Source organism: Lactuca saligna, chromosome 1 (genome assembly GCF_052625555.1).
Source record: "Lactuca saligna cultivar CGN05327 chromosome 1, ASM5262555v1, whole genome shotgun sequence".
In the NCBI taxonomy this organism is placed as follows: domain Eukaryota; kingdom Viridiplantae; phylum Streptophyta; class Magnoliopsida; order Asterales; family Asteraceae; genus Lactuca; species Lactuca saligna.
The window spans coordinates 97294308-97366396 of record NC_136417.1 but is presented as its reverse complement, the minus strand read 5'-3'; the positions used below and the strand labels follow the sequence as shown (position 1 = coordinate 97366396).

Sequence of the window (72089 nt, the reverse complement as noted above, 5' to 3'; positions counted from 1 at the left end):
CCTTCAAACACTTGCATGGTTGTGGCTAAACCATCAAGGTCCGATTTTTATTATTATAAGTGCTTCTAAGAGCCCAAAAGGACAACTCTTATGTTCTGAAACTATCAAGACTTAAGCAACCTCAACAATGGAGTCCAAAAGTAACATAAAACACCCCAAAATGAAATCTATGTTGGGTTTTGAGCATTCTAACACTCCTAAGTGTACATGCAACCCTAAATACCTTGGATCTATGTTTTCTCTATTATACATGCAATTATGAACATCCAAGGTATTATCCTAATCTAGCATACAAAATAATGAATATAACAAGATTGAATACATACCTCTTTGGTGTAGAATGTCTTCATGAAGCTTAAGTGCCTAGTGCCTGAAGTGTGACACCTCAAATGGTTCACACAACACCAAATACACTTAAAAGACTTGAGAGAATTTCACACTTCATGAAAAATCGGCTAGCCCTTTCTTCTCACACACTAGTGGCCGATTTTTTTTCCAAAGAATATGATCTTATATAGTTGTTACAATTAGGGTAAACCCTAATTGTCATGGTCATACATTTCCTTGGATCCATGGGTTCAAATACACCATGGAGCATCCTATGGGTTTTAGCCCAACTTGATAATCCATGGAGCATTAGCCCACTATACAAGTATGGATGATTTACATAATCAACCCATATATTTAATTAGTCTTCTTTTGATCACTTAATTAATTCTAGATTAATTCTTGATCAATACTAATTAAATAATCCTATTAATATATTAGAACTTATAATATATTAATAATCCTTAAGTGTTATTTCTCTCATTTTAGTCTATCCAAATGCATGATGCCATGCAACCCAAGTGGACCACGTTGGGTTGGGCCAAGTCTTACCAATTATACTTATGGACTTAGAAATTAATCCAACAGTCTCCCACTTGGATAAGTCTAAAACTATTATTGCAAGTATGACTTCAAGAACCAACTAGCAATCGTAGCTCTAAAAAGCTTCCGTCGAACTCTGACCTTGCCGATGAACTCTGACCTTTATCAATGACTTGTCCATTAGATAAGGGATCATATATTCCTCCATTCTAGATATCATATGGACTGAGACATGGATTATAATCATTCTCTCTATCCATCTGTTGTTTCCTAATTTCCGATTTATGACGACTGACTGATTGAACAAATCAAATCAGTCCTGGCTTGGCCAAGCACTCACATGTGTCATCAGTAAATCACCGAGGGGCCCACCGATATCGCTTCTATCCCAAAGGTAAAAGGAACGGATAAACTTTGACTCATATGGCTTGTTCTACTACTTGTTGAATCATACACAAAGACCACGTTTTATAACATCGAGTTACCAATGCTTTTTTGTGCAATCAATGTACAACCAACTCATAGTAACAACTCATATCTCTAGGTTTGAAGAATATAAGATATTATCATCTCATGATCACTCGTGATAAAATCCATGAAGTGATTCAAATGAGCGTGGGTTGAATCCAATACTCAGAACTTATGAGCACTCATGAGTGTTGTAGCACCACTTTGTCCAACATCTTAGACCTCTACAACCCAACCCATGACAATCTTGATTCATATCTACTTCCAACATACGACCGACTATGGATAGTTTGAATAACTTAGTCAATCGAGAAGAATGACCTAGTTATTCTGGAAGTCAAAACATGCAAAATGAAACACAATAATAATTGAATCCAATATGGCCTTATAAATAAAAGAACTTTTGTTTATCTCCATATTGATTACACATTATTCATTGTATACTGTTTCAGCTATCAACTTTATACTTGAATTAAAACAGTAGTTGTTCCATGCTCCAAGCATGTACACTATGTTTTTTCCTGAACACTAGTCATGCCATACACCAAGTATGCATACTATGTTTTTCTATGATCTTTACTTTGGGAAATAAATCAATTGAACACAATTTCAATGATTCTAATTTCACACTCCCGTAAATGTAAGAATTCCAAATTCCTACCATTTACTGAAACTGTTAGATTCTAAACTCAAATGCATTGATCCTCTAGTAATGACTATGCACAAAGTCACAAAGACTTGTCAACAGACATTACAGAGTTTTTCCAATGGAAAGCAGCTCCATGGAAACATCCTTTTTGCATTAAGTTTTCTAATCTTACATAGATTGAATAACTTTCAACTATGAAACATTTTCCATATTCCATTTTGACTATCACTTCTGAATAAGAGTTACCTTTTTTCAGAATATGTCAATATGGTCCTTCCAAAAATAACACTATACTTCCAACTGTCCCTGAGCAACCAATCTTTGGTAAACCTTAGATTTTCCTCGACAATTGCTTAATCAATTTAGTCATATCCAATTCTAGCCTTTTCCCTCTTAATGCCCTGAGCATTTTGAAAATTCAGAAAGGATGAATATTATAGCACATGCAATCAATCCTATATCCAAAGAATATGGGACACGATTCATGATAAAGACATGATACTAAACCAGTCTTTTGCTACAATACTTCTATTTCTTTTTGCCAAGTTCTCATAATTCAGATTATGAAAAGGGATGTCGTAATCATAATCGAATTTTAGAACGCAAATAATAGACCTATATATAGAATTTCCTTATGTTAAGCAATTCCAACACAAAAATTCAAATATATATCCTTGACTAAAGATGATTAAAACCTCAATCTAAGCTTTTAGAATTGAAATGAAGTATAATCTCCTCTCCCTTAATTATAGCAAAACAACTTTTCAACCCATGAAACTTCATGAATTGAAACTTTAATTTTCTATAATTAACATTGCTAACTTGCAATACTAATCATAATTATCATGCTCCCACTATAATGATGATTATTAGCATAACACTTATGCTCCCACTAGCTTTGACATGTACTCAGAAAACAACTGGACTTCTAGAAATCAATACTGTATTGACTTCCTTTCCAAAGTTCAGATTTACGATACTAGATTGCTTTGATAAGACTTTATCATAATCATACACCTTTTCTTAGATAGCTCACAGGTGTGTCTAAACAATTTCAAAACTATGAAAAGGGATGCCGTAATCATAGTCTCAATTGTTTAGACCTTTGCCACTTCTCACAAGTCCATGTTAGTGTGCCGGTAAACCACACATGCTCCATTAATGACTTTGAGAATGCAAATATCACAATTGCTATCTACTTAAAATCTACTTAGTGAAAGTGTTTCCTCACCATCATTTTCATGAATCGGAGAGAAACCTTAATCACAGGACAATGTTTGTGACAAATCCAAACTCATATGGATTGAACTTGTGCAATCTTAAGTTCTTGCCACCTGGCAGCACAAGGGTCTGCCATAGCTTTCAAGTAGCTGTGCAACCAATTGAGAACTCTCAGTACTCCTATGCAAAGTCAACTTGAATAGGCACAGAAATGTCAACACGATAGTTATAAATCTCAAGCCATGTGCTAGTGAAGAACTTTAGGTTATATTCTTGATTAGTTCTTGAGACTTTCAAGACCTTTAAGACTCCCAATGTCCTCTTGACATATAAGATTCTCTTGTCAACTATTCAAGATATAGTGTAGATTCTTTATCAAGACTAACACTTCACACAATTGGCCTAAGTTGGTCTCTGTTTTATCCAAAACATCACAACTTCCCAATTTCAAATGTACAAGAGTAGATAACCTTTTACTCTTACATTTGACTAGTGTTAATAAGCCTTCTTTAAGATGTGTCACTCATGTTACAATCTTAGAGTATGACACTAAGAATTGTTTTGGAATGAAGTATGACTCATCTTCTTGAATTAACCATTTCAACAATTCATGACTCCTCTTCTTAGTCATAAGAATGCACTAAGGTGACCTTAGAGGGCTAATTGTGATATGATTTCTAAATCATTAAGATGATGACATACATGACACTAAAGTACTCTCCCATCTTTTCAGATTTGAGAAACTTTTATCTTTCTACCATACTTTGATTCTTCTTATTCGTTCTGTCACACATTGAAACTTCTCCGATGCTACAGACTTATACTTAAACTTATAAGTATAACCATATTTACTGAACTTAAGTAAATCATGACGAATAGTCTTCTTGATCTTTTGTGGTAGACTTGACCAGTGCACAAGAATGTGTACTCGATCCCTTAGTCCTTTCCTTATTCACATAAGGAATTAGTCTTAATTTTCCAAGCTGAAAGTTCTCATTCATCATACTATACAACTTGCATGATTCCAAGTTTCTTTCCAATTGAAACTTGGGTGATGAGAATCTTTCCTTATTTGGTAAATTTAGACACTACCACACATGAAAGAATCAAATCCATTTCCAATATTGCTATTAATGGAATCTTATAAGCAACAACTTTTTCACAAATGTCATTGTAAGGATACTTAAAATAAATAAAATAAAATTTTTTCCTTTTATTTTAAAACTTTGCGGAAAAACTTATCCTTCCAATCCATATGAAAACCTTGTTGTTATCTATTCCTAAGCAATATAAATATCATAACTCTTAGGTAATAGCCAAAAATTCTGATCACCGAACGATTCGATCGAAATTCATCTTCGCGAACAGAATCAACATATACTTCCTTTAAGTTCCTTCACTGTTCTTTGATTCTTAACTACCAACATGGACCCGGTCACATCATGTAATAAGAATCTCCAAATAGGAACTTACTAGAGTTCGATAATGGACTTTACCTGAAGTAAAGTCAAGCTTATTGACTTTACCATCCTTAGGTAAATATCGCAACCAAAGCCCCTTCCTTTGGCAATATAAACATATGGACCCTTTTGTAATGGGACTATCTCAGACTTAACCTTTCTCTTTACCAGTTGGTTAACCGAGTTGACTAAGGCTGATCCTTTTCCATTAGGTTAGAGAAAGTTTTTACTGGATATCTAATGTCACCATTGTTAATGTCCATGAAGTTTTTGGGATGTTGACCTTCTAAGCACATTTGCTTTACCGGTGTTCCAAATCATTTCTGATTTAGTAGCACCAAGCAAATAGATAAGATCATTAAGGGTCTTGTCATAGTCTATTTCATAGGAGTCCCAAAAGAACTCACTATGTGACTTAGAAAGTGATCCAACTTTCTCAAGACTTTGACACCCAACTCTCCTGGCTTTTCAATATGTGACTTCATCTCCAAGATGTGATCACACCTAGACCTTTATTGCCAATAGGGCTTGAGTGACCTTAAACTTTTCAAGAACTTGTGGGTTAGGGAGAATAATTGGAGGAGGTTAAAGAAGTATGATTTCCATGGGACATCATCTTCATTTAGGAAAACTTGTTTCAAAGAGTTTGGGAAGATCATGAATGTCTAAACTTAACATCTTTTGGGAGATATTCAAGATATTTGATTTAAAGTCCTTAATATAGCACCCAATATGAAATATTAAGGCTAGGACCCAACACAATAGTTTTATAACTTGGAAGAGGATGCCGTAATCCAAGCTATAAAATATTTTAAGGTAGGTGAATGACGATTCACCAATTTCCACCATGAAAAACAAAATAATTTTATTAAGTTTTTACTTGGATTTGAAACTCCTAGATCTTTTGAGATTCATTGAACTTTTCAAAGGCATGTTTCAATCTCGAGTGTGCCCTTCAGGTTTTGTGACTGGGATGCCGAGGACCACAAAACAAGGTGTGAAGTAACCATGCAAATTACTTGGTACCCTTAAATGTTTACCCCTTAATCGATGTGTCGGTTAACCACACACGCTCCACCGATACTATGATAAGCAATAAGTTACTCTTTTCCTACCTTGTTAAATCCAAGTTAGTGTGCCGGTTAACCACACACGCTCCACCAAGGACTTAAACAAAGTGCAAAGTGTAATTTCATGGATTAGCACCTTATTCACATTTTCCTAAGTAACTAAGATTGCGTATTTCTAAGTGTTTAGTTACTTAGTATTTATCATTAATACTTTTAATGAAGGGAGAATTATAGTCCTTGTCCTACCCGTTCGACTAACGACCCTCCACCAGTCAAGGAAGCGGTGGGTGAGAGTGGACACCCATTAAGCTGCCATTTTATAGGCAGCAACCTTATACCCCCCTTATAGACCGGCTTCGTGAATGAGGCCTACTAACGGTAAGACTGACTTGCTCTTATACATACATACATACATACATACATATATATATATATATATATATATATATATATATATATATATATATATTATATTATATTATTAACTTATAATATTATACTAGTATAAGGATTGAATTTTAACTTTTAAAAATCTAAGGGCTTAACTTGGAATTTAAGTATTCATAAGAGAAAACTTTTCAAATTCCAAAACTTGAGGGCAAGTTTTGAAAATATTCAAAAGTAATTAATTCCATAACTTATGTGTTTAAAGTAGTTTTAATTAAAAAACTCTTCAAGTTCCATAACTTGAGGACAAGTTATGGAAGACTTTAAACTTAATAAAAGAATGTAACTTTTCTTTATTTTATAACTTATGGAATTATTAAGGTTACATATTTTTATTTTAATTAAGTGATTCTTAAACCTCCATAACTTGAGGACAAGTTATGGAGTCATAAAAACATTCAATGAAAGCTAGACTCTACATTTTGTAACCATTGCCAACTTTTATGAGTTTTATGATTCTTAAATGTGACTTTTCATATAACTTGAGGACAAGTTACGAAAACACATTTTAGAATCAACTCTTAGATAAAAATGGATTAAAACACATAATCTATTAATCTAAGCAACTCATATCAACAAAGATAATTCACATCAAACTTTTTCATGTAATAAAAGTAACACTTTAAACAAATACAAAACATGAATCTATTGACAATTATCTTTGAAATTAGATTAGCATGAACATTACCACATCAAAAACAAGTTTATAAGTCCAAAAACATCTTAGGGTAATGTTCCTAGTCCAGTTCCAACCAAAAAAGTCGAATTTATGTTGTCTGAGGGTCCAACTCATCGAGTGCACGAACCAACTCGACGAGTTGGATGCATTTTGCCTTAGACTCGTCGAGTCCCTTCATGGACTTGGCAAGTCTGTTGTGCAGACAGCAACAAAACTCGATTTTTCAACCAATTTTGCAAGTATAACAAGAAAACAAGCATTGGCTCTAATACCACTGTTGGGTTTTGAGAATTCTAACACTCCTAAGTGTACATGCAACCCTAAATACCTCGGATCTATGTTTTCTCTATTATACATGCAATTATGAACATCGAAGGTATTATCCTAATCTAGCATACAAAACAATGAATAGAACAAGATTGGATACATACCTCTTTGGTGTAGAATGTCTTCATGAAGCTTGAGTGCCTAGTGCCTGAAGTGTGACACCTCAAATGGTTCACAGAACACCAAATACACTTGAAAGACTTGAGAGAATTTCACACTTCATGAAAAATCGGCTAGCCTTTTCTTCTCACACACTAGTGGCTGATTTTTCCCAAAGAATATGATCTTATATAGTTGTTACAATTAGGGTAAACCCTAATTGTCATGGCCATCCGTTTCCTTGGATCCATGGGTTCAAATACACCCTGGAGCATCCTATGGGTTTTAGCCCAACTTGATAATCCATGGAGCATTAGCCCACTATACAAGTATGGATGATTTACATAATGAACCCATATATTTAATTAGTCTTCTTTTGATCACTTAATTAATTCTAAATTAATTCTTGATCAATACTAATTAAATAATCCTATTAATATATTAGAACTTATAATATATTAATAATCCTTTAGTGTTATTTCTCTCATTTTAGTCTATCCAAATGCATGATGCCATGCAACCCAAATGGACCATGTCGGGTCGGGTCAAGTCTTACCAATTATACTTATAGACTTAGACATTAATCCAACAATCTAAACATGCAATGATCAAGTTTGAAGCTTGATGCCTCAAATGAGTCAGAAATGGTGTTAATCTCCTAGATCTACAAGCTCCCTTTGAATCCTTGCTCCTTCTTCTAACTTCTTTCTCTTCTAAACACCAAAACAAAACTAGAATGATCTCAAGTGGCTTCCAAATCACAAGAACACACAAATGTAAGTTAGGGTTTTCGTGGTGCCTGTCTAAGGGTGAGAGGGAGGCATAAGGTCCTTTATATAAGGATCAAACCCTAAAATTTAGGGTTTTAGAATCTGTATGCGTACGTTGCACGTACTCTTGGTATGTTGGACGTACGTGCATGGCTTCTGCGTTCCAATCTCTTGAGTACGTTGAGCATACATGGCATGGTATGCTCCACGTACGGTGCTTCCTCAGCCTAAATACAAGGGTCCAAAGGTCTTAGCCCAACCTTTTAAAACTGTTAACCTTATATAAATAAAAATGGTACCTTATAAATCTCGGACGTTAGAATGTTGGTAAATTAATGTATTGTGAAGGTGGCATTCTTTTGGAAAAGAACTTATTGTTAGTTCCGATAAATTTATTCCCTGATAGCTAGTGTTTGTGACTATGAAATTTGAATCTAGTAAGGTCTAAATGACTAGTTATTGATCTTGAAATGTATCCAAGACAATATAGAATACATAAGCGAAATAATTGGCTGAAACTGAGTCCATGTGTGAAAGATGTACACATGTGAAGTTGGAGGCTTAATTAGGCTTAATTTCATGAAAGCACACTGTATAAATGTGCATTTTAAAGCAAACCACGATCATGTAATGAAAAACATGACCCTTGTCATTTTTTCGATGTGGTTAAAACATGTTTTAATAAATAATAATGCTATTTTAGGATACTTAAGAAAAAAATAAGACTATGTTTTGAAAAACACGACCCCTGTAATGTTAAAGAGGTATATAGAGTTAGATAAAAGGTTAAGAAGGCCATAAGCTTCTTAGAAAAGCCTTCCATGCATACACACACATACACACACATATATATACATATATATATATATATATATATATATTTACACACACACACACACACACACACATATATATATATATATATATATATATATATATATATATAAGACTTTAAAAGAAAAGGAAAACGTTTATAAGGGCTCCATAACACCAAGTTGAAGCAAGTTGAAGAGAATTGTCACACCCTCGAACCAGACGGCGGAAACGTTCGAGGGCTCATGTAACTTAAATTGAAATATCATCACAATGAATACAAATAAATAACAACATAAACATCCCCATGCATTACATATGACAGCCAACATTGTTTATATCAAGTACATTGTTTTACATTACAACATCACAGAACACAAATTGATTTAATGACTAACATTCCATAAAAGAAGTTTTGGAAACACACCTGATGATTCTTCATTCTAAAGGTTACCTGAGAATACAAGTTATTTTGAAAACGCTCAACATATATAATGTTGGTGAGTTCATAAGCATGTTTGACATAAAATGGTTTGTATTGTTTGTAAAACCCAGAAAATCCGATATTTTCTGTAAAAAAGCTGTTTACGAAAAAGATGTGATGATCCCATAAGTGTATATGTATGTGATTTCAAAAAATGTAAGAGTGAATGACTTTCATAATAGTTCCTTGTATTGTAGTTGTTGTATGTAGAAGTGAATAATGTCGTTCCCCGGAAAACCCGATGTTTTCCAATTTAAATAGTATGGTAGTTTTGTATTATTGTATAAATCACTTCGCATCGTCAGAGTGTATGAATATGATTTCCCATGAATACTTAGATGGTAATGAATCTCTATGTGAGTCGTTATAACCATGCATATTAGTGGCTAATTCGTCTGTCTTGGCATTTTTTCAAACGCTGGTTTTGATCAAGATTTTGTCACTCTAGACTGGCCGAGTCTAATTGTAGCGAACAGCTCAGGTGTGAGGGATTCACCCCTGTATAGATCTATACACAAACTCTCGCCCTCGCTCCAGGAGACCCTGGTTATACAAGTTACGACCGACACTTATTGGTGCCAACCAATAATTCTCACTAAATCCATATTATTACCCTATGAATTTGAATAACATTGATTACAACCCGTTTGATGTTTACATGAATATGAATAAAGCCTAACAAACACGAAAAAGGACAACTGTGGCCCACTAATCATGTATGTTATTACAGAGAGTATGCGACTGACACGTTAGCCCATCAAGCATATGATAATTGATTTGGACCATATTAGCAATGCAAATGGGTCATGAAGGCCCAATAGCATGTAAACGCTAATGAGGGTCCATTAGGCATGTAATTAGGTCACCAGAAGCCCAATAAACATGTGTTGATTATATTGGGCCCAATAATCGTGTAACTAGGTCACCGAAAGCCCAATAAGCACGAATAGGAAACATTGGGCCTAACCATCGTATTATTTATAGGTTTATCGATGTAAGTTGTAGAATGGTATTTGGTTTACACTTAGTGTTTACTTTCGATGTTAAAATACTCAATGTTGGTTAGTAACGATATTCTTAGTTTTTATAAAAATACCATTTTCAAACCTTCATGTTGTAAAAGTTTACATCTTTGATCCAATCGTTTAGAAATTTACATATTTGGACCAGAATGCTTACTTGACCATTTCAGTCCCTTTTTCATACAAAATTTACATTTTTAGCCCTTAATGGTGCAAAATGACACATTTAGTCCCTTTTGATGACAAATGACATTTTAGTTCTTTAGATTATTTAACTTAGCATTTACGGCCCAAACATAATTTGAATAATAATTTTAGCCCAAAAATATTATATTTGCCATTTACAGCCCTTATTTGTAAAAAATTTACACTTTGGTCATTTTTAGCCCATGAGATAGTTTAACTATGTTTTAGACTCATACTTTTATGAATTTACAATTACAGCCCCAAAAATTCTTCATTTTCGCAATTTTGGGCCAAAAAATCCGTGAGGCCCAAATATAAGCCCACTAAGCCAAAATTTTATATTTTTGGCCCTTTGAAAAGTATTATTTTCATAAAAATAAACTTTGATTTAAATAAATACTTTATAACCCTCATAAAACCGAAAATTATCATCTTTCAACCAAATCTTTGTTGTTTTTGCAAAAATGACACTTATGAAGATCTTTGGCTTTGTGTTTCACTTCTTAAAGTTAAGGACTCTTAGATCTATGATGTATGTTGTTTATTATGTTTTTGTTTATGAATCTTTCACATTTTAGCTATAGATCTCGAAATATAATAAGTACTAGCACATTATCACCACATAAACAAAAGAAATCACATATAACATGCAAACACACATAGATCAACACATAACACTTGTATTCTCCCCCCCCCCCCAAAAAAAAAAAAATTAATAAGTAAAAACCAAAAACAAGGGGGTATGAACTCACCTTGTGTGACAACCCGAACTTTGTTGCATCGTCGTAACCTGTTACGTCCGTAAAAAACTCGTCCTTAGCGAATTGTTCCGATTTCGTTTTTGGGTTAAGTTATCTAAATTAGTATGTTTATTATGATCATGTGAGTGTATAAACCCTTTAGAAACTCATGTAAACGGCCCAAATTATGAATTTGAGAATTTTTAGATTCGACCCCGTCGGGTTACGACAACTTAATCGGGTGCGACCAAAAGCCTCGGTTAACGTCAGTATCAGGTAGAATTTCACCGTGTCTCAAACTTAACCCATATTTAAAGTTCAAAGGACCTCATTTGAAGCATTTTTCACTCTCTCTCTCTACTCTCTCTCCTCAATCCAAGATCTAGGTCCAAAAATCATCAAATTCAAGCTCCAAATCATCAAGGTAACAATCCTAACTCATAGTATAACATCTTTAGCCTTCAAATTCGTGTTTAATCTATGAAATAGGACCATTAACATGAGTTTACAGCCCTAGAACAGTCCTAGGCCGTGAACTCACATATAATGGGTTTTGGAGCCCAAAACCCCTCCCAAATCACTTATGGAGCTTGAAAATGGCTTAAGGACTTATTTGAATGGACTAGAAACACCATAAACTCATCATTTAAGGCATAAATATGAGTTTACTGCCCAAGAACATGCTTGGTCCGTAAACACCATTTCATGGACAGTAAACACCTTCTTAGGTGTTAAGATGCCCCTTAAACACCTCCTAAGCCTTGAACTAATGTCTAAAAGCAACCACAAACAATTTAGGGGCCTTAAACTTGATAAAAAGCACCCCCATAGGAGATTACAGCCATAAACCCCCCAAGGAAAGGTTCCTGAGCCGTAAACTCCTATATCTTGGTCAATTGGTGCCCTAACTTCACCACATGGCATGTATAATGACTTAGAATCACATGTGATTGATCTAGGACCATCAAAACATCAAAGGAAGGGGCATAAGGGAGTTTACGGCCGTAAACTCTTAGTTTACTGGTGTAAACTCCTTGTAATGGTCCATATGTTGGTTTAATCATTTCCAATGCCTTAAAACCAAGCCTAGCATTAGCCCACAAGACTTGTAAGACCATTTAGCACCCAAGAACACCCCCACCATGAGTTTACGACTGTAAACTCATGGGGAGTTGGTCATTGGGCAGAAAACTCCATTAGGAGTTTACTCTTGAAGAGCAAACTCCATATTCAAGCCATACACACCCTTAGATGCCACCCGGTCACTACAAACACTTGAATTGAAGTGTTTTCGCGCCTCAGAGTGTTTATTCATTTTAAATAGTATATCAAGGTCTAATTAGATACATTTTATGCATCTATTCATATTACATAGGAATCTTGTGCGTTTTCAAGCCCCAAACTGACGTTTAGCATCCAAACCGACACGTTCCTCGACTGGTGAGTTCATACCCCTACACCTTTTTCCGTGTTTTCAAATGTTTTCAGGGAGGAATACAAGAAAAAGTACAAGGAAATCTTGTACTCAAACTTATTATTTTTAGTTCAAATGTTTCATATTGTGTATGCTTTCAATATCGAAAAACCGTATTAACCAACGAATTGACTTGCAGAGTTAGTCTTCTTACTAAACGAGTAAATCATTATAAAATGTGTTATAATACTTGTTTTATTTTTATAAGCTACAAAGAATCCATACTAATAGTTAATAAAGTATTTACTAATAAAGTACGTGTTTGGATACCGTTAGAGTTCGAAAACACGTCTAAGATACGCCGTTGGATATCGACAGAACTTCGAAAACATGTCTAATAAGATAAGTCGTCGAATAGTACTAGCACTTCGAAATTATAGTTAGTACACGCCTTTGGATATCGACAAAGCTTCGGAACTGTTAGAATATATGCCTTTGGATATCAATAAAGTTTCAAAAATAATTCGAAAGTACGCCTTTGGACATCAACTGAGTTTCGAAAACATACGTCTTTGGATGTCGACAGAGCTTCGGAAATACGTCTAAAACACGCCTTTTGATGTCACCGAACTTCAAATATACAGTTAGTTTACACCTCTAAGTGTCTCCAAAAATTCGAAACTGCGAATAAGTATAGTAGATAATCGACATTCGTGTGTAGGATAACCAAACTTCAGAATACTCATCTAATGTTAATGGTATGGTAGATACTACATTGAAATCCGAACTAAGAACTAACCATGACTTTTAGGAAAATAAGGGATTTTCCTGGGATAACATAACTGATCATAATCGAATGGTGTAACGAATGGATAACTAAACTATTAGGAAAATAAGGGTTTTTCCTAGGATAACATAACTGCTCATAATCGAATTGTGTAACTAATGGATAACTAAACTATCTTTATAAGAAAATATGGGATTTTATGGGATGACAACTTTTTCAGAAAACCAAAGGAAACTTGTTCTTTTCCGAAAATAAACCGCTTATGAACTCACCAGCTTTATGCTGATTTTCAAACTGCTTGTATTCTCAGGTCCACATTAGACAGGTACCCAACGATCCTTTTGGTGAAGACGAAGTACGTAGAAGACACGTCTTTACTTTTGTTCATTTTGGATGTATATGTCTGTAATCATGTATAACTTTACTTTCAAACAAATGTAAATGTTTCTATGTAATGTAAAGTTTTGTGTTTACTATGCTTATTATGTACATTGGTTGTGATACTACGCATGATGTCACCTCCGCCCCGGAACGTTTCCGCCTTCGGTTTCGGGGTGTGACAGATTGGTATCAGAGCCAGGTTTATAGTGAACAAAGTATACCAAACCTTACATGGTATAAGACTATAAACATTAAAGGGGCCTAAGTGCTCTGAACTAAAAGTATGCTTTAAAATATAAGTATTTTCAAAAGTATACAAGTATACCTAACCGTCGAAATCTGTAACTACGAGTAGAACGAAACATAAGTAAATGGGTGTTGTACGCTGCAGTTAAACCCGGGCAGTTATGTAGTCGTGTCAAGGGTCAATATAGCCTGATCAACTATATTCATTCGAGACACGGACAACATGTGCTTGGGAGTAACTGTGGTGTTCAGCATGCCTAAAACTTAACCAATACCCAAACAATGAGCCGTCGTTGCAGCGAATCATGAAATACTATGGGAGTATTTCTAGAGCCAGCTTCGTTATAGAAATCCTCATTCCAGCGTTGCTCCATAATCATTCCTTTAGCGATAATTTATCTGCTTTGATAACTCTTTCCTGCTTTATCGCTTAATAGAATTCTATATCTGTCATATCTCTTGATTCAATTCAGAGGACTTACCATCCTCTCTTTCCTGATCTTTTTAGATCAAGATGCCTCTGAGGAAAAGACCCAGCTCAAAGAACAACAACCCTCTGCCACCACCACCACCTCCTCAATTGATCCTGTTATGTTCCAGGCAGCTGTTACTGCCGCAGTGGAAGCGCCATGTCTCAAATAAACTCTGGTGGTTCAGGGGGTAGTACCCAAACCCAAAACCAGGAAGGTAACCAGGGACACCGAAAGGAGTATTCCTATAAAGACTTTATGAATGTGAAACCCACATCTTTCGATGGCACTGGAGGTGTTATCGCCTTAACCCGATGGTTCGAGAAAATCGAATCTATTTTCGAAATCTATGCCTGCTCTGAATCGGATAAGGTGAAGTTCGCCGCCTGTACTTTCACTGATAAAGCCCTGACTTGGTGGAATGGCCGAGTCAAATCTTTAACCCTACCTGTAGCCAATGCTATGGGTTGAGAAATCATGAAGGAACTTCTACGTGCGGAGTACTGCCCTCGGGGCGAAATGCAGAAACTAGAGCATGAACTCTGGAACCTAAAGATGAAGGGTTCCGACATCGTCGCTTACACATCCATATTTGATGACTTGGTGCTTCTCTATCCGGGATTGGTTACCCCGGAGAGTAAAAAGATTGAGAGGTTTATCTAGGGTTTGACCCAGCCAACCAAGGGTAATGTCTTGGCTGCAAAGCCAAACACCTACGACAGCGCCAAATGTTTAGCGCAGACTCTGATCGACCATAGTGATGACCTTGAGGAAGCAGCCACCACTCCTGAGCCGACAGAGAAGAGTGGTGAGAAAAGAAGATTTTGGAAGAAAAAGAAGAGTCAGCCTTCACAGGAGTCCTCAAAGAAGCAGCAGACTGTGGCAGTCCACGTTGCTACTGGTTCTGTTGTCGGTTCCTCAGCCCAAGCACCTATCACCGGATATATCGGTACCCTCCCGTGATGCAATAGGTGCAGTTACCCCCATCGTATCCCTGGCCCATGTCGTGAAATTTTTTGTAAAAACTATGGCCAGGAGGGTCACCTTGCGCGAAGCTGCAGAACACCAACCCAATCAACCAATCAAGCTTCCGGAGCGGGTATCGGTCAGGCCTGCTACGATTGCGGTGAAGTCGGACACTACAGGCGAAACTGCCCCAAGGCAGCAACAACTGGAAACACAGGGAGAGTCCTAGCTATAGGACAAGATGAGGCAACCGCCGACCGCACTGTTGCCACAGGTATATTCCTCCTTGACAACTCTTATGCCTGTAATCCTTTTCGATTCTAGTGCTGAAAGAAAATTTGTTAGTTATTCATTCAAACACCTTTCTAAACTAAGTCCTTCGATAGTAACCGAAATGTGTACCGTCGAGATGGCTAACAGTGAGAAAGAGAACGCTAACGACATATCCATAGGTTGTATCCTTAATCTGGATGATTATTCTTTTCCATTCGACCTAACGGCAAATTTTTCATGAAGAGCTTTGATGCTATCATTAGCACGGAATGACTGAGTCTCATTCATGCTGATATTCTTGGTTTCGAAAAAGGTCATCCGTCTAAATCTTTCCTCTGATCCGACTCTCATGATCTACAACGATAAACCTAATTCCAACCTTCGCATCATTCCGTGCATCAAAGCTCAAGAATTTCCCCGAAAGGAGTGCCATAAATTCCTAGCCCATGTGATCCATGAGAAAAAGGAAGTTAGAGACCTCGGGAGCATCCCAGAAGTCTGCAATTTTTATGATGTATTTCCCGAAGAGCTCCCGAGAATTCCTCTCGAACGTCAAGTCGAGTCTTGCATCGACCTAATTCCTGGAGCTACCCCTGTAGCCAAACCTCCGTGAGGATGATGTTTCCAAGACAGCGATCAGGGCTCGATATGGTCACTACGAGATCGTGATGGTGCCCTTCGGTCAAACCACTTTCCCTTAAGTCATGTAGTAAGCGATGAAGACATACCAGTGGACCTTTCCAAAAATCAAGGCGATAGAGAATTAGTCGGCACCGAAGATACCCACAGAAACCCATCAATTCTTGGGTCCCGCCGGCTATTATCGCAGACCCACCCAGAAATTTCTTCCAAAATCATCAAACCCTTAACTACTCTAAGACAAAAAGATGTACCCTCTTGTTGGAAATCACGTCCTGTCGAAAGTCTTACCCCGGAAAGCCATGATATGCTTTGGAAAGCGCGGAAAACTTCACCAGAGGTACATCGGACCTTTCGAAATCCTCGCCGGAATCGGAACCATGGCCTACACATTTCGACTATCTCAAGGGCTTAGTAGTATCCATACTGTATTCCACATCTCGAATCTATAGAAGCGCTTTCCTGACGAAACCCTAGTGATCCCCCCTGACAAAATCGAGAATATGGATCGAGAGATCAAATGTAAGAAACAAAGCCGCATCCCGATAGTGAAGGTTTGCTGGAATGTCAAGCAGAGACCCGAATTCACTTGGGAGCGCGAAGACCCGATGCAGCAGAATTATCCACATCTCCTTTCAAATTCATGAATTGTATCCTAATTTTTGAATTTCTGGACGAAATTCCCTCTAACGGGGGGATAATGTGACAACCCGAAGTTTGTTCCATCGTCGTAACCCGTTCCGTCCGTAAAAACTCGTCTTTAGTGAATTGTTCCGATTTCGTTTTTGGGTTAATTTATCTAAATTAATATGTTTATTATGATCTCCTAAGTGTCTAAACCCTTTAGAAACTCATGTAAATGACCCAAATTATTAATTTGAGAATTTTTAGATTCGACCCCGCCGGGTTACGACAACTTAATCGAGTACGACCAAAAGCCCCAGTTAACGTCAGTATCGGGTAGAATTCCACCGTGTCTCAAACTTAACCCATATTTAAAGTTCAAAGGACCTCATTTGAAGCCTTTTTCACTCTCTCTCTACTCTCTCTCCTCAATCCAAGATCTAGGTTCAAAAATCATCAAATTCAAGCTCCATATCATCAAGGTAACAATCCTAACTCATAGTATAACATCTTTAGCCTTCAAATTTGTGTTTAATCTATGAAATACGACCATTAACATGAGTTTATAGCCCTAGAACAGTCCTAGGCCATGAACTTGATGGGTTTTAGGCATAAGAACAATCCTATGTGCTCATACAAACCCTAATGCTTGGATCTAGGTTTCTCTATTGTACATGCTTTGAATCCAAGACTAATAATCTTAGATCTAACATATTATGAACTGAATTAGGGTTTAGAGAATTACCTATGATTGTTACATAGCAATAACAATCAATTCCTTGCTTAGATTGGCTTTAAAAGCTTTGTGCCTCAAGTGTTGCACCTCTAATGGAGTCACAAACACCTTATGCAACTTAGATGAAGAGGAGAAGAAGAGAGGCTACCCAAAAACGACTAGAAAGCCTAGAGAATCAGTTGTCCACGTTTTTGGAGCCTAAGGGGTCCTTTATATACTTGTGTGGGCTGCTAGGGTTTCAGTCAAAACCCTAATGGACAACTTAAACTCTAAGCAGCCCATGGAACCTTCTGGATAAGGCTATATACGAAAATATGATGGGCTCCCATCATAATTCCATTCACCCCTTGTTCCTTTAGCATTCCTTAGCCCAATAACTCTATGATCCAATAATTGCAGTCCAGTCCCCTATATTTAATTAATCTCTTTTAGCCACATAACTAATTCTTAATTAATTCTTGACTAATATTAATTAAACAATATGATTTCTCCTTTAATATATTATTCTCATAATATATTTGTAACATCCCGAAATATCAAGAGTAGAGTTGAAGGGCTAAAAGAGTAAATTGGGAAAGAGCGACTCGGCGAGTCCATGTGTGGACTCGGCGAGTAGAGTCGCGACTTGGTCGCGTGTTAAGTGGCCGACTCGGCGAGTCAGTGTATTGGACTCGGCGAGTAGGCGCTGAGTGGAGAAAACCCTAATTCTCGGGGTTGAGCCTTATATAATGATCATTATGTCTTCCTCCCAGCCCCTTTATCACCCCTTGAGCCCCAGAAAACCCTAAATCGCGGAGAAGCACCATTATTGAGTGGGTTGGAGCTTGGAGAAGTAATGGTTGAAGGAATTTTGGGAAGATTGAAGGCTTGGAGCAAGGGGCTTTGCTTGGATTCGAATTGCATTGCAGTTGGGGCATCACTTAGAGGTAATATCTCGTTTTTGACCTGTTGTTATGTTGTTTCTTCATTTTGGGGTTTGTGAGAAATTGTCTATGGATGAAATGGGAAGTCTAGAGGTTAGATCTGAGGTTGCTACCTCAGATCTGGAAGGGAGAAGAATCAGAGAGCATGAAAGTCCCTGTGTTGGAGTGTTTAGTGAAGCTTGCATTTCCCAAACCCTAGCCCCAATGTGCAAACGGCTTAGATCTCTTTGGATTCACGTAAAGTTTTCCACTTTACATGATGAATGAGTGGTAGGAGGCTAGATCTATGTCTTGGAGCAGTTGCATGGCCTGGAATGCTTCGGAATGTATTCAGACCGGCGGTACTCGGCGAGTCACATGGGTGGACTCGACGAGTTGGATGAAGATGGCCTGGAACTCGGCGAGTTGTATGAACAATTCGGCGAGTAGGTTGAAGATAGCCGTAGACTCGGCGAGTCTGTTCTTGGACTCGACGAGTCTTGTCGAAGAGTCCCAAATATTTCCTGGTTGAGTCGAGAATCGGTGAGTCAAGGGATGACTCGGTGAGTTGGGTGTGAGTGGACTCAGAGTTGTAGGACTCGGCGAGTCTCGGGGTGACTCGGCGAGTTGAGTCGCGGATTGGGGAAGTTCTGATTATGGGAACTCGACGAGTCACAGGGTTGACTCGGCGAGTAGAGTCAGTCTGGGGTTGACCTAGACTGAGGACTTTGATTTCGACCAAGGGTTGGTCGTTGACTTTTATGGTTTGGACAGCGATGTGGCCTTTGGGCCAAGAGAGAGGTAAAATAGTCTTTTACCCATAAGAGGGTGTTATGTGAGAATTTATTCTAGCCTCGAGAGTTATATTCATGAGAGCATTTGCCTTACGTGTTAGGCGGTGGCGAGTTCGAGATTCAAGTGTGGGGATATCTGCTTTCTGCTTGCCAGGTGAGTCTTCTCACTATACTTTACCTTGAGTAGGTAACCAGAGTCATGTGATCAGAGTATTTGTATGCTATTTGTATGTGATGTGTTGTACTGCATTATTTCTATGTGACTTATGTTGTGCATGTTTATAGAGTTGGAACCGGAAGGTTCCCAGAGTTAGAACCTGAGGGTTCACAGAGTTTGGGTGCACGGACCCATAGAGTTATAGCCTCGAGTGGCTAATATGTGTTATGTGTGGTATTTTGGGGAACTCACTAAGCTTCGTGCTTACAGTGTTTTGTGTGATGTTTTTTTTCAGGTTTCTTTCAGTATCACGGGACAGCACCGGCTTGATTGTACACACCAGAGAAAGAGTCATATTTTGGAGGATCCTGGTTTTCTATGCAAGTGAAAATGGAATCATGTTTTGTAAATCGACTATGAATGAGATTTTAAACAAGTGTTTCTAAGAATAAAATGATTACTTAAATGAAAATTTTGTCTTGAAATTTACGGTGTTACAAGTTGGTATCAGAGCCTTGGTTTGAGGGATTCGGATGCGCCTTCGGGTAAATCTGGACTCAAACTGAGGAAGTAAGAAAAGTTTTTAAAGAAATAATTTTCTAAAAGTGAATAAGAGTTCAAAGAGAAAGCAAGAAGGAGCAGTGTGTACAATCAGCCAGAGCCCGAACGGTGATTTCCCAAAATACCCTTATTTTTGTGTTATGAGATATGTATGATGCACTTTATGAGATATTATTGCATGCTAGAGACAAGCTAGGTATTTTGTATGTTAGGACTAGAGTGGCCTGATTTGTGATGCCTTAGCCTAGGACTCGATGTTATATGTGTTATGCTTTTGAGTATGTGATGAGTGAGAGTATCCAGTTAGAACCCATGAGGGGTAGAGTTACAGAGTTTGGTGGTACTTTCGAGGATGAGCTGAGAAGGTGGAGTTGTCACAGAGAGGGAGTCCTATGTATTCTTCGATGCTCGAATGCTGCTTGCTTTGTGCTTTGTGGAACTCTCGATGATGGGAGTCAGCTACCAAGTGAATATGACGATATTCAGGAGGTAGATGGATGGCATCATTAGGAGCTCTTCAGCAGCTGATAGCAAAGAAGTGGGAGGACGACGGAAGAGCCTAGGGAATAACCCTATCCAGATGAGTGCACTTGTAGAATAGAGAATTTCGCTGGGGAGCGAGCACGCGCGATGGGATTAGTGAAAGAGCAGGTCGAGCAGCTATTTAGAAGCTCTGGGATGGTCCGTGTGGAAAGTATGGGTAGATGTGGCAGGTAGTATGGGCCCGTACTACTGAAAGCAGAGGACCCATACTTGATACAGGGAGTATTCTGAAGGTTCTAAGGAGCAGATTGAGGAGTGATGTTATGGTTTGAGTACCATACATCGGAGCGGATTGAGGAGTGATGTTATGGTTCGGGTACCATACATCAGGGCAAATCGAGGAGTGATGTTATGGTTCGGGTACCATACATCAGGGCAGATTGAGGAGTGATGTTATGGTTCGGGTACCATACATCAGAGTAGATTGAGGAGCGATGTTATGGTTTGTGTACCATACATCGGAGCAGATCGAGGAGTGATGTTATGGTTCGGGTACCATACATCAGGGCAGATTGAGGAGTGATGTTATGGTTCGGGTACCATACATCAGAGCAGATTGAGGAGTGATGTTATGGTTCGGGTACCATACATCGGAGCGGATTGGGGAGTGATGTCATGGTTAGGGTACCAGACACCGGGGCACATTGAGAAGCGATGTCGTGGAAGGAGTACCATGGTTCGTAGTGAATGATGTTTGTGGTTCTCCGGTTATTCGGTCACGAGTAAGTTCAAAGAGGCGTCCCTTGAGAGGGAGATCGAGAGTCCCTCAGAGTATTCTAGTAAGGATTCAGTTGGAGGGAGAATTTCGATCTGAGTTGAGCGATCAGTCAATAAAGGAGATGTCACCTCCTATGATCGGGGAGGTACTGATTATGTAAGTGTGAGAATATGAGAAGCATGATGTTTTGGTTTTGGGTTTAGGGGTAAACCCTGCAGGTCGTCATTGATGATGATTTCCCACCAGAGTATCAAGTAGCATGTGTGCCGCGAGGCAGTGATTTATCATGAGTAGATAGTCAGTTTGGACTGAGATACTCAAGGGCCATGCTACACCTAATTGAGTATAGTCGGGTGTATGGTAGTGGTATCAGTGGGGAGTTCAGTCGAGTTTAGCGGTGCGAAGAGTTTTCTGTCCATGGGGTGTTGAATATGGGAGTGGGTCCTTGTTCTTGGGATGATCCCGGTGTTGGAGCGTTGGTTGATGAGTTGAGGTGAGGGGTACGGTGATTTTATGGTTCAGTCTATGAGCCAGGGATGTTATTGAGCAGTTGAGTTGTTTGGTACTAGATTGGTACGAGATTTGGAACGACTAGAGGCAGACGTGACGAGAAGTTCTTGAGGAGTTCATCAGAGGTTCAGAGTATATGAGGTCGATTCATTTCCGTAAGGGGGATTATCGGGCGTTGTGTAGCACTTTCCGGGGGCAGGTGCGATTTTGCTGGAGAATATAGTTATGGAATAGTTGTGTGCTATTTGGTGACGGTTCGAACCCTAAGTGGGGGAGAACCTGGTGTCATATGTAAGAAAGCAGAGATTTGCCAGGAGCAGTTATAAGTGGAGTATAAAGATATGCGGTAAGAAATCATGAGACCAGAGATGTCGGTGATCGAGGAAAGGGGTCAGAGTGAGTTAATGCGGGAAGTACTTGTTTGAGAAGGATGAATGTCTCCACGACAGGTGTTTATTAGTCAGGAATCTGGTATTGGTCAGTGTTAGGGCAAGTAGATAAAGCATGATTGGGCAGCCAACTCCCGGGTCGGTATGCGTATCCTTGTTTGGGTTTTGAGCGGCGGGAAAAAGGGTTTCGGAGAATTATCAGTGTATTTCGTAGCGTTAGCGTTTCTTCGTATTGCAGTTGGGAAATTGAATACACCGAAGTTGCAACTTGGGAAAAATGAAGATCTAGTTATGGGGTTCAGAGGGAATGTATTATTGCATCTATATGGTGCTTGGGGCAGGAAACCTGTGGTTGTGGCAGGATCTTGTGAAGTTCGGTGGGGGTGTTCCGAGGTATCCGGGTATTGATATCTTTATTTCGAAGTTATTCGTGAATCTTGAGTTGAGATGACTTGTGGTATATCAGGTATCTATGGATCTATTGAGAGCCCTTCGAGTATAGGCATCCAGGGAGATTACTTGGGAGAGTGGATCTTCGCAAGGGTGGGCATCTGTTATGAAGATTGCCTCCAGAGTCTGTGATGAATATTCGAGACGAGTATGGGTAGCCGCTTATGATATTCTGAGGAGCACGAGCTAGTGTAGTCAGAGGGTGTTGTGATACTGCGGGGAGCCATAGTACTCACTAGTCAGAGGGTGTTGTGATACTGCGGGGAGCCGTAGTACTCACTAGTCAGAGGGTGTTGTGATACTGCGGGGAGTCGTAGTACTCACTAGTCAGAGGGTGTTGTGATACTGCGGGGAGCCGTAGTACTCACTAGTTAGAGGGTGTTGTGATACCGCGGGGAGCCGTAGTGCTCACTAGATGGCAAGAGAGTGTGATGATGGAATGTTCTCCGATCAGTGTATGATGTGGAAGAGTTTTGGGCTTGAGTAGCCCTAGTATTGAGTCTTTGGAGCCTGGATGTTGGACGAGGGGCGAGACTGGGGTCCCCGTCTCTGTCGGGGAATGTGGTGAGATGCGCAAGGGATATGTGCAGCAGAAACCAGAGATCAGAGTGGAAACGATCCTCGGTTGGATTGTACTTTCTTGCATAAGGAAAAGAGAATTTCGTGACTTGCGTGTCACGGAGCCGAGATAATGGTCACGGGGAGGAAGTTAGTGGGATGTTTGGATCATGATTTGGGTGACCTTTGGAGGCTCAGCTGTGGAGTCAAAAGCTGACCTAGTGCCCAGTCTCGAAGAGGGATATGAGATGAGCTAGAGCTTATCATGATGATGTCTGAGGACACCTCAGAGGGAGTGAACGATTCAGACGCTCAAAGACATGCTTCAGTCATATGTATTAGATTTCGGAGGGTGTTGCGGCACGTATTTATCCTTGGTTGAGTTATCCCATTCAACAGCCATCATTAGTGCATTGGTATGCCACCCTTTGTGCTGTTGTATGGGAGGAAGTGTTGGACCCTCATTTGCTGGGGAAAGTGTTGATTCGCGGAAGTGAAAGTTGTAGTGAGAATGGATGATTTGGAGTATGGTGGTCGAACACTGTGTCTGTGACAGTGGTATGGGATGACATCATGATGGGATGTCTGCTGAGGACGCGGAAGGATTCCGCGGGTGTAGAGCCAAGAGTCTTAGGATGGATTCAGGGATGGAGTCTGGGACTCCCAACTTGATTCTGATCAAGGGCTGTGTGCGTAGTGGTGGTTTCTCCTGGGGATGTTAGAGGCGTCATCAGTGTGACAGGTTTTCCTAACCCGAGAGTGCGAAGGTTGGTGCGGCATGGGTGTGTGATTGCAAGAAGAGGACTCGTGGGAGTTGCTCTGGGATTTAAGAGTGGGTCTTTCCATCATCACGGATTGGATAGAGAGGGATTTGAATCGGGGATCCGATGGTTCATGTCTTCTAACCCTTATGGGTCGAGTGATTGTTGAAATTTGGGGCAGTGATACTTCATGGGTAATTCTCGGATCGTTGTGTGTGGCCATCAGAGGGTGCATCCGGTGCCCGGTTCGAGACAATGGTCAGGACACCGTAAGGAAAGGGAAAGTGTGTTCGAGTTTCGATGGGTATGCCTTGTGAGATCTGGTCCAATTAAGGCCAGGTGGCACGTTGTGGAAGTAATTCTGGAGTTGAGTTGCTGTACGCTTCGAGGGCGAAGCCTAATTTAAGTGGGGGAGAATTGTAACATCCCGAAATATCAAGAGTAGAGTTGAAGGGCTAAAAGAGTAAATTGGGAAAGAGCGACTCGGCGAGTCCATGTGTGGACTCGGCGAGTAGAGTCGCGACTTGGTCGCGTGTTAAGTGGCCGACTCGGCGAGTCAGTGTATTGGACTCCGCGAGTAGGCGCTGAGTGGAGAAAACCCTAATTCTCGGGGTTGAGCCTTATATAATGATCATTATGTCTTCCTCCCAGCCCCTTTATCACCCCTTGATCCCCAGAAAACCCTAAATCCCGGAGAAGCACCATTGTTGAGTGGGTTAGAGCTTGGAGAAGTAATGGTTGAAGGAATTTGGGGAAGATTGAAGGCTTGGAGCAAGGGGATTTGCTTGGATTCGAATTGCATTGCAGTTGGGGCATCACTTAGAGGTAATATCTCGTTTTTGACCTGTTGTTATGTTGTTTCTTCATTTTGGGGTTTGTGAGAAATTGTCTATGGATGAAATGGGAAGTCTAGAGGTTAGATCTGAGGTTGCTACCTCAGATCTGGAAGGGAGAAGAATCAGAGAGCATGAAAGTCCCTGTGTTGGAGTGTTTAGTGAAGCTTGCATGTCCCAAACCCTAGCCCCAATGTGCAAACGGCTTAGATCTCTTTGGATTCACGTAAAGTTTGCCACTTTACGTGATGGATGAGTGGTAGGAGGCTAGATCTATGTCTTGGAGCAGTTGCATGGCCTGGAATGCTTCGGAATGTATTCAGACCGGCGGTACTCGGCGAGTCACATGGGTGGACTCGACGAGTTGGATGAAGATGGCCTGGAACTCGGCGAGTTGTATGAACAACTCGGCGAGTAGGTTGAAGATAGCCGTAGACTCGGCGAGTTTGTTCTTGGACTCGACGAGTCTTGTCGAAGAGTCCCAAATATTTCCTGGTTGAGTCGAGAATCGGTGAGTCAAGGGATGACTCGGTGAGTTGGGTGTGAGTGGACTCAGAGTTGTAGGACTCGGCGAGTCTCGGGGTGACTCGGCGAGTTGAGTCGCGGATTGGGGAAGTTCTGATTATGGGAACTCGACGAGTCACAGGGTTGACTCGGCGAGTAGAGTCAGTCTGGGGTTGACCTAGACTGAGGACTTTGATTTCGACCAAGGGTTGGCCGTTGACTTTTAGGGTTTGGACAGCGATGTGGCCTTTGGGCCAAGAGAGAGGTAAAATAGTCTTTTACCCATAAGAGGGTGTTATGAGAGGATTTATTCTAGCCTCGAGAGTTATATTCATGAGAGCATTTGCCTTACGTGTTAGGCGGTGGCGAGTTCGAGATTCAAGTGTGGGGATATCTGCTTTCTGCTTGCCAGGTGAGTCTTCTCACTATACTTTACCTTGAGTAGGTAACCAGAGTCATGTGATCAGAGTATTTGTATGCTATTTGTATGTGATGTGTTGTACTGCATTATTTCTATGTGACTTATGTTGTGCATGTTTATAGAGTTGGAACCGGAAGGTTCCCAGAGTTAGAACCTGAGGGTTCACAGAGTTTGGGTGCACGGACCCATAGAGTTATAGCCTCGAGTGGCTAATATGTGTTATGTGTGGTATTTTGGGGAACTCACTAAGCTTCGTGCTTACAGTGTTTTGTGTGATGTTTTTTTTCAGGTTTCTTTCAGTATCACGGGACGGCACCAGCTTGATTGTACACACCAGAGAAAGAGTCATATTTTGGAGGATCCTGGTTTTCTATGCAAGTGAAAATGGAATCATGTTTTGTAAATCGACTATGAATGAGATTTTAAACAAGTGTTTCTAAGAATAAAATGATTATTTTAAATGAAAATTTTGTCTTGAAATTTACGGTGTTACAATATTAATAAATCATATTTAAACCTTTCTCTCCTTAAATCATCCTACATATTGCTATGGTGAAGGCAACCCAAAAGGACCATGCTCATAATCGGGTCAAGTACATACCAAAATAGTTATGGACTTAGACACGAATCCAACAGTCTCCCACTTAGATAAGTCTAATAACTATTTTCCATATGACTTCAGAACCTGATCAGCAATCGTAGCTTTCAAAAGCCACTGTCAACTCTGATCTTATCAGATAGCGTGTCCTCTCTCCATTCTCAAGATATCGTATAAACAAAAGACATGAATTTCAATCATTCTCTCTATACTGTTTCCCGACTTCCGATTTATGGCGACTGATAACAGACTAAAATTGAACGCATCAACTTAGTCCCGGCTTGGCCAAGTGCTTAGGTGTCATCACTAAATCATCGAGAGGCCCACAGATATCACCTTTATCCCACTTTGGGTAAAAGTAATGGATAAACTTCGACTCAAATTCTCGCTTGCATTTACTGATTGAATCATACACAACAATAAGTTTTATAACACCAAGTTACTGGTGCGTTTACTTATTATCAATGTGCAACCGACCAACAAATAACAACTCACACGTCTCGGTTTCAAGAATATACAATATTATCGTCTTACTAATCACTCGTGATAAAAACATGAAGTGATCCAAGTGAGCGTGAGTTTAATCCAATACTCTAATCTTATCAAAGCACTCATGAACTCTGCAACAAACTTGTGCCATGTCTAAACACTTCAGACAATCTACAGACATATTCATGACAGTCTTCCTTCATACCTACTCCCAACGTATGACCGACTGTGGATGTTTGAATAACCTAGTTATTCTGGAAGTCAAAACATGCAAATTGAAACATAACAATAATACTTAATCATATATGGCCTCAAACTTGTGAGAGTAAATAAAACACTTCTATTTAACCACCATATTGATTACTCATTATTATCATTTACTGTTTCAGAGAATCAACTTATTACTCAAATTACAACAATAATTGTCCCATGCTCTAAGCATGCACACTTTGTTCCCTATGGTCCATGCTTTGTGAAATAGATCAATTGAAAACTTTTCCAATGATTCTCATTTCACAATTCCTTAATCCCCATTGTTAGTGTAAGATCACAAGGTTCTTGCCACTACTAGAATATGCTAGATTCTAACATTTTACGCAACGATCCTTTCATAAAGTCATAGCACAAAAGTCACCAAGACTTAGCTAATGAAATTACAAAGTACTTTCTTAGGAATTGTTACAAGACAATTCCATAGACGTGAAGTCTCATATTCAAAGTACATTCCTTTGAACATCCTTCTTGCATAAAAGTTTCTAATCTAGACATAGATTCTCAATATCCAACTCCCAATATGGAAACATTTCCACATTTGACATGTGACAACTCATTCTTAATAGAATCTTATCTATTCATAATAATGTCGATATGGTCCATCCAATACCATACTTCCAACTACTCACAAGCGACAAATCCTCAACGAACTTTGGATCGTCCTTTGATAGTTGTTTAATTATTTTAGTCAAAACCAATTCTAGTCCTTTTTTCCTCTTAATGCGCTAGACATTTGGAAAATTTTAGAATGGTAAAATATTATAGCATTTGCAATTGATCCTATACCCGAAGCGTTATGATACTCTACCAATCTTTTGCCATAATATTTTATGTGCCATGTTCTCACAATTCGAACTATGAAGAGGGATGCCGTAATCATAATGTCTTACGTAAAGTTATGATACTCTACCAATCTTTTGCCATAATATTTTATGTGTCATGTTCTCACAATTTGAACTATGAAGAGGGATGCCGTAATCATAATCGAATTTTAAGAACACACAATGTATCCTTTGACTGAAAATATTAAAATTTCTCAATCTAAGCTTTAGATTTTGAAACGAAGTATAATATTCTCTTCCTTAATTATAACAAAACAACTTTTCAACCCATGCAACTTTGCAAATGGAATCTTTGTTTTTCTATAATTAATATTGCTAACTTGCAATACTCGCCATAATAATCATACAATCATAACACTTATTCTCCCACTATCATGATGATTATTATCATATAAGCGTAACACTTATGCTCCCACTAGCTTTGGCATGTATTTAGAAAACAAATGAGCTTCCAGAAAAACAATGGCTATTGAATTTCTAAAATTCATATTTTTTAATACCAGATGCTTCGATAAGCCTTTATCTAAGCTTCTTAAACTTATACACCTTTGGCTTAGATAGCTCATATGTGTGCTTAAACAATTTAGAACTTATGTTACAAAGTTCCAAATGTTCAAACTAATTGCCAAATCTCACAATTCGAACTATGGAAAAGGATGTCGTAACCATAATCGAATTTGAGAATACAATTTTCACAATTGCTATCTTCTTAAGATCTCTCTTAGTGAAAGCATTTCCTCACAGTCATTTTCATGAAGGAGGGAATCTTATGACACTTAGATTTTATGGTGTATGAGTTCCTATCCATGTGAATTTTGCCAAAACCAAAGTTTGTGACAAATCCAAACTCATATGGACTGAACTTTCTTAATCTTGATTTCTTGCCTTATGGTAACACGAGTGCCCACCATGTCTTCCAATTAGTTTAGCAACTCATCCTTACATATCAATGTACTTTCCATTGATCAAGGTGCTTTGTCTTTATGCATTCAAATGAGAACTCATAGAACTCACATACACAATTAATTCAATTGGAATGGCACATAAACAAAATAATGTCAGCACGATAGGTTGCAAACCTCAAGTCGTGTGCTAGTAATGATCGATAGGGTTTATTCTTGATTTGTTCTTGAAACTTTTCAAGACCATTCAGACTCCCACTGACTCCTTGACATATAAGATTCTCTTGTCAAGAAACATTTCTTGACAAAGCAAATACTCAAGATTTAGTTTAGTTCTTATCAAGACAAAACACTTCACATAATTGGTCCTAGTTAGTCTTTGTCTTATCCAAGACAGCACAACTAACCAATTTCAAATGTGCAAGAATAAGAAAACTTTTCCAAGTTCCACATTTGATGAGTGTTATAAACCTACTTAAGACTTTTCACTCAATGTCACAATCTTGACTCTAAGACTTGATATTGGAATGAAGTATGATTGACTTATTGATTAACCATTTCTACAATACCCGATTCCTCTTCTTAGACATGCAATTGCACTAAGACTCACTTAGAGGATCTATTGAGATATGGTTCTTAATCTTTAAGAATTATCATAAAATACAATAAAAGATACTCTCCCTTCTTCTTAGAAAAGAGAAACTTTTATCTTTCTGCCTACTTGATTCTTCTTTATTCGTTCTACTATTCATTGAAACTCTTTCAATCAACTCAGAATTACACTTAATCTTATAAGTATAATCATATTTACTAAACTTTAGTAAATCATGATGAATATTTTTGTCACTCTTGTGGTGGACTTGATCAACGCACAACCTTGTGTACTTGATCTCCTTGTCCTTCAATTGACACTTTGCCAAAGAATTAGTCTAAGTTTCCCAAATGTGAAAGTTTTTTCATTCATCATACAATACACATTGCATGATTCCAAGTTTCTGTCCAATTGAAACTTGGGCGATGAGAAACTCTCCCTATTTGGTAAACTTTTGACATTTCCACAAATAATACAATTAAGAATCAAATTCATTATTGCTAATAATAGAAACATTCAAACATCAATTTTTCATACATGCCATTGCAAGGATAAATAAATAAGATAAAATCAAAATTTATTTTATTGCGGAAAAAACTTGTCCTTACAATGCAATTCAACTGAAAAACTATGCTATTACATATTTCTTAGCAATCTACTCTAACTCCAAGTAGCAGCTTAAGAATCCATTCTTCAAGTAATGCAATCGAAATCCATTTCTTCACGATTAGATTTAGCTAACTTCTTCCCTCAAGTTTCCTCTCTTTTCTTCGATCCTACAAAACATCAAAATGTAATCTTATCACATCATGTATTAAGAATCTAGAATAGGAACTTAAAAGAGTTAGATAATGGATTTTACCTGAAGTAGATCCATACGTCTTGACTCTCCCATCTCTTAGATCTCTCAGGTAGTCAGGGCAGCTTCGTCTCCAATGCCCCTTCTCTTGGCAATAAAAGAAAATGGACTCCTTAGGCACAACACATCGAACAATCACAGACTTAGTTCTTTCTGGACTTCCAATGTTGCCAGTGTCCATTGAAGTTTGGGAGTTTGATTCACCAGACAAATCTGCTTGACCAGCATGCCAAATCATTGCTGATTCAGCAGCTATAAGCAAATAGGTGATATTAATGAGGGTCACGTCGTGGTCCATCATATAGTACTCTCTAACGAACTCACTATATGATTCAGGAAGTGACTGAAGAACCCAGTCAACAGCCAACACACTTGAAATCTTGACACCCAACATCTTTAACCTATCAATGCGTGACCTCATCTCTAAGACGTTTGCACACACAGGTTTCCCATCTTCGTGTTTACTTGCCAAAAGGGCTTGAGTGAGCTTGAACTTTTCAAGCCTTTGAACTTGTGGGTCAGGGAGAATAATTGGAGGAGGAGGAGGAAGTGAAATCAAGCTGGTCCACATTGATCCTTTACTTTGAATCAAGCTTCCAGTTTCATTAGGAACACCTTTTCCTTGGGATTCGGGAATACCACGGTTGGAGTCAGACATCTACAAAACGGGAGAAAATTCAAGTTAAGTTGATTGAGTCCTTAATAAAACACCCAGATGAGTTATTAAGGCTAGGATCCAACACAATATTCTACAACCTAGAAAAGGGATGCCGTAATCTAGTTGCAAAATATTTGAAGGTAGGTAAATGACGATTACCAATTTCCACCATGAAAAACGATAAAGGAAGATTAAGTTTTAAATGAATTGAAAGTCCTAGATCTGTTGAGATTCATTGAACTTTTCAATGGCACGTTTAATCTCGATTATGCCCTACTATTGGGACTGGGATGCTGAGGATCACAAATAAGGTGTGAATAACCATACGAATCACGTGGTGTGCCCAATGCTACTATCACCTAATCAATGTGTCGGTTAGCCACACACGCTCCATTGATCTATGATAAGCATCGAGCCACCCTTCGCCACCAATTTCATCCCCAAATTAGTGTGTCGGTTAACCACACACGCTCCACTAACGTTTGACAAGGGTACGAAGTGTAATTCCATGGGTTAGCATACAATTCACATTTTGCCTAAAGTAACTATGATTTGGGAATTTGAAAAAGCATTTAGTTACTTTGTACTTCATTATACTTATAATGGAAGGTTTCTGTCCTATCCTACCCGTTCGGCTAACGACCCTCCACTAGTCAAGAGTGCGGTGGGTAAGAGTGGATACCCATTCAATCGCCATTTTATAGGCAATTTCCTTAAACACCCCTTATAGACCAGCTTTGTGAATGAGGCCTACTAACGGTAAGACTGACTGTTTACTCATACATACATACATACATATATATATATATATATATATATATATATATATATATATATAATATTAGACTTTTAATGTTATATATATAGTATAGGGTGTATCTTACACTTTTAAAATGCTAGGTGGTTCAATTTAGTAAATTATACTTTTAATTTAATTAAATGCAAACCAAAACTTTATGGGTTTATTAAATCACCTTTAATTATAAACTTTAATTAATTAATAAAACCATAAGGGTGTGATTTGAACTTTTCAAATTACTAGGTTTTTAGAATTTAACATTTCAAAATTAAACTTTTAATTAACTTTTAAATTCCAAAACTTGAGGGCAAGTTTTGAAACATTTCAAAACATTAGGGATCAAACAACAAATAATTCAAATTAAACAATTACTAACATAATTATCTATATTTGACCTAATTTATTTTAGTAATTAGATAATTACCAAATAACTTTAAATAATCCATATTTATCACATAAACAACCAATATTTAAAAGATTTGAAATTATCTATTGTTTTGGCAAGGATAAACATATAATTAAGATAAAATTCGGATTTTAACTTCATAAAACAATTTAAGCATCAAATCCAAGTCAAAACAGCAGCTAAATCCCGAAATACCCTCTGCCTGACGCACTGACTCGCCGAGTAGGGCCAACTCGCCAAGTCCAGATACTGACTTGCCGAGTTGAGTCGGGCAGAGGCAAAAACTTGTTTTTCAGTAAATAATTCAACATAGCATCACATACAACAGAAACCAATCAAGGCTCTGATACCACTGATGGGTTTTAGGCATAAGAACAATCCTATGTGCTCATACAAACCCTAATGCTTGGATCTAGGTTTCTCTATTGTACATGCTTTGAATCCAAGAGTAATAAACTTAGATCTAACATATTATGAACTGAATTAGGGTTTAGATAATTACCTATGATTGTTATATAGCAATAACAATCAATTCCTTGCTTGGATTGGCTTCAAAAGCTTAGTGCCTCAAGTGCTGCACCTCTAATGGAGTCACAAACACCTTATGCAACTTGGATGAAGAGGAGAAGAAGAGAGGTTGCCCAAAAATGACTAGAAACCCTAGAGAATCAGTTGTCCACGTTTTTGGAGCCTAAGGGGTCCTTTATATACTTGTGTGGGCTGCTAGGGTTTCAGTCAAAACCCTAATGGGCAGCTTAAACTCTAAGCAGCACATGGAACCTTTTGGATAAGGCTATGGACGAAAATATGATGGGCTCCCATCATAATTTTGTTCACCCCTTGTTCCTTTAGCATTCCTTAGCCCAATAACTCTATTATCCAATAATTGCAGTCCAGTCCCCTATATTTAATTAATCTCTTTTAGCCACATAATTAATTCTTAATTAATTCTTGACTAATATTAATTAAACAATATGATTTCTCCTTTAATATATTATTCTCATAATATATTAATAAATCATATTTAAACCTTTCTCTCCTTAAATCATCCTACATATTGCTATGGTGAAGGCAACCCAAAAGGACCATGCTCATAATCGGGTCAAGTACATACCAAAATAGTTATGGACTTAGACACTAATCCAACAGAACTCACATATAATGGGTTTTGGAGCCCAAAAACCCTCCCAAATCACTTATGGAACTTGGAAATGGCTTAAGGACTTATTTGAATGGACTAGGAACACCATAAACTCATCATTTAAGGGATAAATATGAGTTTATTGCCCAAGAACATGCTTGGGCCGTAAACACCATTTCATGGATAGCAAACACCTTGTTAGGTGTTAAGATGCCCCTTAAACACCTCCTAAGCCTTGAACTAATGTCTAGAAGCAACCGCAAACAAGTTAGGGGCCTTAAACTTGGTAAAAACCACCCCCATAGGAGCTTACGACCGTAAACCCCCCAAGGAAAGGTTCCTGGGCCGTAAACTCCTATATCTTGGTCAATTGGTGCCCTAACTTCACCCCATGGCATGTATAATGACTTATAATCACATGTGATTGATCTAGGACCATCAAAACATCAAAGGAAGGGGCATGAGGGAGCTTACGGCTGTAACCTCTTATTTTACTGCCGTAAACTCCTTGTAATGGTCCATATGTTGGTTTAATCATTTACAATGCCTTAAAACCAAGCCTAGCATTACCCCACAAGAGTTGTAAGACCATTTAGCACCCAAGAACACCCCCACCATGAGTTTACGGCCATAAACTCATGAAGAGTTGGTCATTGGGCCGAAAACTCCATTAGGAGTTTACTCTTGAAGAGCAAACTCCATATTCAAGCCATACAGACCCTTAGATGCCACCCGGGTCACTCCAAACACTTGAATTGAAGTGTTTTCGCGCCTCGGAGTGTTTATTCATTTTAAATAGTAAGATCAGGGCCTAATTAGATACATTTTATGCATTTCTTCATATTACATAGGAATCTTGTGCGTTTTCAAGCCCCAAACTGACGTTTAGCATCCAAACCGACACGTTCCTCGACTGGTGAGTTCATACCCCTACACCTTTTTCCGTGTTTTCAAATGTTTTCAGGGAGGAATACAAGCAAAAGTACAAGGAAATCTTGTACTCAAACTTATTATTTTTAGTTCAAATGTTTCATATTGTGTATGCTTTCAATATCGAAAAACCGTATTAACCAACGAATTGACTTGCAGAGTTAGTCTTCTTACTAAACGAGTAAATCGTTATAAAATGTGTTATAATACTTGTTTTATTTTTATAATCTACAAAGAATCCATAATAATAGTTAATAAAGTATTTACTAATAAAGTACGCGTTTGGATACCGTTAGAGTTCGAAAACACGTCTAAGATACGCCGTTGGATATTGACAGAACTTCGAAAACATTTCTAATAAGATACGCCTTCGAATAGTACTAGGACTTCGAAATTATAGTTAGTACACGCCTTTGGATATCGACAAAGCTTCAGAACGGTTCAAATATACGCCTTTGGATATCGACAAAGTTTCGGAAATAATTCGAAAGTACGCCTTTAGACATCGACTGAGTTTCGAAAACATACGCCTTTGGATGTCGACAGAGCTTCAGAAATATGTCTAAAACACGCCTTTGGATGTCACCAGAACTTCGAATATACAGTTAGTTTATGCCTCTAAGTGTCTCCAAAGATTCGAAATTGCAAATAACTACAGTAGATAATCGACATTCGTGTGTAGGATAACCAAACTTCAGAATACTCATCTGATGTTAATGGTGTGGTAGATACTAGTACATTGAAATCCGAACTAAGAACTAACCACGAATTTTAGGAAAATAAGGGATTTTCCTGGGATAACATAATTGATCATAATCGAATGGTGTAACGAATGGATAACTAAACTATTAGGAAGATAAGGGTTTTTCCTAGGATAACATAACTGCTCATAATCGAATTGTGTAACGAATGGATAACTAAACTATCTTTATAAGAAAATATGGGATTTTCTTGGATGACAACATTTTCAGAAAACCAAAGGAAACTTGTTCTTTTTCGAAAATAAACCGCTTATGAACTCACCAGCTTTATGCTGATTTTCAAACTGCTTGTATTCTCAGGTCCACATTAGACAGATACCCAACGATCCTTTTGGCGAAGACGAAGTACGTAGAAGACACGTCTTTACTTTTGTTCATTTTGAATGTATATATCTATAATCATGTATAAATTTACTTTCAAACAAATGTAAATGTTTCTATGTAATGTAAAGTTTTGTGTTTACTATGCTTACTATGTACATTGGTTGTGATACTACGCATGACATCACCTCCGCCCCGGAACGTTTCCGCCTTCGGTTTCGGGGTGCGACACCTTGCTTGTTTGTTTTCGGTTTGGTGAAGGAAAGATAGTGGTTTCGGCTCTAGCAAGCCTTGCTTGAGTAGATCTCGAGTTCTAAGATGTTTAAAGAACATTATTCACGAAAAAAGAGTGTAAGAGGAGTAAAGGCGTTTAAAGATGAAATAATACACTTGTGTTTGTAAGATCTTACCACTAGTATATAACTTGAAGTGATTTTTGGATGAAATCCTTCTTGAAGCTCTTATGATTCTTGAAAATTTGGAGGAAATGTTTGAGAAAATTTTCAAGTGAGATGTGTGTGTGTTTGTGTGTTCGGCAGAGAAGAAAAAGGGGGGAGGGAGAGAGTGTGACATGATGTGCATGGAGGTATGTAGCATTTTTATGGATATATGTTGTATATATTCCATGGTTATCCCATGTATAAAAATGTGGTGGCAAGGTATTTATTTAATTATTCATTTTTTTACACAACACATGGGCCAAGAATGGGCTAAAAGGGGGAATAAATTGATTTACTTGGGCCCATTCTTGGTTTTGCTCGAAAACATAAGGCCCAATAAGAAGGTTTTTGGCCCATTAGGTGTTTGGGATGGTTCACGGTCCAATTAGCTTGAAAGAATGGGTTCTATGGCCCTTTAAGGTTTTTTTTATCGATTATGGCCCAACAAGGCCCATTAAGGGTAAACCAATCCCTTTTAGGCTCATTATGGCCCAATAATGTTAGGTTTTTTGAATGTGGATCCAATTAGAGCCCAATTAAGAGTTCTAAGCCCAAAGCAATCGAATTGAAAGCTTATTGGCCCATTAAGCCCAATAAGGAAATCATAGTCCAAAATGGGCTTAGGTCGGAATTTTTAGGGTTTTCAAACTCTAACTTGACTTTTGTAATGTTTTACATGAAGTTTGGGCTTTATAATTGGATTTTTGATGAAAGTTTGTTGTTATTGAATAACATCATATACATATCAAGTTATGGTTGAAATTTGTTGTCATTGATATTGTTTACAAAAAGTATAGAATTTCCTAGCAAATTTGCTAGTTGTGAAAAGAATCAAGGGAAAATTGCAAGAATTGATCTATCTTTACTTGAATCAAGGTTAACTATTCTACCTTTTTGATGATATCATATATGATTGTTGAATTAATGAGTGGTTTCTGACCCCTGAGTCGTAAATGTTCCTATACGATGAAGATTATAGTAGAAAAGAATAATTAGAAGATAAATTGCTTTAATCGATGGCTTAAAACCTTTATTACAAGTATGAATCTTGTGTTGTGATGATTTAGAAATTTAAAGGAACAAATTGTTAGAAATATGTTTCTATTTTTGTTGGTGATTCTTATGTATTTTAAATGTTTGATCGTATTATTTATACGTATTTATGTATTTTTTTTACTTCAAGTCGTCTTCACCATTTCATCTAATTCACACAACTTCTTCGAGTATGTCTAGATGGTTTTACTACATACCCATATATTTTAAGTTTTTCCCATTCAGTGTTTAATTTCAAGATAAGCTAAAGGGAAAAGCTTAAAATATATAGATATGTAGGAAAACCATCTAAACATATTTAAAGAAGTTGTACGAATTGTATGAAATGGTGAAGACGACTTGAAGTAAAAAAAAAATACATAAATGCATAAGAAAAATACAGTTATACATTTAAAATACATAAACATCTGTATAAAAAACTTTAAAAAATACATAAATACATAAAAAAAAATAGATATAAATACGTTATACATAAAAAAACACATCAAAATACATAAAAATAAGTAAAATACTTAAAAATACATATAAATTTGTAAAAAAAAATACGTTTATACATTTAAAATACATAAAAATACATAAACATCTATATAATTTTTTTTTAAAAATTACATAAATACATAATACATAAAAATAACACATAGAAATAAATAAATAAATAAATATATATATATATATATATATATATATATATATATATATATATATATATATATATATATATATATATATATATAAAATACTTAAAAATACATATACATACATTAAAAACTACTTTTATAAATTTAAAATACATCAACAATGTAAACATGTATAAATAAAAACTTACAAAAAGACATAAATGCGTAAAATATATATATATATATATATAAATACATAATACATAAAAAATAACACATAAAAATACATAAAAAAAAGGTGTAAAATGCTTAAAAATATATATAAATACGTAAAAAAAATACATTTATACATTTAAAATACATAAAAATACGTAAACATATACATATAAAAACTTAAAAATACAAAAGTACGTAAAAATAGATATAAATACGTAAAAAAATACGTTTATACATTATATATAAGTTTTGACGAAATCTGCAGAAAAGTCCCATTATTTTTGAAAAATTAACGATTTGGTCATGTGACTTGTTAAACATGTCAAGAAGGGTTTAACCGAATAAATTAACCGGTTTCTTGGATTTTATTATTAAAAAGGTTAAAAAGTCGAGAATTTTGTATTCAAAAAATAAAATTTAGGACTATTAAAAATTTTCCCAAAATATTTGGACTTTTTTTTGTAGATTTCCCTCCACTTAACAAGTTAAATAAGTAAAATGCCTAAATTACCCCTCTACTAATAAGATGTGCTTTATGTTACCGGTTTTTCCAAAATTCCTATGTCAAATAGATGCTTGAGGTGGATGCATAGCCAAGGATAATTACGAAGAAAGTTGTCTACTTTATAGCAAACATTGATGAGATAAAGTACATTGCTAATCCTCATAAATGGCTTAACAAAATCAGTCAATCTTCATGTATATTAACATTTGTGAATGTAATGTTGGTACATCCATGCTGGATGATTTTTTGTAATATTACTAATTATGATCATCGACAAATAACCTAACATATTATATGGAATTTGGCCTTGGAAACATAGAAACTTAATCTTGTGTATGAAGATCTAATGACCTAAATAACTTCTACATTTCCTCATATACATTAGAAAACCCTTTTATTCTAAATCTTTTTGTTATTTCATTGGATATAATGGCTTTATCTTTTCCTTACTTGATTTGAGGAAAATAACTTATTTGAAGAATCATCCTTCATATTCATTTTACACTTTTAGGGTTGTTCATTAGTTGGCAGTGGCTTATATGTGTGTGGTTGTTTGGTTCGAGTATTCAACTTTTTGATGAATGTTCAGCAAAACCGAATTATTGTTTTCGATTCTGGATCGATTATGATTTATAAACTTAAAACTGAATAGTTCAATAAAACTTGGTAACCAATGAACAGTTAAATTTGGTATGAATTTAAACATACTTACTAGCAGTAACCGATGAACAGTTAAACAATAGTTTTGATGAACAATACCAAAGTGAATAGTGATATGGTGAACAATGACACATAAACAATACCTCTATGAATAGTCATTCTGATGAACAATGTTGCTACCAGAATTGTTGCTCTTATACCAATCGATACAAACCGATAAAAATTATAAAGATAATGCATGTAATTCAAGAAACAGGGAGTTTTCCAAAACCGAGTTCAAGACTCGATACTCTTATTCATCACAATCATAAAATAAGCCTAATGTACATTATACTTTATAATGTTCCAACAAAAGCCTACTTACCAAAATTAAGAACATACTAAAACAAAAGGATAACTTTAAGGAAATACTATGTCACACCCCGACCGTCGGCGGAAACACCGGGCGGTGTAACATCATTCCTTATATCATAGTTATCAAATATATATTGTACAGTACAAAAAAATTTATTGTAAACTACATACCTTTATTGATAATAGAAAGTTACATTATTCTAGCTTATCAAGTTCCTGAAAACACATGCATTTTGAAAATACGTCAACATAAATTTGGTGAGTTCACAGGTCTGAGTAAAAATAATACTTTTTCTAAGTTCAAAAGTTTAGTTTTGAAAGTATCATTTTGACGCTCCAACCTTTAGTATATATATTAGGTATAATAGTCTACTTATCAAATAAGTTTTATACCTAAACATTCCTTGAACCTAGAGTATAAGTAAGGGGAAACTTATACTTAACATTAATACTTGTATACGACAAAGTATAATGCTTCTAACAATTTGCTACCATAAGTCCGTAATCGCGGCTGTATGACTAGTTTCAAACCTCTGCTTGATGCTACAAGTTTCGCATCTTAAGATAAGTTCCACACGCTTCATAAACATGGGAACAATAAACAAATAAAAGGACAGTTCGTCACTCGCTTAAGTTTGGTTGTAGCTAGCAACCACAAGTGGGGTTGTCAACCCGTATCTTATTCATACACGACTTCCTCGCTCGGTCAGGATTAACATTTACAGGTCAGAGGATTTTCCCTAAGATTTCCAATCTTAGTTGATGAATACAATAGCTCATGTAGACTTCGACGACTCCTATAGCTCTAACAACAAAAGCATATTCGTGTCTAAAACCCTAACTTACTAGACAATGCTTTTAAACATTACTCCTAATTTCATAATAAGGTAGTATAACAGCTATAACTTGAGGTAAAACTAGGTTTTATCTTGACATAAAACCAATAGTAGAAACATACTTAGTAATTTGTATATAGAACTTTCGAGTATAACTCCGAAACTATATCACACATAACATATATATATATATATATATATATATATATATATATATATATATATATATAGAATCCTAAGTATAACTCAAGATCTACATTAGTATAATAACATGCTAACAAGTTGATAACAGTTGTATATTTTCAAAATATCATATTTAAAACAACTATATCCCGGTTAGTATAACTATCTATGTTGATATGAATATACTATCATATAAACATAATATTAACTTATATACAATATTTAGCATGTGTTTTCCCCCGAAAATATTAAAAAGTGGGGTCGTGAAACTCACCCTAGTAGCGTGATCTATAGAATCTAAACGGTCAAAGGCTCGTCGTTGTCAGGCTCAAGAAGGGAAACAACCTACGAAAAATGAGGGAGAGAAAAGTAGAAGGTGTAAGGAATGAAAGGGTCTTGATCGCTATTTATAGGCTGATTTTGGCACATTCACGTCGTGACATGCCTAGGGTCACGTCGTGAACATCCATGAGCCACCCCGTAGCTTTAACACGTGTTTTTTAGCCCTGATTAGTGTCCCTGACACGTTTCACGTTGTGGAATTAATGTTCACGTCGTGAACCATGGCGGCTAGGGTTTCTACCACGTGTTATGCACTTAGATAACTGTATCTTCGGAAGGTCATAACTTTTGTATACGAACTCCATTTTTGACGTTCATTTATCCACGCGTTGGTATTTTTGAGTACTACAACTTTCTTCTAGATTCCCACTACTAGAAAAACAGCCTTTTACGACGCTCATTGCACATCGTAAAAGGCTCAGACGACGCGCAAATGCGCGTCAAGGAAGGCCCTGTTATAAAGAGAGACGACGCGCATTTACGACGCTCGTTTACGACACGCAATGCGTATCAAGGAAGGCCCTGTCATAAAGGAAGAGGACACGCATTCGCGTGTCGTAACCTTACGACGCACATGTTAATGACACACAATGCGTATCAAGAAAGCCCCTGTCAAGAAAGGCTACGTCATAAATGAAGATGACACACATTTTTGCGTATCATAATTTTAAATGTTAAAAAAAATATTATTTATAGATTTACTAATTTTCAAATTAAATAATACATTAAAAATCTCATAATACAAAATAAAATACCATAAATAACAAAGATAATTCATCTCACTAATATGTCAAATACAAATAATTATTCCAAAAGTGAGTAAATGTTATAAAACAATGAACTCATTTATATACAATTGCATCATCTAACTTACTATGTGTTAACAACTCTCTGTGTGTTTACTTTTTCTTGAGTCTCGTTTCCTCCAAAGCTGCTAGCCATGCCAAAATATGATATCTTGAGTCTCGTTTCAAGAACCAAAATCACCTTCAATCACCCAATTAAACTCTAATGTTGGTAGACTAAGAGTTCCAGAATCAAGTTTACATCCATCACCTTCAATCACCCAATTAAACTCTAGATCTTCTGTTGTTTGAAAGAAATTGGTGTTTGTAATCTATGAACAAAAAACACAAAGACCAAGGTTAACATTTGCTATATAGAAATAGCTATCAATCAAACAGAGCCAAAAGTGTTTACCGATAAATTAATGCCCCCCCTGCAACAGTTTGTCTTTGATACCTCTGATTCACATGACATGATAACTCAACAACAAACTCATGAGCTTTAGTAAGTTTTGAAGCATAATTATGTTTCATGTGAAGTACACCCCCTGGTCATCTTCCTTGTATCCAATAACTAATGTCATTCAGTTGTTTCCAGTCCTTATCAGTGAATTGCAAAGCTTGATTTCATCACCACACAGTGAAAAAATATTTCTCATTGAATAGAAAAAAAAAAAAGTAACTAAACACCTGAAGTACGATGACATGGAAGCTGCAATCTAAAAGATCAATTAACAATGGTGAATATAAAGTTAATCAGAAAAAGAAAGGCTTCCATATCTTCAGAAGAAAAGTTAAACAGAAAAAGAAAGGCTTCCATATCTTCTCCTGACTTGAAGTTTTGTCCTGATCTATTAGGAGATTTATAATCCAAATCGTACTTTGTACCTAATACAAGAAAAGAAATAAATATAAATGTCAAGTAATCAATCACATGAATATTTGCTCAGGTATCATAGAGAAAGTTGCTTTATATTTCAATGGCATACCTATAACTAGGTAGATTTTTCAAAATTATAATAGGGAGAATTTAAGAAAACAAAAGTACAATGATATTGTAAATAAGTTGATGAAAGTATGTTGTTATTTATTGAATGCAGCCAATGTTAAGAGCATATGAGAGGAATGATAATTGACCAAATGTCATCCCACTGTTAACTGTATACACCTCTGACTTGCAGTACTTGAGGGCAATTTCGGAAATTAATAAATCATATCAGTAAATAACCTTAAAAGGATAAAATGAATGATTTTAATTGCTTACAGCCATGATGTCAGCAATGGCGTATGCTTCTGTTTCAGACCCCACTGTCTCCATTTTTGTCATTCTACAAAAGAAAAAAAATCAAAATCTTTATTGACTTATTTCTTGTATTTAGTAATTTAACCTTAAAAGAAACAAAACAAAAGAAAAAAATCACCTGTTTTCCGGATGAATTAATGTAAAGATAAATAGGCTTAGGTGGATTATCATAATCCAACCACATAAATTGAGCAACAAGAAGCTCAGTCAGTTCAGTTCAGAAACAATCTACAACAACCAAAATTATACTTAAATTCATTATAAAAATAAAGAGTTAAAAAAAAATAAAATAAAAATACATTGCTATTTCTTATAGGCATTCCTAGGAAACAAATACGAGCATCTAGAAGCAATGATGGAAGATCTGGAGGCCGGAGCACTTCTAGGTCTTCCGGAGCAAAATGAGAAGTTTGATCACCTCCTATTCTTTCATAAATTATGACAACTAATTTTGAAAACTAAACTTGAATGTACATTTCTAATTTATCTATATAGCAAATCTAATGTAAAAGTCTAGTGTAGCAAGATGATCAACTTGTTATATTTCCAAGGTTGGGAGGTGTTAAGTGCTTCTCCTGTGATATGTGATGATAAATCTGAATTATAAAGGCATGGGAAAACAGGTAGACTTTAAGTATATGCTTGTTGCTCCAGAGATGTCATGCACAATGAAAGTTAAAATGCAACTTACAAGGAAACAAGGTATAAAAAAAATGTTGATAGATCAAGCCCTAGAACAAGTTTATGTCTTCTAGCGGTATAGTGACTTTCTTTGGTGCAAAGACCTTATTTTTGTTTCTCACAAAATCGATCCCTGTAGAAGGAAAAATATAAAGGAATGGTGAAAATACGGAAAACAGAATGATAAATAGAGATATTAACCTAGTTTTCGTTTCATTCCAAGTTAAAAAAGAAAATATCAAATGAAAACTTATGTCAAATGAGTGTCAAAGTAACCATTAATCTTGCATCAAACTAAAAAAACATACCTACAGCTACAGACAAGCACAATTTACTAAACAGGTAAGAAAGTCTCCAATATAGATTACCTCTTATATGCAAAAGAGAAAAACAGCACCAATACAAATAGAACCCACTCATGTAAGTCCACTCTGATAGAAACCTATCATTTAAAGGTTCTTCATGTTTCCAATGACTATGTTTGATAAAAAAAAATAAAAATGAACAGAAAGACTTCCTAATGATAATAATGAGGGTAAATTGATAATTTAAACTCAAAATGCTGCATTTCGCATAGGGCATCCAATTTGGAAATTTGTTCAATTATTGTGGGATGGAAACAATCAAACAACGTATATTTTATTGATATTATGTTGATAAGCTGCAAGTCTTCTATGTTACCTATTTTAACAGAAGATCTAAGGAAGACTGAATATACTTACTGTACAAACCAAAGTAATAGGAAGGACAATGCAGAGGAAGTCGATTATTCGTCCTCAAAATCCCTCTTTTCTGTCAGATAAAATTACATGAATATGTCAAGGACAACATTAATAAACACCTATTAAATTGCAAGGGAAAAGAATAAAAAAAAAAAACCCCACAAACCTCTGGTTGCTTTAGCAATTGCAGAGCTTGAACCCTTGCAACTTTCCTGGTTTGACCCGTCCCATTACCAGCCAACAAGGTGTCTTTGAGCTGCAACCATAACAAGGTGTCTTTGACCCGTCCCATTACCGACGGTGATCATCATCATCATCTATTGATATATGATGATGATGATGATGATGACCCAGGTTCACTCGGGTTTTTTCCCACACCAAGACAATCCAAAACCGCTACCACACTTGACCTAACATTATTAAGCTCCTCCTTTATTTTAGACATTCCTTGAAAGTAACAAGGTTATATTAAATACAACGCAATTAATAATTAACATTTACACAGATAAAACATTGATCACCTGTAAAGCAGTATGTACAAGTTTATGTGCTTCATTTCTTGAACTTTTCAAAATCCCAATCACATTAGATGCCAATTGATTATTGTTATTGGAAGGAAAGTTGTTTTCATGATTAGAAGTCGTGGGGTCCACAACAGGCCCGGAATCGGGATTAGGCTTTTGCCATGTAGGCATCAGGATTCCTGGGTATGTGTTGCGTCGCCTCAAATTTGCAAGAGCAGAAGCAACCTGATTAAGATTATTTGTTAAAATTAATTTGTAATTTGTAAATATATATGATAATAATTATTTATGAAATAAATGATACCTGATCACTAGCTTCTTTGAGCTGTAATAGTACCATTGCATATTCCTTTTTGAAGCTTTCGGATACATTCATGGGGACACCTGTCTCGTTTTTGTGACTTGATAAGCTGTCATTTACAAGCTTAAGCTCCTTCAATATTGCTTCCTAGAATTCATTCACATCAGAAAAATTAGAAATTTAATTGAATTTATAGAGAAGAAATAATAAAGAAAGTATGAAATGAAGAGAAATACCTTTTTATCGGGTAAGCTCAATGAGAGTGCATGTATATTGGTTTCTCTTGCCTGAATTTGAGAGGCTGCTGCATGCTGATGCTGTGAGATAATAACATTGTCTGCAGCTTTAAGAGGTGCACCAGACCGATTTTGTCCCTAAACAACGTATAATTTTTAATTTTATTAACATATGTTTGGGTATTTTTTTTCAAAAATAAATTTAAGAAAACTAACCAGTTGATGGAGACCGGGTTTTCAATTATACCCAACACACATGAACCTTCACATGGAGCGGGGCAAAACCTTGCCCGTGAACTCCGGGAAGTTATTTGTTTCAAGAAGTTGATCCAATGCCTCACGTCATCTGTTGTGGCCGGGTCGCCCGATGTTTGACCGCATCAGTGACTCTTGATGGTCGGGTCGCCTGTTCGGCATTTTCATCCTCCTTCACCTGAAAATCGAAATTAAACAAAATTACTATTTTACCCCTCAAACAAATTCTAAAGCATTATAAATAAAAAAAGATATGATTCTCACCTGATTAACAGTGTCAATCAACTGATTAACTGTCTCAGTTAGCGACTTGGCTGCCAGCTTCTTAAGATCCTCAAAAGCATCTTTCTCCTTCAACACATCTTCCTCACGAATGTCAGCTTCTTCAGCAGCCAAATCAACTTTTTTTTTAGTTCTTTTCTATGGATTTTGACCATTTTCAACTCGACCCACTAACACTTAATAACTTTGACTTGTGGAGAGAAAACCCATGCTTTAACCTTGTATAGATCATCTCTCGCTTTCTTGAAACAAGCAGCTTGGGACTGGAACAACAATCAAATCACAATTTCTCAAACAAATAAAATACAGGGTTTAGAGCTCATTTTAGAGCCAACTGATATGAAGGAAAAAAAAACCTCATGATACAGATATGCCTTGACCCCCTTTAGCCCATGCCACATTACAGACCCAATCAGCTTGTGGCTTACTACAGAGAGAACCTAAATTCAAATCTCTAACACATAATTTGAAGAAATTGCTGTCTTTGTCATACATGGTGTATGCAATGAATCGATGACCAGGTGAGACTTCTGCTACCTCTTCATATGCATAACCTAAATGAAGTCATGTTAATAGATTAAATGAAGTGGAAGAGAATTAGAGATCGTTGAAAGATGAAGTACATTTTTCCACGATCCCACATTCTGACGTTCTTCAATTCTTATTTCTCCCTCAAATGCGTCCCCCAATTCCCAAATTTCAGACAGCGGTGTTCAAGGGCAACAAGCACAATCAAACTCAATTCCTGACTTCTGGTAGTGGTCGAGGGCAATGCTTCATATTGCACTCAGTCGCTCCACCGCGCTGCTCCGCCTCTTCTCACCCTACCCGGCCTCCCTGCTCCCAAGGCACATTTATTGTTTCTAATGGATCATCTTTTCATGTTATCTTTATTCGACATGCTGGATCAAAATTTGAATAAAGAAATAATGTGAGGTGTTTGAAGGCCTTCTTAAAATCACCCGTATTGGAAATTAGACAGAAACACCTCCAAACCAACGTTCGTTGTTCATTTTTCATGGTTAGATCTTGTACTTTCATGATCCTCCTCAATTTGTTACTCCTTCAGTAGACTTTCATTATTATTATGATGACGGTTTTTTTATTCAGTTCTCAATATTTAGAATGTTATACTTGATTATGTTCCTAAAATTTCCTTGTTTCATTGTGTTTTTTTGGTGAATGTGGTCATCTTACATCACGTAGTCAAGGTATTTGATGAAATGCTTATGCTGTTCTTTAAACATTGGTTCATATGGTATCGTCTATACAGGTGATTGGGGAGATGTTTATCTGAGCTATATATGTTTCCAGCTGAAAAAATATATGTATTCTTCTGGGACTTCATTTATAAACCAAATTTTCGAATTCCATGCTTTTAGTAAGTGGAATAAAATAAGTATACGTGTCACTTGATGCACCACTTTATTGTGATACAAATTATTCTACAACAAATTTTAGATACCCTGTTACTGATGAACCCAATATTCTTAAAGTTATGCAGAGTTCAGATTTTTAGAGACCTCATTCTTCAAAATGATCAGAAAAGAGATAGTTTCTTTCTTGTTGGAGTTTTTTTTTTTATTCTTACTGTTGTATACAACCTTAATTTCTTGTAATTTTCTAAGCTTGAATATAACTTTGGTAATCTTTCTGGTGAACATAGGTGTGTGAACTGTTTGGTATGGTGGGTCCCTCAATGTTAACATATTAAAAAATAAAATTAAGTAAAAAAAAAAAGATAAATCTATTAAAATGGTATATATAGATATCATTTTATATGGATTAGAAACAAACCATGTAAGGAATTGAAACCACAAAGACCATTTTCATCAAGGAAAAAAGTTAATGATTTAACCTATATATGACTTCCAATGATGCATGGGACTATTTATGTAATGTTTTCTATAATCTCAATTCCTTCTTGTAAATCCACTGGTAAGTTCCAATTCTTCTAATGAAGCACGGGACTATTTATACATACCAAACCTTTTAGCAACTTCAAATGACTTTGGTTTTATGATGATAGCAAGGTACTTCCGTTTCTTTCTTAGGGCATTTTACTTTGAAAAATGTAACAGTTAGTTATAGCATTGATGTTCAGAAAGAATGTGTCTTTGAGGACTCACCAATTGATAAGTGGTATAAATGCATATCACATTGTTATTTAATGTGTTGTAACCTGTTCATTTTAAAATGTCGAGTATGTGTAATTTGTATCTTGTTTATATCTCAAACAATTCAAGTTTTTCATTTTACTAATTAGGGCTAAATCTAAGAAACAAAATTTTGATCTGTTTTCTAATAGCATCCTAATTTCATTCATGCGTATTACCGCAATATACTTTGAAAACCTATTAATTGTAGCAATATCATCCCGATACAATGCAAGTTTCACTATTATAATTGGATAGATTCTTCAAAGTATTATGTCCTAATAACAAAATAAGTTGAAAATGCGATCGATATGGTCTGATAGTTTCATCATTTACCTTTTCCATCCCTAAACCAACATTTGGTCACACTTTTAGTCCCTGGTTGCCCGTCCATTAAATCCATCGACTTGACCATACGCATAAAAAGTAATATAACATAGAGGCGATTTTTGTAATTTAGTCTTGTTTGTTTCTTTGTTTCAATAACTTTGAAGAGCATGTTAAATTCTTTTCACAGATTCTATGCAATAGACCAGGGACTTGTGTGCCTATATGCGTGCTTTGATTCTTTTTCAAGGTTTGAATGCTCATGAATACCATCTTTGACTGACTCTTAAGGTTTAAATGCAAGAAATAGCAACGTGTTTCATTGATTTGTTTATTATAGCACACCATTTTCAGTGTCTCCTATTACAACATTGTAATTTGGTAAATATATATATATATATATATATATATATATATATATATATATATATATATATATATATATATATATACACAGTTCCAGTTTTAATATTATTTCAATCGTTTCTGTACCCAATACGTAGGACTACTGTGTTTCTATGGCTAATTCTGTTGGAAAGAGGAAGTTATATATACAGAAGTTTCATGTTTCATCAGGAGGCTTACCAGATTGCTTCAGGGGAATTTGATAGGTGTTATTAGGAGTATGAGTGAGCTTTCTTCAATCCAATAACAGGGGAATCTTTATGAAAAGATTTCAATCAGGTAAGAAACAGTGCAACCAGGAGGGAGGATGGCAAATTTCTTCTACAAAGATCGATCAATTAAGAGAAGGAAGGAAGTTTAGTAGATCGTGTAAATCAATGGATCATATTTTGTTATACTTTTCATTTTTTTTTAATTTCCCCAACTCTATGAACGAGAAGGAGCTGTGGCAGTTGTTAATCAGAAAGGTTTCGGGATGCATTATTCAGTGGTAGATGACAGGTTGTGTGGTTAGAGATCGAAAAAATAGAGGTTAGGAGGCAAAGTGTGCATGAAGACTAATAAAAAGAACCTTACTTAGTCAACAGAAGCCATAGAAGTGTTGAGTATCATGAAGAAACGAATATGAGTTCATTTGTTTCAATACATTACTGGGAACATGATTTATTTATTTTTATGGTGGAGTTGCATACTATAGTTGTTGCAAATGAGGTAATTAAAGCCTCTACTCCGTGTATCTCCAATGTGGATACCGAAAACAAGGTTACTAATGCAAGTGTGAATGGTAATTATGACCAACTCTAATGGCTTCAATGGTAATCAAGATGTTGGTAAGGAGATGAACCGGTTTTTTTTAGCTCATATAGAGGTCAAAAAGACCACTGATAAGTGATGACTTGATGTAGATGATCTATTTTCAGCCTCAAATGACCATATTTCGGAGTCTAACTTTGTTGCAAAAATACTACTCATAACTTGATAGAATATCAAGATGAGATGGAAAATGAAAATAGATGAGAATATGATATTCTTTTGACAACAACAAGAGTAACAATAAAGATATAGAGGACGGTAAAGATAAGATATATAAATTAATATGTGATACTATTACTATCCTGTCTCGTCATGTGGAGAAAAAGGGGCGACCTAATTAAAACTGTTGCTTCTAAAATTAAAAAAACAAATGATACAAGAATTCCCATATTAAGGTGTAGCAAGTGAATTTTACGTAGTATCCAAATAAATTATAGAATCCTATCAAGGATTTGAGCTTTTGAGTCCATAGACACGATAGACATTGTTGATAAGGCAATGGTCAAGATTTCAGCTCAAATTATGATCAAGAAATAGCACACAATTCAAGAAGTGTTTAATTTTGATACCTATGCTTAAAAGAATCATGTGGAAATAACATACAATTCCAAATGTGTTCAATTTTGTAGTAGAGGCTGGTATATATTATCTTAATTCTTCTGGAAAATTAGGTCATAGACGATTGAGTTTGCAATAGCATCAGGCTACCCATTTTCCCATTGCATCTATTTTCAACTCATGCCAGTCATGTAGCCTCACTTTCTCAATCCTTTTCATGTGAAGGATGAGACCTTGAAGATCCCCCCTCACCCTACATAGAAACGAAAAGTAAGAAAATTTTAAAAGTTATATATTATACAGGATACAACACAAAATGTTATGAAAACAGATAGTTACTTGGAAGCGTATATATTATGTTACATTTTCTTGATTCAACAGAATTAATGAGTCCTGGTGACACATCTCTTCCAAATTCTTGAAGCAATTTAAGCATTCTCAACATGTTGCTTGGTTCTATCCTAAGAATGAATCTATCAATAAGATTCCTTAAAATCAAGCAATATGCTTACACAATTTCATATTGTCTTCCAAAGTGTAATAGTTTGTTATTAACATAGAATTTACCCAAGAACAACATCTACTGAAAATTATTAATCTATGAATTGGTCTCAATTGCATATTACACTGTGACAGAGAGTGGTGAGAATTCAATCCTAGATTTTGACCCTTAGTGTTTAGACATGGTATGAACAGATATTTGTAGTATTCAATGATTCCAAATTTTAATATTTCCACTTCAATGCATTCAATGAAAGGTTATAACTCCCTTATTTTGTTACACCCTAAACGAATTGAGAGCTTTGATTCCTAATATTCGGTTGTGTATTCCTTTTGTTTACGCGATGAGAGAAAAGGTTTGGGTGTCAAAAAGTATACCTCATGTGCGCGACGACTTATGTCAAGCTTCCTTAGGGATAAAGCTCTGAACCAAAACTTTTCCTTTCATACTGAAAATAGATTAAAAGTGATATGTTAATCATTGTTCACAAACAACCTACTTGGACAAAGTAGTCATACGTATTCGGTCCATATATATTTATGTGATCCAACATATCGAAAGACTTAATCAATTGAGTGTGCTGATAAGCCCCACACGGAGTAAAGAGAATAAGCAGGAAATTCACAACCAGAAGCAACTAACTGATAATGAATTATATAAATAATAGGGTTTTCCCATTCTTTCAAGAGGAAGGGCCTCTCAAATACTTTTTGCTACTAGAATTTTCTTAGCTGACAATCATCTAGAAAATGAAAAGTTTAAATACTCCTCAGGGTAGGGTATAATGGATGCCACCACACCATACCAAACCAAAAATCTTATCTTATGGGTCAATAAAATCAATCGTATATATGATCCTGTTTAAAAGATTTAATTTATGACATATGTATTAAAATAAATGGGTCATTATCCATCTATTTATGGAAAGTGATGAAGGAATTAATTCGCTTAATTCTCTTGAAAATGAACTTAACACAAGAATCAATTCACTTGATTATGACAGAATGGAAACTTCAACTGTGTGCAGAAAAGAAACAGAGCATGAGCGAAACAGGGGAGGAAGAAATCTGGGAAAATTACTTGTTCTCCATATTTTATTACTGAAAAAAAACTTAATTAAAAACGTCACACAACCATACCCTATTTATACTAAACTAATTGGAATCCTAAACTAACTCAAAACTTTAAATTAGGAAAGTCTTCCCAAAATACCCCTGGGACCAAAACGGTCCCCGTTTCTGAATCAATGTTTGGGTCTATTCATTTTATAAATTAAAAGTACAACTTCTATTTTTTACATTTTATAAATAAATAAAAAATCTTATCTTATAGGTCAATAAATATATATATATATATATATATATATATATATATATATATATATATATATATATATATATATGATCCAGTTGTTTAAAAGATTTAAGTTATGATCCATCTGTTAAAATAAGTGGGTCATTGTCCATCTATTTAAAGAAAGTGGGTGATGGGTGAGGTAGGTCATTATACATAAGACATGACAATAAAAATATATTTAACAAAAATCACATCTACCTTGAATGTCGGGGCCGTCTGGAACGAATTTACGATGATAGGGAAACAATACAATGCCACATGTAACAAACTGTTGGTTTCTTAGGATGAATTGTCCTGTAGTTGTCTGAAAAGGAGAGAGATCTCCACCAATTATGTGATTCCATGACTTGTAATAACCCAACACACCTTCTTCTTCATCCTTCTTCTCTCCATCATCCTCATACACAAGACTCACCCCACACTCCTTTGTAAGTTCATTACGCCGTGCTGTAACAGTAATAGTAACATGGTCACCAGGCTCCATCTCATTCATCCCAAACATCCAATGACTTAACACCACCCAACACTTTGGATCTACAAAGTATCTGTCCCAGAGACGTTCGTATATCCACATGCGGTTCTTTGTTATATTACTAACTGTGATCATCGGTGTAACGGGGAAATGATCAAGTAGAATTAAAGGCCTCTCATACAAAACTCTCCTTGTCTGCAGAAAGCAGAAGTTGATTCCTTTAAGGAGGTTGTTTGGAGATGATGATGGGATTGTAAATGATATCGATGGCCCTGCGCTTCTATGAATAAACCAACTCGGCATCTCCTCTGTGTCATATGTCGTGCTGAATATTCCAAATTCATATAACATCTGCCAAATACAAACATCTTAATTAAATGATTATATTATAGTATTTTATGTATTCAAATAAAGAAAGACAGTTAACTAGACAAAACCTGCATTCGAGATTTCCTAGGATTATTTCCCCCATTCCTTTTGTTATGGAGTAAATTACTCCAGCCCAAGCTACGTAATACCTTTTCCTCAACACCCACCATTGCCTGGATTTTCACAATGCCTTCAATTTCATACGACCCAGGGATGTAACTTCTTGGAAAATAAAATAACATAAGGGGAGACATTTTGGGATCAAATACAACTTTTTCTAAAGACTCATGATCAAAATAGAGCAACATTGTTTTTAGTGTGTGTGGAGGATGTTCGACTGACTTCAATTTATTACAGATTTGCATACTAAGTATCTCAAGCTTAGGAAGGGTTCTCACACAATTGGGCATGGAATGGATAGGATTGTTATCTAAATATAATTCCTTTAACAAGGACACACTACTGAAATCCATAGGAAAGGATTCAGTGGACAAATTATTATTTGCAAGCGAAAGCCTTACTAGAGATCTCAACAAAGAACTTGAAAAAAACTTCAAATGGCTTCGCATAGCACCCACAAATGTGGAGGAAGAGGTTCTTGTGCTTATGCTAATGTTTTTGTTAGCATTGCACATGTCCAGTGAATCCATATCTAAATCCGTATCCTCAGTTTGAGATTCACCCAGATTACAACCATCTAGCAACATTGTTTTTACCTTCTTTAGCATGCCTATACTTCTTGGAAGGTTTTTAAGCTCCTTGCAGTAGCTTAGATCGATGAGGGAAAGTTCAACACACTGCTCAATTGATTCACAAACTTCAAGCAAACCAGTGCAATTTCTAACTATTAACCTCTCGAGAGCTGGGAATTGGTCAAAGTCACCAAGACTACAAAGTTGTTTACAGAAACTTAAAATAAGAACCTTCAATGATCCAAGCAACCTTTTGTTTTTTAAGCATAATCCATCCAACTATAAAAACTGAAAGAAGTTAGAATGGTAGTGAAATTCAACTAAGCATGAAAAATAATAAATGAAGATAAGTTAGCTTTTTCCTCTTCTCAAGTCGTTGTGGATTACTATAACAACCGATAAATGATTCAATATTGCTATATGACATGTCAAGAGCAACAAGATTCTCCATAGGTAGTTCTGAAGGTATATACTTCAAATGAAACCCATGCACACACAAACCTCTTAGTTCCAGTGGAAAGTTCTCATAAGACCCATTCATGTGAACATAATTGAGTTGTAGTAGCATCAAATTATCCATCATACTTAATGCATCTGTTTTTAGCTTATATGATGCACCCAACATCTCTTTCTCAAGCATGCGCATGTCAAGGGCAAGGCCAACAAGATTTCCCTTACCCTATGAAGAAACATAATGCAAATAAAAAGTTAAGACCATACAAAATATTTTTAACATGCATACTTTTAAAACCACATATGACCTCTTACCTTTTTTTGTTTTAATACTCTGAATGACTCCTCATGACACCATAATAGACTTCTCTTCAATGGCTTGTCATGTGATTCTTGATGTACTTCGAATCTTCCCATCTCTTGAACCAACTGATGCATCTTCAATTTGTTTTTACCTCCAATTGTAAGAAGGAATCGGTCGAGGAGATTCGGGATTCCAGATCTTATGTTTATATTGCATGCCTGTAATATTGTTTCAGCAACATCTCTATCTATTTCAACAAAAAAACAAGCAATATACTTAAACAAGTCCTTATCATTTTTGGATTGCAAAGAGTTAAAGCTCATTCTCAAGACATTATTCACATGAGAATCTGTTTCTTTCTTTAGCCCTTCTATGCACCCTTCCCAATAAGTTACATCTCGATCATATAGAAATTTTCCCAATACTACAAGAGCCAATGGATGTCCTTGACAATACTTCACAAGCTTATAAAACACCCCTTCATAACCTGTCTTGGGATATTTGCATTTGAATGCATGGAGACACAAAAGTTTCCATGATTCGGTCTCATGTAAGCCTTGAAGCAAGAGCTCTGTATGCTTTGGTTTAATGTCTGTTTTGAATAGTGCACACCTCTCTATCAAACGTCTTTCCTTTGTGGTTATAATTATTTTGCTTCCTGGATGAAAACCTTTGCTCCCAAGTAATGCATCCAACTGATCAAGGGTGTTGATATCATCAAGAGTGAGAAACACCCTTTTACGAGCTACAATATTCTCTATCTTTGAGGTGTATACCAAAGCATCATGAACTTTAATTGAACTTGTTTTTGAGATGTCATTGCAAAGTTGTTTTTGTAAATCAAGCAACCCATTAAACTTTCCATCACAAACCCTACTAATATCTTCAATACAACTGCTTTTGTGGAATTCATGAGAATATAGCCCATAGACATGTTTGGCTAAATATGTCTTCCCGATCCCACCCATACCCGAAATAGTGAGTATGTCTGCCGTATGTGAGGATCCATCTTTCAACCATGAAGTTACAAAGTTAATATGATTTTGCATCCCAATAAGTTGTGGTCCAACTCTCCTTAAGTGTACATGTAATTTATGATGGATGTCCTTCACAATTTCTTCAATAAACTCTGTCTCTAACCTTAAATCAGATTTTATAAGAACCACAAAAGTAACAAACCAGATTTGGAGATTTAATTTGTCCAACGATTCAAAATCAAAATTATATCAAAACTAATAATTATAATCAAGTCCTTCACATTAAAACGATATTGTGTTTACACTTCTATGTTCTACCCATACAGGAATCCAATGTGTAAGGTCAAAAATATTTATGTATAAAAAGTTAAAAGATGCCAATGTAATACCAGATTTCACTAATGGGCAACCTAACTTCACTATGTTTACACAAGACCATCATAACTATCATTGTGCTGTATTTGAAAAAGCATGCCAGTTAAGTTATTTATCATAAAAGACACTATGACTTGAAGGTGGTACTAACATTCATGTGTTAATCAAACAAAATTAAAGGATAATGGAAATACGGGTAAGAAAGCGGTTACCTTCCTTTTATGTCATTTCCTTTTAAATTAGCAACATCTACAAGTGCCTTAATCCATCGGTCCATCTTTTGAGCTAATTGACTTCTTTTATCTGCATATGTCTCTGCCTCCATTGTCTGTTTATGCTTGGCGATTGCATCTCCAAAGCTACTTTGCTGCTTCCTGACATGAGTGGGCTCCACATGATAAAAGATTGGGATGACAATATGGTTGGATGTGATACGCTGCTCAAGGATCAGCACCAATTCATCCAGGCACCATGTTGAAGAAGCGTAGTTCTCAGACAACACGATAATAGAAGCCCGAGATGCCTTAATTGCAGTCTCCAGTTCCGGTTTCAGATCTTCCCCTGTTTCAATCTCTTCATCATCCAAGAGGGTAATGATATTGGCGTCTATAAGTGCCTCATAAAGGTAATTGGTGAAACTAAGACGAGTGTCTAGACCTCTAAAACTTAAAAATACATCATATCTATAACCATCAGTTGATGAAGGAGGGACACGAGATGATGAACTATAACCACAAGTTGATGATGAAGAAGAAGTTCCTTCTGAGAGGAGTTCAGAGAGAATAACCATTATGAGTTATGGGTTGATGAGCCTTCACCCTTCTCAGTTATTAGTTATAAGAGTTGGTTTCACCGGCTTTCTTCACTTGTTCTTTAATGTTAGGACCTGTACAAATGCCAATGCATAATAGCAAATTATTGATTACAATATGAAACTTAAATCTCATCTGCTTATAGCAAAGTATTGATGTAAAATAAAATTTACATTGCCATGTGAGTTATTTAAAAAGTAGCTGCTCACTTAACTGAATTGAGTTTTTTTTTTTTTTTGGCTATGTTGGGTTGCAAGAAAATATGTAAACAATTTGTTCATTTGTTGTACAATATCTCTATTTTGTTTTGTTAAACCCACATAAGTATCCCTATTGTTGTCTAAATAAAATTCATCTGAAGTTCACTTACATAAGAAAACAAATCAACACCAAATATCATTCCAAAAACAACTAAATGCACTGCTAAAAGTCTTGAACAAGGAGTGTTCAGCACTTCACTGCAGGAACCAAAATCTACACATACAAAGTCGTAAATACTTGTGTGCTAAAGATTATGAACTCACTAACAAAAATAGTGAGTGAGGATTCTAGTGCTCTAAATCTTCTTGTCTGCTAAAGCTTTCAGGCCCCGTTTGTTATGCAAGATAGGGACAAAATTGCAATTTTTGATCTCTCGATCTCTCGTGTATGAAAAAGACATAAATGCCCTGGTGATCCTCATAACTGGAATGCCCTTGAAAGTATATCTATCTTGACAAATGCAGCCTAAAAGTTAGATCATGTAGCCTTCTGTCTAACTATATCAATTTGTTGATTCATTTAGTAGGTGAAACAAATCCACTTTACCAAAATAGGAAAAACATATACAGCCAAGAAAGGTGTCAAACAGAGACTCCATTGGCAATGGAGATAGTCATAGAACTTGAAGACTGTTTTCTGTATCAGCAGTAGAACAACTTATGGAAGAAGTCGAAACACTCGAAACCGGAAGGTATGAATGATTTAAGTCACAAATGACATCAGCTTAGCTGACCAATGTCATATCATATGTCTTAAATCCACAAAGAAATTTCTTATCAGTTTTGTACCTCCAAACATAATTACATAAACCTAATCCAGCTTAATTTCAAACAGAAAGACCAAAATCCTAATTTTGTCTTCACAGATCCACAAGTTTTGAACAAGGGGAACATCAGCTAGCAGGTAATCTAGAATTATGACAATCGTAAATTGAAGTTTCTTGATTTTGAGTTTTTGGTTTATAATTAAGGATCTATAACATCATTAAAAAAGAACCAAACGTAAAAATTGTGTTTATGAATTCAAAATATAGAGTGATTAAGGAAGGAGTTTTTGAGAATCCGAGAATTGGACTGTAACTGATATGTAAACTAAACAAAAGTAGCTGAAATAAACAAAATTTTAATCACCTGTTTATGAAAATTCAAATGATTATGATGTGATATGTGATTGATAAGTGAAATTCTTAGAAAGTCAAAATTAGCTTGTAAGGATGAGCAGAGTTTACATAAACCTGAAGTAGCGATAACAGAGGAAAAATGAACAGAGACAACGACCAAGAAAGATGAGCAGTAAGTCAGCAGGGAGTCGACAACGAAAGGAAGGGAGAGGGCGAGAGACAATAAATAAACAACGAAAATGTTGGTGTTTTCTTACGCGTTGGGATTGGAGGCTTTCATGGGTTCTTTCCAAAAAAGAAAAAAGAAACATGGTTTTGCTTTTTTTGAATTTCTTTTGAATTTCCTTTTTTATTTTTTTATTTTTTTTCTGGAATGGAAGACTAAATTACAAATTGCTCCTTTATTGATAATTTCACTTTGAGGACAAATTTAAAAAACGACACACAACGATCCATCCTTATGGTCTTAATTTCTTTCATTGGTTGTCACTTTTACCAAATCTATTAAACTTTTCATTTAAGTTCAACTATAAAAAGACTTTTTTAACCTTCTTTTGTCATGTTTCATTTTTTTCTCTGTTATATGTGAACTCCCAACCCCATCTCACCTATGACCTACCATCCACCACCAGATGTAGTTACTTGGTAGGGATAGCAAGTGCTACTCCTCAATATCTCCTCAAAAGTAAAAAAAAAATGGATTTTATATATTTAATCTAATGTGCACCTAATGCAAATCCAACTAAACATCTCACTATTGGCTAAATAAAAAATCCAAGTAAATAGCCCATTATGTGAATCAATTAGCCAATTAAGGCCATTACGTGTGAATCAATTACTAAAAAGGTATATGACATTCTTCAATAGCATAAGGGAAAAAATGAGTTCTCCTCCCCTCCTTCACTACAAGTCCACACCATAAATAACAAAAGCTTGACATCTTCTCATACTTGCTCATTCTTCTCAAAAGCTAGGCTTTTTTTCCCACTAGCAAAATAAAGTATTACCTTAACACTTTAGTTAATGGGATAATGTCATAAAAAACCTTAAGTTTGGTAGAAAATATCGGTTTTACCCTTCGGCAGATTTTTGGTTCGTTTATACCGCAAATTTGTCATTTTTTTTTTGTTGGTTTTACCCTTGTTACCTGCAATAGCAGGTTTCCAGGTTATTATTAATTATTTTTTTGCGAAAAAAACCCTTGAGTTTACAAATATTTTGCAAAAAAAAACCCTTAAGATTATAAACATATAAAATATAAATATATATTCAAAATTTGATAAAACTAAATAATTTTCTACTAAAACATATTTTTAGCTTTACATACGGTAACTTTTATATTTGTTTGATATAAACTTTTTATATTTAAATTTTAAAAAAGTTACTTAGTTTTAATAAAATTTGAATATATTTCTTAATTAATACTTTTACTTTTCAAAACAAAATTAGAAAACATTTGTTAGTTAATAATTAATTATGCTAAAATAGTTAATATTAATAATATGGTATCAAGTACATTCAATTAATTTTTTTAAAAGGTAAATAAAAATATTTTATATGTTTAAAAGGTTTGTATTTTAGAAATACTAACATATCATATTTTTTATTTGTTTAAATACATAATAATATTATCATATATTTTTTTTATAAAAATATCATAAACATTTTAAACATATAAAATATAAATATATTTGTCTAATGTATTATATAAATATATTTATTTTAATAAAAAAATATGATAGTTTATTATTTCTGAAATACAAACATTTTAAACATATAAAATATTTTTATTTTTCTTATAAAAAAAATTGAATGTAACTAATGTTATATTATTATTAGCTAACAGACGTTTTTTAATGTTGTTTTGAAAAGTTTAAGTATTAATTAATAAATATATTTAAATTTTGATAAAACTAGGTAACTTTTTTAAAATTTAAATATAAAAACTTTATATCGAACAAATATAAAATTTATCGTACATAAAGTTAAAAATATGTTTCAATAGAAAATCTATTTAGTTTTATAAAAATTTGAATATATATTTATATTTTATATGTTTATAATCTTAAGGGTTTTTTTGCAAAATATTTGTAAACGTAAGGGTTTTTTCGTAAAAAATAATTCATAGTAACCTGTAAACCTGCTATTGCAGGTAACAAGGGCAAAACCGACAAAAAAATGACAAGTTTGCGGCATAAACGAACCAAAAATCCGTCGAAGGATGAAACCGATATTTTCTGCTAAACTTAAGGTTTTTTATAGCATTATCTCTTAGTTAATTTACTTATTCAAATTGAAATCCTAAAATTAATCAATTAATTCTTCATTTGTTATTTATTTATGTTATTGGTGAAATTAGGTTTAAATATTCAACTATGAATTTTAAAACTTTAATATTTTTTTTTGGAAATTCTTTTATAAGAAAGTTGAATGTTGGTACTTCGTAGTAGTGATGAAAGTGGGTGATGATTTAACGAGCGACGCGTATGTTTGTTAAGATTGAAAAATGATGAATTGTTTTCACTACAAGAAATATCAGTATTAGCGGCGACATGTAATTGACGCGTTACATGTCGTCGCTAATACCCGGTGTCGCCGCTAAAGGCGTCGCCGCTAATGATGCTACAGTGTCGATCCGCGTCAAATCAACCCTGTCCGTTCGATCTTTTTTTAATCCATCGGTGGGAAATGAGGAAAAATGGCGCTATGTTTTCCCTCCAGGGGTGTCGCCGCTAATACCCTATTGTCGCCGCTGAAACCCTAGTGTCACCGCTAATACGCGTCGCCGCTAATACTCATCGTAGATAACCGCCCAACTGCGTCACTTTCGTGTTCATTATGCTTCCTTTCACTCCTCCAAAGTAACCGGCGACTGCACCTCCGACGACCTCGTTTGCGCCATAGGACTCGTCTCCGGCAACCATTACCGCCGACCACTAGTGGAGCTCCATTATTACCGGCGACCACACTCATTTCCGGCGACCACACTCATTTCCGGCGACAAAAGTTCGATTTAAGGTCCGATTTCTTCCCTATTTTCTATTCAACTTCTATTTTGAAGTTTTCTTTACTAGTTTAAGTGTTTAATTTAATGTTTTTTGCCGCATCTATTGCCGGAATTGTTGCCGGAAAACTGGATTTCTTACCGGAAAATCGCTAAATTACACTACCACAGGTTCCTTTTCATGAATTTTGAGATTATATATTTGATTTGTATGTTTTTGTATGTTATTTGTATTGTTATTATTTGGAATTTGCAATGAATTGTCGCGGAATTTTTTATGTGTTATTTGTATGTTTTTGTGTGTTTTTTGTATAGTTATTATTTGGAATTAGGTTGTTATAATAGAAAAATAAGTATGATGCTATAATGACTATGTGTAGGAAAATGTTTATATGTATTTGTATGTATAGTGTGTGTATCTATGTATGTAATGTATGAAAAACAAAGTGTGTATATTACAAAGAGTAATTTTCAAATCAAATTTAATATTTATGTGGTATTTTTATGTTTTTGTGTGTTTTTTGTATGATTATTATTTGGAATTAGGTTGCTATAATAGAAAAAGAAGTATGATGCTATAATGAATATGTGTAAGAAAATGTTTATATGTATTTGTATGTATAGTGTGTGTATCTATGTATGTAATGTGTGAAAAATAAAGTGTGTATATTACAAAAGAGTAATTTTCAAATCAAATTTAATATTTATGTGGTATTTTAGTTTTAAAATTATTCATAATCATAAATTGCTTTGTAAAACTATTAAATTAAATTTTCTATTATTAATTTAGATATTAAATATAGTTATAAGAAATATTGTTATTTATAATCATAAATTGTTTTGTAACGGAGGTGATGGCCGATATTATGGGCCTTGGTCACGGTGGTGATGGAGCTGGGGATCCACCATCTCCGGGAGGCTTTGGTCGCGGGCAACATGAACAGGATGGTAAGTTTTGTTATGATATATTTAATAGTTATTTTAACTAATTTATTATAAGTTATCGTGACTAATATTTTTAATTGTATTTTTTCAGTCGAACTTCCAAAGAAAAGAAGGGGCTTGTCAAAGAATATAGAGCTAGGAAAGTGGATAAGGGCAAACAAGGGAAAGACTGTGGATTTAAATTTTGACAGGGAGATCACATATTTCCCTGTCGGGAAGCCTGCTAATTGGTTCACACATGAAATTGGGAGGTATTTGTGGAACAACGTCCCTTTAAACGTATCTGGTTGGGACAATGTTTCCCCCGCGTTAAGGAATGCGACAGTTATGCATCTAAAAGTAACTTGAATAATATTTTATTTGAATAATATTTTAAGTTTCTTTGTGATTGTTATTTAATTAACTAACTTTTTTTTGTATTTGTAGAATAAGTTTGATTTGGATAAGGTTAACTTGGATCCGGAGCGTGCACAATTGTTGCGGAGTATTGATTCGAGTCTTGCAAAAGTTTACAGAGGCCGAAAAAGTAAAGCTCATTCTTATTTTAAGGATATCGGGGGGCCTGCAGATATCCCAATGGCACTAAACAACCCCCCCCCCCCAATGGTATGTCACCAGAAAATTGGGCGAAGGCAATCGAACATTTTCAATCGCCCGAATTTTTAAGTCGTTCAGCGTCAAACAAAGAAGTCCGTGCAAAACAACTAGTTGTAAACAGAGGGGGGTCGAGCTCGTACAGTAATGCATGCTTCAAAGAAGTAAGATATTATATATTTAAATGTTTATTTAAAGTATAATAAATCTTTTTTTTGTTAAATAGGATATCACTCGAATCGAAGCATTCCGTAAGGCTAATTCCAATCGCCAAGGGGTGTTTTATAGTGCTGCAGTCGAGCAACAATACGTAAGTGGTTAATTTGTATTTTTCATATACGTTTTTATATCGTCATGGGTATTTAGTAATATATTTTTATGATGTTTATCATTTTTTGAAAATACAGAATGATTTACTTCAGGAGATCAATCAACAAACCCAAGCTTCTTCTTCAGCAAGCGGTCTAACGCCAAGTGATACAAGAAAATGTTTTGAAAATATATTGGGTGTTCGACGCGGACATATTAGAGGCATCGGGCGTAAACCCCTACCATTGTGTCCATGTATGATCAAGAACAACCGATGACACAAGAACCACCACAATCACAGGTAATTGTTTGTTTAAGTTGAAAAGTATAATGCTATAATGCTATAATGATATGTTGGTAGTTTTTGAAAAATATAATACTATTATGATATATTGGTAATATATTTTGATTTCTTTGTAGATGGAAATGCTGCAAACGATACTGAAGGACCCGGCATGTTCTGCGGCATTAGAAGAGTGGTTTCGTTTATTGTCATCACCAAATAATGACGAAAATGATGAGAGTGACGGCAAGGAGTAGGAATTTTAGGATTTTATGAAATTTTTGTTTAGAAGAATACTTTAATTAGGTTGTATGGACTAATATTTTTTTATTGTGGATTAATATTTTATAATTGTTATATTGTTTTTGGTTGTGTATGGGTTAAATATAGCTGATTTTATAAAATTGTAGATTTATATTCCATAAAATTGTAACAAAAAAAAATGAAAAGAGTCTTTTGCAGCGACGCTTTTAGCAGCGACGTGTTTTTAGCAGCGACAGGTAAGTATTAGCAGCGACAGGTAAGTATTAGCGGCGACAAGAAGGGAATTAGCGACGACGTATTTGCGGCGACGCGTCGCCGCTAATATATTTAGCGGCGACAAACCTACTCTTTTGCGGTGACGGCTGTCGCCGCTAAAAAAAATGATTACACAAAGATGTTAACTTTAAAATGTAATATATATATATATATATATATATATATATATATATATATATATATATATATATAATCAGGAATTTTTTTGGTGCTACCCCTACTAAAACTTTTTGGGTCCGTGTCAGCCTACTACCGCCACCAGCACCCACTACCATATTCCTTTATATTTTGCTATTTTTTAGGGAATAAGATTGCTAGAAAATACAAAAGGATAATGCAAAACAGTCTTATTCTCTTATGCAAAATCACAAAATAGAAACTAGATGTAAAATTTGAAAACTTAAGCTCGTTTTAAATGTCCATTCAACATTTACTAAATCATAAAATATATGAAAACTCAAAAGAAAATTAAAACCCATAAATCGATTACGGTATGAAAATCATCTTCATATTCGTTTTGGTTCATTAAATCTTATAAGAAGTTTAGGAGAAAACAAATTAATATGAAATCGAAGTTAAACCCCACAACCCGTACTTGCAAAAAAATCCAAATCTATATTTTAGAATGTGCACCCATGGCTATAATTTTTCTTAAATCCATCTTCAAGGGTTGTGGTTTTGGAAGTCATCAAAACAAACATGTTTTTGATTGGTATGTTGACAAAAACATTATGTAATATCAAATCTTTGTAGCCCATATCCACATAGCTAACTAGATGTTAAAACACCGATGTAAGACCTTGTTTTCATATATTTATAGTAATAGAAAAGAAGGGTGTAGATGTTCTTTGATGTCTATTTCATAAAAAAAAATTCCAAAAAAAAAATTATTTGAACATATTGTAACTTGTTAATGTTATGTACAGGTTTTAGGAATTAGAGGTTCAAATGTTTTCTATGTTGAGACTTGAGAGTATTGCAAGAGTGAAAAAGTTATTGGAGCTGTCATTTGGAGTTGTTTGACACATGTAGTTTATTGGAGCTGCTTCAAGTTTTTGGTGCAAGTTCTATTGTAGTTTTAGGTTGCTTTTTCAGGTGCTCTTAATATTCTTGGGGATTACTAGTGGTGTGGATATTATTACTTTAAAGTGGTGGTGCACTGAATGCAATTCAGAGTTTTCAAATAGGGTGGCTTTCATTGTTTTTCATTCTCCAGTTGCTTTAAGTGGTTTAATTACTCCAATAACTAGCTTTGGCTAATTGCTGCTGCGTTTTGTACATCTCCTCCTTGTTCAACTGTTGCATTGCATCTACTCACATCATTTAATTAGTTTTGCTTCATTAGTTTTGGTTTTTGTGTTGTATTCAAATTAGGTTGGCTATTACTGTTTTCTATTTCAATCGTCTCTGTACCCTTCCAGTTTTAATTTTATTTCTTCGCCTTTCTAAATATATAAATATTAAAAAAAAAAACTATTATTCGTTTTTGAAATTTATCCCAACCAAATCTAGCTGTTTTAGGTCAAATGGTGGTAGCTGATGGCTGCTGTACATGACAGAGGTTAGGGGCATTAGGTTTATTCTAGGGATACAATCTGTGTTAGTTTCCATGGCTAATTAATTCAATGGGAAAGAGGAAGTTTCATGTTTCATCAGGAGGTTTAACCTCAATGGGATGCTTCAGGGGAATTTGAAAGGTGTTATTAGTAGTATGAGTGGGCTTGTTCATGAGCTTCTATCAAGAATCGTGTCAGACTGATGTAGACTGTAGCTGATTTATAGAATCCTATAAAGGATTTGAGATTTTGAGCCCATACACGTTGGACACTGTTGATAAGCCAATGATTGAGACCAAAAATTCAGTTCAAATTATGATCAGGAAACAGCACACAATTTGAGAAGTGTTTAATTTGAACAACTATGCTTAAAAGAGTCGTTGGGAAATACCATACAAATTGAAATGTGTATAATTTTGCAATAGAGGCTAGTTAGTATACACTTCTGGAAAAGTAGGATATAACTCCGAGTTACACAATTGAGTTGCAATTGCATTATGTTGCGGAATGTATTCATCTTCTATTCATGCCACGTAGCCTCTTTTTCTCAATCCTTTTCATGTGAAGGATGACACCTTTAAGATTCCCCCTTACCCTACATGGAAAGGAAAAGTAAGAAAATTTTAAAAGTTATGTAAGTTTACAGGATATAATACAAAATGCTACGAAAACAGATAGTTACTTGGAAGTGTAAATATTATGTTGCATTTTCTTGATAGAACAGAATTAATGACTCCTAGTGATAAATCTCTTTCCAAACTCTTGAAGAAATTTATGCATTCTCAACATGTTGCTTGGTCCTATCCTGGGTAGACATCTATCAATACACTACTAGAAACATGGGTTTTACCGTCGGAAAAATCCGTCGCTATTCCGTCGCTAAATGCTGTTTGCAATGGATCAGCGACAGATTCACTCCATAGGTAATAAAAAGGTGGCTAATTTCTCAGCTACGGTTTTAGCGACGGATTGGGTTTTTCCTTGCCACAAAGGTAGCGACAGAATATCTGTCGCTAAATGTCACTAAATGTCACTCAATGCATTCCGTCGCTGTTCTGTCGCAAATTTCCATGAACAGTTTTTTTTTTTTTCCGTAGCTAATCCCTTGGAAAATTCATATACTATTTTTTTTTTCCGTTGCTGATCTATCGCAAACTTTAGACATGAATTTTTTTCATCACTAATCCCTTGCAAAGTTCATACATTAAATTTTTTTCCTTTCCGTCGCTGATCCGTCGCACTTTAGACATGATTTTTTTTCCGTAGCTAATCCCTCGCAAAATTCATGCATTAAAATACTTTTTATTTTCTCACCACGAACTTGTAATATCATTTTTTTTATTATGATTCTAAAAGAAAAAAAATACTACAATCATCAAATTATTATACTAAAGAACATCAAATAATGATACAATCAAGCATTACAATACCAAAATTATCAAAGTTTACCAAAGTGTCATTCAAGAAACATCCAAAAACGAAACTATCCACATAACATCAAACTCCCAACGATTTAACTTCAAAATAACATTTTAGAACCAAGAAATCCAAAGTATGCAAAAGAGGTACAAACAGAAAAAAGTTTAACCTTCAAAATAACATTTTAGCTGCTATCTTCGTTTCATGTCCATCCAATCATCTTCGGTTCTCATTCCTATAAAACATTATTCAAAACAATCAAAAACATCAAATACAAAAGGTTAACAAGTCATTCAAAAACATCAAATACTAATGGTTAACATCATATTACCTTTACTTTTCAATTTCCCATCATATTTTGCAAGGCTGCATACATCTTTTCCATTGCTTCATATTTTGCATCAATTTGTTGTTGTTTGGCATCTATTGCTGCAGCTTTGGCATCCATTTCCTCACGCATTTGTTGATGTTTAGCTTCCATTTCTGCAGCTTTAGCATCCATTTCGCCACGCATCTCGTTTCGTACACGTTCATAGACAACCTAAAGTACAATACCATGATTGAAAACTTTGTAAGTACAATGCCATGATAGGAAACTTTGTAAGTACAATGCCATGATAGGAAACTTTGTAAGTATAATACCATGATAGAAAACTTTGTAAGTACAATGCCATGACAGGAAACTTTGCAAGTACAATGCCATGATAGGAAACTTTGTAAGTACAATACTATGATAGGAAATTTTTATAAAGTACAAAATTAAACGAACCTCTTGGGATGTTATTGTACTAGATGTTCCTTCCAAAAAGCTCGCTGGATCAGACACAGATCCGAATCCATATATTCTTCCTTTCTTGACTCCTCCGGAAACATCACACCATGTTTCATTATCCAAGAGGGGGTGGCAACTAGTATCATCACCAAACTTAGCCACCATAGCACTTTCATAAGCCTCCTATTATAGCAAAAAAAAATATGAAAAAATAGTAACATGAAATAAGGAATAGAATGGTTCATTCCATCCCATTAAATTCATAATACTCAAACCTTGCATAAAGTTGATTACTACTTACAAAACACTTAATTACAACTAGGCAGAGGATCAAACATTTAGTTGATTACTACTTACGAAAGATTTGTTTTCTGTCAATTAGTTGCTTTAACAAAGTCATTAACCCGAGTAGTAGGAAGTTTTGTTTCCTACAAAAGAATTGAAAATACCTTAACTTTAGCTGCCTTTGGTGTAATGTACTCTTGAGTAGACCGTTTAGTGTGCAACCTTGCATAAAGTTCAACTCCTGTAGGAGGGCGTTTAAGAATTGCTTGCTACAAAATCCATTAGTAATACATTAAAAAACAAAACAAAAACTCAACAATCTAAGTGGAAACTAACGTGAGATGCAAACATCTTACCATTCTTTTCTTATGTTGACGAATAGATATAGAACCCCCGGTATGTTTGGAAACAGAACCATCTTCTAATTTATTTCTGTTATTTTTCCCTGATTGTGATAAACGTTTCCATTTGGATGTGGTCCACACTTCATTGATCATTTTTCCCAATACTCCTTTTTTATCCAATTTGGGCGATAGTCCTTTAGCAAATTTAAATCACCTTCTAGTGAGGCATTCACATTTGCAGCTTTGGCAAGTTTTAAAGATGCTTCACGTGCTCTTCGCATTACGTCAGGAAATCGTTTCTTCATACAGTCTTCCCATACCTTGCGAGCAAGAACATCAGTCTCTTCGGGCCAAACATACAAACCCTACATGTAGATCACGCATACAATTATCTTTTTCACTTTATACCAATTTTTACTTTGACAAATCATAAAAATAATAAGTACAAACCTTGAAGTGTTCCCACATTGCATCACGATGTTCTTTGTCAACCTTCTTCCATGAGGTCCATGGGCCGTCAAACATCGTCTTCAGTATACATGTGATGGCTCTGATCACTGAAATCTGATCCATAAATCTTGCAAAAAATTAAAAATTAAAAAATTAGCATTAGTATTATCATTAACAAGTAAATTCATTTTCATAAACAATTGTAAAATTAACTTTAGTACTCCTTTTCAGAATCGACTTCAATGAACTTCCTTTTTGATGGGTTACTTGGAACTTGTTCTAAGATGTTTGATCCTCTAACTGAAGAAGAAGGTTGACTTTCTGCATCATTGTATGATTGGGATGCATTTCTATCTCCAGCATCACGACCACTATAGTTCCAAAAGATGCTCCTCTTAACCCAATTATGAGTAATCCCGAAACCAGGCAATTTTGCATTCTTCGCTCTAAAAGGTTTGCCTTCATAAACAGTTGGAAAGTGTCGTACTTGCTCCCAAATTTGATCACCGGTTAATATTGGTGGGGGGCTAGATCGCTCAACCTTATTAGCCAGAAATCCTATTTTATCACCCCTATATGTGTGTTGTTCAGGTAAAAATTTTCGATGGCAGTCAAACCAACATGGTTTACTACCATGGTGTAACCGAAATGACCACGACTCACCCATACAATACGGACATGCTAACTTGCCATGTGTGCTCCATCCCGATAACATTGCATAAGCAGGAAAGTCACTAACTGTCCAAAGAATTATAGCTTTCATTGTGAAATTGCATTTAGTCGAAGCATCATAAGTCACAATACCATCTGTATATAGCATCTTTAACTCGTCAATTAGCGGCCTGAGAAACACATCTATATTTTGACCTGGGCTCTTTTTTCTAGGAATAATTATGCTTAATTGAACATATGGTTCTTTTAAGCACATCCAAGGAGGCAAGTTATAAATTGAAAGGAAAACAGGCCAACATGAATATGGGGTTGTATTTGAGTTATTTGGACTGAACCCATCGGTGCATAGCCCAAGGCGAACATTCCGTGGTTCACTTGAAAATTCTGGATGCAATGAGTTGAAATGCTTCCAAGCCTCACCATCACTTGGATGGACCATCAAACCCGGTTCGGTCTGATGTTCATAGTGCCATTTCATTTGCTTTGCCGTCTTTTTTGTTAAATACAACCTTTGGAGTCTAGGAGCAATCGGCAAGTACCTCATAACCAGATAAGGCAGTCTGCCACTCTTGTACCGATCATGATCACACACCCGACACTTAGTCAAATCCGAATCTGCCCCATAGAATATCATGCAATGGTTTTTGCAAGCATTAATCTTTTTTTCTGGGAGTCTAATTATTTTCAAAAGCTTCTTTGTCTCATAGAAGTTCTCAACTAGTTTCTCACCTTTGGGTAGCATTCGCTTAATTATAGGAAGTATGTGATCATAGGCAGCCTCAGATATATTGTATTCTGACTTCCAATGCAACAACTCTGTTGCAGCTTGTAATTTTGAATAATTTTCACATCCATCCCACAAAGGTTCATCAGCGTCTTCTAACATATCATAGAACCCCTTGGCAGTTGGATTCGGGAGTTCCTCCATTACATCCATCAACATTTGTGTACACCCATTAAGATCATCATCATCATCATCTTCCATCGGATCCTGCATCGGATTAGAAGATTCTTCCTCATGCTGAGATATCGTATTTCTTTCACCATGTGCCCGCCAAGTTGTGTAATTAGGAGTGAAACCGTTTTGTAACAAGTGAAGCTCTACATCACCTCTTGTTTTATAATACATGTTCTTGCATTTAAAACAAGGACATCTAATATAATCTCCATCAACAGTTGCTTCATTAGAAAAAGCAACATCTAGAAATCCTTTGACGGATGCATGATATGCTATGCTAAGATACCCATGATCTAACCTTTTGTACATCCAATCTCTATCACTACGTGTTGACATAATGACTAGCTACAACAAAATATATAACTACTATTCAGAACCTAGATAGAGATTAGATAAAAACTAGCTACAACAAAATAAGAAGAAGTGGATGATAATAAATCCTTGGGAATAAACAAGAACCGGAAAGGAGAGAAAGTAATCAAATAAATTCTAAGTGATAGACATATAGCAAAGAATAAGATAGAGCTTTAATATGTTTACACAAGTGACTATGTTATATAATCTATTAATAAAAAAATGAAGTCATTAACATTTCAAAGTATATTCATTGTGCTTATTGTATTGTGGAGGTAAATGTTGGAGATGGATAATATTTATTCTTGTAATTTTAGTTATTTGTCATATGACTATCTTAATCATGCATATAGATTGGGTATAGATACTAAATGTTGTAATCAATCTTCATAATTACAACCAATCCATGTTTTTTTATTTTTGTTTTCCTAAATGTTGAACATGTCAATAGGCTGAATCAAAATAGATATGATGAGACAAGAGACTTGAATCAAGAAAAAGACATAAGAGAGACAAAAGAAGGTCAAAAGATGGTTGACTTTCTAAAAGTGTGATTTGTGATTGGTAATCTACTCGCATTCATAATGTGATGACTCATAATATGAAATACCTAAAGTACCCTTGGTACAGGAAACGGGAAAAAAAAATTGGACAGCAGTTTGTGTCATCAATAATTTGTAAAGATTAATAGCAGGTAAAAACAAGGATACTTTGGGTGGAATCCATCTAAAAATAAAGAAAAGATTGCATTCAAAAATCTAAACAAATTATAAGTATTTATATTAATTTCATCTATCTTAGATCATATCGATCTTTATCCATGAGCCAATCAAGCCAACTAGTATTTGCCATTTGGCATATTTTCTTCTTGGGCTTTTTCTTTTGTCATAGTTATAACTTCTCACTTCGTAAAATTCTTTTCATATGTGATTCATCATTGGGTTGGGTCGATGAAGTTTTGTTTACTGATCATATAAAATTAAATATTATTAATTTCAGATTTGGGTTTAGAACTATAAGTTAAATATAATATATTGTTCATTTACTAATTTAACAAATAAAATAAGGAAATTAAGTAAAAAAACCGTATTAACAAAATAATTAAACAAGTCAACAATATGTTTAGTTTGTGACACCCATGTACCTACCTGGATAGATTTTCCCAAAATATGTAAGTTGTCAAATTAGTTTGATAAACTTAAATTCCAAATTCTATGACTATACATTTAAACTTGTCAATATTTAACCGGCGGAAATCGTGGTAAAAATGGTTAAACTTAAAAATAGCCCTTTATACAACTGTCTAAGTGAATTTTGTCTGAGGTCATCATGCTTCATATTTACAATATTTTTTGAGATATCTTGATATTTTTATTTCTATCAAGACAAGTATCAATTTTAAAAGATGTAATTAAAAGTAAATTAGTGGTAAATTAAATATCTTCATATTTTTATTTATATCAAGACAAGTATCAATTTTAAAAGATGTAATTAAAAGTAAATTAGTGGTGTATTGTCCATATGTTATTATTATATATAAGTAGAAAGATATGTAAAAACAAAATGTAGAAGAGTATTTAATTTTTTATATTTTTTTTGGGTAAATTACAAAGTTGGTCCCTGATGCAAGTTTCAAATTGTATGTTAAATTCATATTTTTTTAAAATAAACTCAGGCTATCCATTATAAGTTTGAATTCATATTTTTTAAAAATGAACTCAGACTATCCATTATAAGTTTAAATGTTGCACGTTTAGTCTCTTGAAGAAAAGAAGTTTGTAACCATCACCAGAAATCTGGATCATTATGACCGTCTCTCTCTCTCTCTCTCTCTCTCTCTCTCT

The 72089-nt window shown here is 35.4% G+C and overlaps 2 protein-coding genes across 7 annotated transcripts in view; both read right to left on the bottom strand.

Annotated features, from left to right (window-relative positions):
• Positions 1 to 49846: 49846 nt before the first annotated feature.
• On the bottom strand, positions 49847 to 58002 carry LOC145041953 (disease resistance protein RUN1-like). Of its 5 annotated transcripts, none has more exons than XM_078990232.1 (8): positions 57875 to 58002; positions 55780 to 56453; positions 54227 to 55355; positions 53483 to 54137; positions 52835 to 52985; positions 52124 to 52748; positions 50947 to 51017; positions 49847 to 50320 (listed from the first exon to the last, which is right to left on the bottom strand). In XM_078990232.1, the coding sequence occupies exons 2-4, from the start codon at positions 56355 to 56357 to the stop codon at positions 53775 to 53777; spliced, it is 2070 nt and encodes a 689-aa protein (XP_078846358.1). In that variant the 5' UTR covers positions 56358 to 56453; positions 57875 to 58002; the 3' UTR covers positions 49847 to 50320; positions 50947 to 51017; positions 52124 to 52748; positions 52835 to 52985; positions 53483 to 53774. The 5 variants fall into 5 exon arrangements, with proteins under 5 accessions (XP_078846358.1, XP_078846366.1, XP_078846338.1 ...); XM_078990240.1 differs by having other exon boundaries at positions 52835 to 52939; XM_078990212.1 differs by having other exon boundaries at positions 52835 to 54137.
• Positions 58003 to 67837: 9835 nt separating this feature from the next.
• Positions 67838 to 72089, bottom strand: part of LOC145041938 (uncharacterized) — a 14429-nt gene continuing 10177 nt past the window's right edge. Inside the window, exons 8-10 of one of the 2 annotated variants that reach the window (XM_078990192.1) lie at positions 68483 to 70236; positions 68262 to 68388; positions 67838 to 68176 (exon numbers count right to left, since the gene is read on the bottom strand). In XM_078990192.1, coding sequence (XP_078846318.1) covers positions 67961 to 68176; positions 68262 to 68388; positions 68483 to 70236 — 2097 coding nt within the window. In that variant the 3' untranslated portion in view covers positions 67838 to 67960. Of the gene's footprint in view, positions 68177 to 68261; positions 68389 to 68474; positions 70237 to 72089 lie in introns of those variants that run through there. The other variant, XM_078990200.1, reaches the window with a different exon arrangement.

Excerpts from the sequence above, each read along its gene's own strand:
- LOC145041953 (XM_078990212.1), bottom strand. The coding sequence starts at position 56,357 with ATGGTTATTCTCTCTGAACTCCTCTCAGAAGGAACTTCTTCTTCATCA. Across the intron at positions 55,356-55,779 it reads GGAAATGACATAAAAGGAAG|GTTAGAGACAGAGTTTATTG; the intron begins GTAACCGCTTTC and ends ATCTGATTTAAG. Across the intron at positions 54,138-54,226 it reads GAGTATTAAAACAAAAAAAG|GGTAAGGGAAATCTTGTTGG; the intron begins GTAAGAGGTCAT and ends GTTTCTTCATAG.